The 72,089-nt window shown below is 35.7% G+C and overlaps 4 protein-coding genes across 13 annotated transcripts; 1 reads left to right on the forward strand and 3 right to left on the reverse strand.

The window, feature by feature from the left end:
- Window positions 1–14,221: 14,221 nt before the first annotated feature.
- LOC114282547 (uncharacterized protein At4g18490) lies at window positions 14,222–28,343 on the reverse strand. Of its 9 annotated transcripts, none has more exons than XM_082886590.1 (15): window positions 28,162–28,263; window positions 28,031–28,095; window positions 25,865–25,960; window positions 25,354–25,483; window positions 24,829–25,014; window positions 23,819–24,679; window positions 23,259–23,447; window positions 23,040–23,177; window positions 22,742–22,873; window positions 15,630–15,824; window positions 15,353–15,530; window positions 15,115–15,182; window positions 14,983–15,019; window positions 14,690–14,830; window positions 14,222–14,518 (listed from the first exon to the last, which is right to left on the reverse strand). In XM_082886590.1, exons 3-15 carry the CDS (start codon window positions 25,926–25,928, stop codon window positions 14,351–14,353), a joined length of 2,487 nt encoding a protein of 828 aa, XP_082742716.1. In that variant the 5' UTR covers window positions 25,929–25,960; window positions 28,031–28,095; window positions 28,162–28,263; the 3' UTR covers window positions 14,222–14,350. The 9 variants fall into 9 exon arrangements, with proteins under 9 accessions (XP_082742716.1, XP_082742715.1, XP_082742718.1 ...); XM_082886594.1 differs by having other exon boundaries at window positions 14,223–14,518; window positions 25,354–25,480; window positions 28,162–28,262; XM_082886589.1 differs by lacking the exon at window positions 28,031–28,095 and having other exon boundaries at window positions 28,162–28,342.
- Window positions 20,506–21,597, reverse strand: LOC145798558 (uncharacterized). The gene has a single exon (XM_082886599.1). It carries the CDS (start codon window positions 21,554–21,556, stop codon window positions 20,774–20,776), a length of 783 nt encoding a protein of 260 aa, XP_082742725.1. The 5' UTR covers window positions 21,557–21,597; the 3' UTR covers window positions 20,506–20,773.
- A 3,493-nt stretch (window positions 28,344–31,836) lies between the features above and the next one.
- LOC114282545 (magnesium-chelatase subunit ChlI, chloroplastic) lies at window positions 31,837–34,490 on the forward strand. Its single transcript, XM_028225249.2, has 3 exons — window positions 31,837–32,172; window positions 32,389–32,507; window positions 33,271–34,490. The coding sequence occupies exons 1-3, from the start codon at window positions 32,070–32,072 to the stop codon at window positions 34,321–34,323; spliced, it is 1,275 nt and encodes a 424-aa protein (XP_028081050.1). The 5' UTR covers window positions 31,837–32,069; the 3' UTR covers window positions 34,324–34,490.
- A 1,121-nt stretch (window positions 34,491–35,611) lies between these two features.
- LOC114282546 (nudix hydrolase 15, mitochondrial) lies at window positions 35,612–42,338 on the reverse strand. 2 transcript variants are annotated; one of them, XR_014339568.1, is made up of 5 exons: window positions 41,888–42,333; window positions 39,656–39,798; window positions 37,523–37,642; window positions 36,798–37,432; window positions 35,612–35,668 (listed from the first exon to the last, which is right to left on the reverse strand). XR_014339568.1 is itself a non-coding variant. In XM_028225250.2 (4 exons), the coding sequence occupies exons 1-4, from the start codon at window positions 42,312–42,314 to the stop codon at window positions 37,211–37,213; spliced, it is 912 nt and encodes a 303-aa protein (XP_028081051.2). In that variant the 5' UTR covers window positions 42,315–42,338; the 3' UTR covers window positions 36,658–37,210. The 2 variants fall into 2 exon arrangements, 1 of the variants encoding a protein (XP_028081051.2); XM_028225250.2 differs by lacking the exon at window positions 35,612–35,668 and having other exon boundaries at window positions 36,658–37,432; window positions 41,888–42,338.
- Window positions 42,339–72,089: the final 29,751 nt, after the last annotated feature.

The following is a 72,089-nucleotide window of genomic DNA, read 5'->3' on the forward strand; positions in this document are numbered from 1 at the left end:
TTGTATTGTGGAGATTAGTTTGTGGGGTTGGTGTTCTTCGTCGATTGGGATTTCGACGACGTGGGTCTCTTTGGAATTTGCCATTGATTGGGAAATTCAGATGAGAAAGTGAAGATTGATGCGAATTGTAGGAATAGAAAACAATGTATATATATGGAAAACTAATCTCCATAATATTTTCACAATGAAATGCATACCCACCCAATTTGTTTACCACTGTGTAGCCGAAAAAATGTATTTTGTTCAGAACTGTTTTGTCGAACAATAATGATCCTGTCAGCACTGTATGTCCGAACAAAATTTGTTCTTCACTGTGTAACTTGAATCCATTTCAATTCACAACTTAAAATAACATGAACTAAATCCATTCAAATACATAACTTAAATCCATTTCAATTCATTATTTTTCATTCTAAGTTAGTTTAACAAAAAAAATTACATAACTGACTATCTGCATTAATGTTCGGAACTTATGTATTGAACGAAAGGATTATGTTCAGTACTGTATTACCGAACATAATTCTAACAGTCAGCAAACCAGTACAGAAGAGCTTGAACGAAACAAGAACGATCGAAAACGACCGAGAATGTTAATACAAGACAGATAAACTTATTAATGGAACGCCGGTCTCACTAGAATTGTTATTCTCGTCCTCCATTGCTCTACACAGTGAAATAAGTGATGAAGTATACGCTATACTTGAAGCAAAACTTTCAAGTTCAATAGCGTTGATGATGGTGATGAAGATGACACATTCAGGACTTAAGATGATTATGAAAAATAATAAGTTTAGGGTTTATATTAGTTGGTTATGAAAAGTAATAGGTTTAGGGTTTACAAACATGGAATACGTATAGTTGGAGTTGGAGATGGAGATGGGGGTGGGGGTGGGGGTGGGTGTCCAATATTATAGAGTATTAGTTCTTATTGATAGGTGGGTGTTCTATTTAATAATGTTTTTTAATGTAATTTTACTTTAGAGTATAATTGTAATAAAAAAAATTATAAAATGGGGGGTCCAAAGAATTTTGGCAGGTGCTAATAGCAGCACTCTTTTATTTTTTCTCTCACAAACATCACATTCAACCACAAAAAAAAAAAACCCAACTATCTTCCCAAATATCAAAAAAAAATTATCCAATAATATCCTACAACTAAAAAAACTTACATAAAAATCCACTTTCCAAACTTGTTTTGGAGGATGTTTTCAATTTTCATTTCAGGAAGAGAGGCAGAGATTTATAGGGGTAGAATTTGAGCGAGCTCAACTCGAGCAATCCAAATCCAGTTTGGACAAAATATTTTCAAATTTGGTACGGGTTGGACAAAAATTCAGAAGTCCAAATTAAATTTAGACCGGTTTAGACAAAGACGTCAAACAATTCGAGTAACCCGAAGCCCAAATTATAAATATATATATATATATATATATATATATATTAAATATACATATAAATTATTAACCATTACATGATATTAAAGTAATTTAGATTATTAAATCATATTGAATATATATTATATATGCAAATAACATAAAATCTTTTTTTTTTTTTATATATTTTTACATATAAATTGTAAAGACTACTATAGCGGCACTTCTCTTACATTATATAAATTTTTTATTTTGATAGTATTAATGATTTTTTATAAATAAAAAAAATGTAAATAGAGTCAAATTTTAATAATTTAATAATGTAAAAAAAAAATTGAAATTCATTTATAATTCAGACAATTCAGGCAACTCGAGCAATTCAAATTTAACTCGGGTCGAGCTTGTGTAGGCAACATCGGGTTATAATTCAGGCTTCGACAGACCTAGGCAGGCCTGGAAAAGTCTCAACAAAACTTGAATTGAACTTGAACCTTCCCAACGCGATTGTATCCGCCCAAATTGCATCCTAAAGAATTCCCCTTTTGTTTTTTTGTTTGTGCTTTTGGGTTTTGAATTCTGAAATGTCAGACATAGCTTCGAATAGGGAGCAAGGATCCTCGGCTGCCGTTTTCGGCAGCCGTTTCGGCAGCCCCCCAAAACGACGTCGTTTTGGGGGTGTTTTGATTTTTTTTCTTCTTCCTCGTCGAGCTCGACAAAACCAGAGGGGAGGGGAGGGGAGGGGAGGGGAAGGAGAGAGAGAGGGAGGGGAAGAAGAGCCGCCGGTGGGCCGGACTGGAGGGGGCCATAACCAGTGGGGGAGGAGGAGGAGGAGGAGGAGGAGGAGGCGGAGGCGGAGGAGACGGCGGTGCTGCGGTGCTGCGACGGCCGGGGTGAGGCGACGAGCTATGCTGCGACGGCCGGCGTGAGGCGACGAGCTACGACGGCGACGATCGGACCTCCCCCTCCCTCCTCCCTCTTCTCCCCTCCCCTCCCCTCTAGTTTTCCCCTCTGGTTTTGGATCAAGAACGAAGAAGAAGAAAGAAAAAAAAAAAAAAAAAAAAAAAAAAAAAACCCCAAAACGACGTCGTTTTGGGGGGCTGCCGGGTAGGGCGGCCGATGATCCAAATTCTCGAATAGGAGAAAAAAAAAGAGCGCGCTCTTTTTGGGCAGTGAATTTTGTTAAGGAGGGAGGTTTTAAAATTCTGAGAGTGGGTAATGTTGGGTTTTACTCTCAAGTTTGAACACTTGTGAAGACTGGAAAATTCAACCGGGCTAGGACTGGTGAGCCAGTTTGGATTTTATAATTTGCATTGAAATGATTTTTTGCCATGTACCTTACCCAATTAAGAAATTATATTTATATATAAAATTCATACAAAAAAATTTGACAAGAATGATAACATTACCATTATTGTAAATAAATTCATCTTTAATAATATTTTGTTTTAATATGAAGTCATATCATTATATATAAAAATTATGCATAACTTTTTTATTTATATATCATTACTTAATTTAATGAAATTGCAAACATATATTATTAGATGCACACGATCAAATCATACCCTAAAAATAAATTACACTAAAAAATAACATATACACTATTAGAGCAAGTCTCTTAAAAAAATTTATATTAAAATTTGATGGCTTTTTTTTTTTTTTTTTTTGATGAAATTCCTTCAAATTGTACCTTTTCTTTTTAGGTTGGGCGAGAGCAATATAGTAAATTTGAAAAAATCAATGATCCAACATTAATCATACCATTTTATTTTATCATGTTTGTCTTCAAAAAAATTGACGATAAAAATGATTGTAAAAATAAGTCATTCATTTTCTTTAGACAAACACCATAAAATAAAAATATTACGATTGTTTGATCAACTTAAATTTCTTTTCTATAAATGATATACATGAGGCCCTACAAAATAAACTATTTGGATTGTCGAAACAGAACTAGTGGTGGACCCCACAATCCCCACAAGTTCTCAAGCCCAACTCAAGCGCGCGGTACAATTCAGGCAATTTGAGAGTAAAATTATAATCCAAATAACGGGTTAGCAAATTAGCAGATTGATAAATTACACTTTGGACGGTTTTTGGCAGATTGAAAAATATTCTTACCAATTATCATACATTTGTATAATATATAACACTAATTTGTATAATATTTTTTAGATATATAATACAAAGAAATTTTACATAATATGTTTCATATATATAATCACTAATTTGTAATAAATTTCATATCTTAAATCTATTTCACACTCATTTTTACATTGATATTTCATTGAAAGTTAAAAAATATGTATGTATTAACTATAGCGGAACGGAACAGTTAGATTGGCGGATTTTAAATTTTAAAGTTTAAACCGCGATTAGCGATTAAAACGGTGTGAATTGATGCGAATCAATGCGATTTTAATGAATTGAATGATATTTTACACGGTCCTAGACTTAGCTATGTTTTGCCAGCTAGAAAATCTCAGTCAATGTCATAACAAACTTGAGAGAGATTCGTTCATCAGAGAATATGTAGTCGTTGTTCATGGTCAAGCTTACATGGACTTCATGTATCTCAAACAATTCAAGTTGTTTATTTTGTAAGGCTTATTAAATAGGTTATTCATATATAGAATCAAGTTGATTGAATATCGGGAATCACTTAATTAAATCACATTTGTCTTTATTTTTTAAACAAATGTGATTTAATTAAGTAATTACAGATATCCAATCAATTTAATTTTTTATACAAATGATCTATTTGGAGAGTTCTCTAACATGAATAATTTAAATTATCCATATAAGACCTATAGTGACCCCACAAAGCAAAATGTCCAATCCAACGTGGAAATTTCCATTATTAACATAAGAAAACATGTCACTTGTGATTGCACTTACACCACAACTTTCGTTTGGCTAATTTAGTTAGGCTAAAAAAATACAAAAAACAAAATAGGTTAAATAAGTCAATAAGACAAAATATCGTATCCAAACCAGAATTATTTCACTTTTTCTATCACAAAAGTCAAAAAAGTTTAAAAAACTAAACCAAATGAACTTTTTAGTTCCAAACTAAAAAAATCTCAACTAAAAAAAGCCAACTAAAAAAGCCAATGTCATATCCATCATCAAACATAAAAACCAACAGCAACAGCATTATTAGAATCATTTTAAGATGTAACTTATGCTGAAAATGTTTAACATCTCAAAAAAATTTCACAATTCTACCCACAACGATATGTCAGGATAGGTATTAATTTTTGATTTGTTATATATCTCATCATTCAGGGCCCATTTCCTTACCACATTATTGTGAGCAAATTTATGAGTCAAATGTGTAAATTTCTAACATTACTCTGATTCATACCAATCATAGTTTTAAATATCGAATAATACATGTCAATTTTAATACTGACATTCTACATTATGTTATTAGTTAATATGGGATAATATTAGCACTAATACGTGTCCCAATATCGTTATTTAAAACAGTGATGATACATAAATTGATATAGAATGATCCCTTCTCGGTCTTTTTCAGTGATGCATTGGATCCGGTCCCCCGGGACTAACTCGCTTGGACTCGTACCAGATTTTGCTCAATCCGTCATTTCTCAACCTAAAATGGTACATTTCTTGAGCTTCTTCAAGCACTGCCTGGTACCGTACACTTAGCTCCCTTCTCTTCTTCACTAATGGATTCAGAGTCCGAGCATCAGACCTCGTCACCGAGTACAGGATCAATGCAAAGCACAACCAGAAGTTCCAGTTGGCCATTTTACTCTAAATATGTTATGAGCAATGATGGTTGCATATATATACATACAGCATCTTGGTGTTGAATTTAGGTTATATTATTATTATTATTATTATTATTATTATTATTATTATGGTCAAGTACATAGCTTAATTTAAATGAATTATGAACCACAAGTAAAACACTGTACCTAACAATTAATATTTCATAATGGGGTGTCCAATCCATTGAATCGAAGACCGAAGACCGAAGACCTCATTTTTTTTCTCTTGGTTCTCCAATCCCTTTGTGTATGCCCTTTAGCTAATTCGGCCATATTTGTCATTTTTGTCAAGTCATGAGACTCGTGACTATAAATATAGTGACAATTTTTTTTTTAAAAAAAGTATACAGAATGTACGTTTATCCTAAATAGTACCCACACTCTTAATAGGATTATATTCATTTTTCTATAAAAATAAATATAAAGTAAGTTTTTGTTTGGTAAATATTTTGGGATTAAAAAAGTAAAAAAAGACAAAATAGGCTATATAAGTTAATAAAACAAAATGTCACATCTAAATCATAATCATTATACTTATTCTCTCACCAAAGTCAAAAAAATCCAAAAACAAAAACCAAATAAAACTAAAAAAATCAAGCTAAAAAAATTTCAACACAAAAAATTGACTACCGTAGCCAATGTCAAACGAAACTTAAGTATCATATTATTGAAGTCACAAAGTTGAGGGTAGCCTCGGAACCTAGCTTGCCTCCTAAGCTATATTCCACTTTGCAATGTAGGGTATGAAAGAGTGCGTCTCTTTTGGCTCTTCAGGAAAAGCTTATGATGTAAAACAAGAATAACCATTGTTTAGTTGCTTCATAATATAGCCAATGCAGCTGTGCAACAATAGAATCCATAGCATTATTTCATATACATAATCAAATAGGGTAAGCTCCCATATCTCCTTGAATTAGTAATGAAAATTCACTTCTTTTTTTCTGATATTGATGTAAACAAGAATGTACGCAGTACAGAACAATAAATCAATAAGAGGCAAAAGTGAGAAAAAAAATGTATCATTACTAGATATCAATTCCCAAGTCTGCAAGAATTTATGTACCTCACTAAGAAGTTACAGGTTTAACTCCCCCTCCCACTCTAATGTACTTACAAAAATGAAAATTCACTTAAGAACCTTTATCATGCATTGCCATAGCAATGGTGCAATGCGTTCTACATAAGGCTTATTGATATTTTAATAGTTGTAAATGTGCCACATCAAATGCTATGAAAAAAGTGGAAAGAAAATGTGTGTGCAACATGTTACGAAAGTACATAAAATTATTGGAATTAGGAAAATAGGTGTAACTTTGGGGCACATTAAGGTCACTATCTTTAATTTTTCCAACTCAAAAGACTTTGCTATCGAGCTCAAAGCAATTCATCTTCAGGATACAACAAAGTTATTGCAAAATTGCATGCAACAAATCCAAAGCATCACTTCTACAAAACTGTGGATATGATAGGGAAAAAAAAAAAAATGAGAGAAAAGATAAGAATTTCAATGTGAGAAATATAAATTTAAATTCACTATTTTATCCCTGATTTCTATCTAATTTCTTGACGAATTTATCAATTAAACTAAATTTATATGTTATAAAAAATTAAAAAGTTAAAATGATACAAACTACAAGAACTATACAGGGATCATACGTACAATAACTTAACCAATAAAATAAAATAAAAAAATAAAAACATTATTTATGACAGATAAGGTAGAAATTGTCCTTTGGCCTAACAAGATTCTTTGTAGTGGATCCACAACATTCTACTTGGGATAAAATGTGGCAGTGTGTTAGTTCATCCCAGTAATATAAAAAAGTGCAAAAGGAAAATTTGTCTTTATTAAATTTTGTTTTTCTCGGTTGGCTTCCCCAAAGTAAACGCTTCCAAAACTACCTTAGTTTGTATATAATTGTGCTACATTATTTAGTACAACACAAAGGAAAAATACTTTTTTAATTAACTGAGAGGGATTGAGTGGGACTAGCATGCTTTGCACCTATTTTAAATCTTGAATGGAGTTGTTGTATTTGAATTTTGAATTTTAATAGAGCTTTGTAAAAAAAAAATGTGGAGAGAAAAATCACTTATATGTCATTTACATTTCTCCTTTTTTTTTTTTTTTTTCTTCCACAAGTTTGTACCAAAATCCAATATTCAAACATAGCATGAGGTCTAATCCAGTCTAGGACAAGCAAGGGACTTCATGTAACAAATAATTTTGATTCTTTATATGAGCTTGATTAAAGAGACAACCGAGTTAATTAACACCAAATATTAACTTAGTTCATAGAAAAAAACTAAAGTTTAAGGGAAGGGCAATGTCATCCTTTATAGGATTTGTCAAATTGGACTCAAGGGTTGACCTACCTAGCTAGCCAGTGAGTGCCATGATGAGTGACGCTGCGGCAGGTTGAGATAGAGACATTTTCTTGGTTTACATTGTCCTATTAGCAACACCTTTGCATAACTTTGATCGGTTCGTGATTTGGTTCTTATCTATTGAATAGACTTTAATATTAGAAGAGAGAGAATTATAAATAAATTGTATTTAATCTTTAAACTATTATCATCATTGCCAACACCTTCACAATAGGATAAAATTTAGGAAAATGTATGATGACCACAAATTCTGTGGCTCAAATGACTCGAAATTACCAAAACGACGTCATTTTAAGTGTTTTGAGTCATTTGAGCCATAGAATTTGTGGTCACCTAACATTGCTGTAAAATTTAACTTTAAAACAGTTAAACACATCTCTCAGTCTATCATATTTTATATGTATCTTTTTAACATTTTATGAATCTATGATTTTATTGTTTTCTCCTTTTTGATTTTTGCATTTTTGTTAATTTCTTTGATCCTTTTAGTTTCTACTAATTGTAATTAGTTTAACTTCCTTGACATATGAATTTTAGTGCATACTTCTCATCAAATGTGAAATTTAAATCTAGCTTTGGATTTTCTCTTGATTGATCAAACCATTACAACACAACTTAAAGTTTTCATATCCATAGCAAAAATACTACTTTCTATTAATTATTTAATAATTTTAAAATACTCACCCATAAGCTACTCTATAAGTTTGACTTTTTTTGTTTATTACAAAAAAAAAAAGTACAAAAAAGTAAAAAGATAATATAACTAAAATAAACCAATAACCAGCTTATTTATCTGCTTTCCAAAAAAACCCTTAATACGCTAACATGATTATCTCATATCAATAAACAAGCTTGGCCTAAGGAGGCTCACATAAGCACCCACATTTTGACTAGCTTCAAATTATGTTGGAATCTTGTTGAGATAAATTTGTTTGCTTGATTATATAATAGTCTTTATTTTTGTCGCACATTATCTATGTATCTCTTTGTCTATAAACTTAAATATATAAAAAATTCTCAAATTGGAATTGGGTTTTTTAGTGCTCATATTAGCCCGTCAATCACACCAAGCTCAAGATATATTCTAGCCAACAATGACTATTGTGTAGCTCGTGAAACACATTTTAATAATAAAATTAATAATATCATTAAGTCCACATTAAGCCCCACATCTTCGTATGAAAAAATTATTTCATATCCCATGTGACATTGGCTTGGATTGATTTGTGGCATTACCACATCAATGCCTATGGAGCAATGAATAATTGCTCTTTCATATCACATAAGAGATTCTTTTTTTTTTTTTATGATTAAATATCTGGACCAATTTATTCTTAGAGTGACTCAAACTAAAAATCAACCTATAAAATGATTCGAACTTAAAATTTTAAATCTTATTTTTAAACACTCCCAAACCAATTAAACAAATTTTAGCCATAAATTTTTACCCCAATCCCACTGAACCATAGTTACAAAGAGCCGATAAAAATTACATAACTACCCTCTGAATGGTCTGTGTACATATATATATAGATATTGATTTGAAGGGAAAACACCCAATCAATGTTTACTCAATCAAAAACCCAGAAAGAAATGAAATGAAACGAAGAAAAGGGAAAAAAGGATACAATAAACTTTTGATTTGAATGATAAATGAAAACTAATTTGTGGACTATCTAAAACATTTCCTTAGAGCTGTGCTGTTCTGCATTGAGAAGAAGTCAGGGTCAATCTCAGCTCTCCTCTTCCGGTGCTTCGCATTGGAGACCAAAATGTGGGAAGAAAGAGAAAGAGCAGTGCTGTTTGGAATTGGAACTGAATAAAAGAGGTTGGTGATGTCTTGTAGAGGAATTCTGGTTCTGGTTGTTGCTCTTTTTTTCTTGGTTGGAATTGTGGAAACTGCTCCAATTGTATTGGGTTGCTTCGACATGGTAGGTGGGATGTTCTCTTTGTTGTTTTCACAAACACACAGCATTGCCATTGTTTGTTGAGAGAGAGAGAGAGAGAGAGGTGCAATGGTGGGGGGAAAAGAAGAGGTATTTTGTAGGGTTGTTTTGGAGGGGAGATTTGGGATTTGGGAGAGTTGAATTTGAAGTTGTTTTTGTTTTGTTCGTTTTGGAGGATGTTTTCAATTTTCATTTCCAGGGAGAGAGGCGGAGAATTCCCAATTTGTTTTTTGTTTGTGCTTTTGGGTTTTGAATTCTGAAATGTCAGACACAGCTTCGAATGGAAAAAAAAAAAGAGAGAGCGCGCTCTTTTTGGGCAGTGAATTTTGTTAAGGAGGGAGGTTTTAAAATTTTGAGAGTGGGTAATGTATGGTTTTACTCTCAAGTTTGAACGCTTGTGAAGACTTGAAAACTCAACAAGGCTAGGACTGCTGACCCTGTTTGGATTTTATAATTGGAAAATGATACAGATTTCTAAATTTAGGATTCTAATTTTAACTCTAATAATGTGATAAAGCCCCCAAAAAAAAAAAATTAGCACAAAACATCACCTCACAAGATAGGCCACACCTATTAGAGCTCCTCTAGGCCCCATTTGTTTTCAGAGATAAAATTGAAGGGATTCATAGTGAGAGAATTAAGTAAAATTATATTTGTTTTGATGATAGTTATTAGTGTAGGAATTGTTAAATTATTTTTATATAAACTAATAAAAAAAATAAAAAATTAAACATTAATATTTTTTTAATAAAATCCCAATATATAAAAAATAAAAAAATTTTTAATCCTCTTACTATTTTTTTAATACTATCTCCACCTCCTCCATCTCAATCCTCCTTCCAACCTCCATCTATATCACCTCCTCCATCCTAATCTTCTCCCCAACTTTATAAACAAACACAATACTTTAGGTACCGTTTGGTAACACTTACGATTTTAGTTTTCAGTTTATATTTACAAAAATTTAAAAAACTCAAATAAAAACTTGTTTGGTAAATTTTTTATTTATAAATCAGTGATCTCAGTTTATGAATTTGGCCAAAAAATATAAACTCAAAAAATGTATTTCCGTTTTCAGTTTTCAGTTTTTTTTTTTTTTTTACCACCCAATGCTAGCCACCACCCGCTACCATTTTCTATCACCGTCTTCCGCCACCACCACCCACCCCCTACCACCACCTGCTACCACCACCCACCCCCCACCTGCCACTACCACCCCTCATTCACCACCCATCTGCCACCCACTCGCCACTACCACCCACTCCCCGTCGCCACCACCACCACCACCCACCTACTATCCACCCGCCACTACCCACCACCCGCCACTACCATCCATCCGCCCACCGCCGCCACCACCTGCCACCTACCCGCCACCACCACTCACCAGCCACCTGCCATCCACTCGCCACCACCTACCACCCACCAGCCACCTACCACCCACCCGCCGCCACCCACCACCCACCACCCACCACTACCATCCATCCGCCCACCACTACCCACCTACCACCATCACCCGCCGCCGCCACCACCACCACTACCCACCTTCTACCCGCCCGCCACCACCACCCACCATCTACCACCACCATCACCCACCACCTACCCGCCGCCACCACCACCCACCACCCGCCACCACCACCTACTCGCCACTACCCGCCACTGTCACCGTCACCGCCACCACCACCACCCACTCGCCACCACCCGCCATCCACTACCCACCTGCCACCACCATCCACTCACCCGTCACCGCTTTCCACCACCGTCTTCCGCCGCCACCACCCGCCACTTGCCACCACTTTCCACCACCGTCTTCCGTCAGCACCACCCACTCACCCACCTGCCACTTACCACCACTTTCCACCACCGTCTTATGCCACCATCACCCACCACCTGCCACCATTTTCCACCACCGTCTTCCGCCATCACCACCCGCCATCATTTTCCACCACCGTTAGGGATGGCAATTTGAAATAGACCCGATGGGGATCCCCGACCCCGACCCTGATTTTAGAAGTTTTTTCCCGAAAAATACCCCCGACGGGGAGAAAACGGTATTTGAAAATCAATCCCCGATCTGTTCGGGGGCCGGGGACGATGATCAGTGTTCAAGCCCCGGCCCAGCCCCAGTCCCATCCCCGAATTTTCCGAAAATAAAATTACTTTTATACCTCTTATATATATATATATATATATAATAACCCGTGCACTGTAATTTTATACCCCTTATATATATATATATAACCCGTACACTGTCTCTCACTCTCTCACTATCACTCTCTCGTTCGTTCGACTCCCACTCTTTCAACTCTTGTTCTTCTCTCTCTCTCAACGAACGAGAGAGAAGACATCGCCTCTCATTCTTCTCTCTCTCTCACAGCCACCGTTGATCTCGCCACAGACACCGTCGATCTCACTCTCACTCTCACAGTCGCCTCTCGTTCTTCTCGTTCTTCTCTCTCTCTCGATCTCGCCACAGCCACCGTCGGCATCGATCAGATCTGTTAGATCTGTACTCAGATCTGTTTGTTATCTCTCTCTCTCTCTCTCTCTCTCTCTCTCTGTGTGTGATCTGATCTTGTTGGTGATGATGAAAACATTTTTTTTTTCAGATTATTTTTTTTTTAATTTAAATTTGTTGTTGATGATGAAAACATATACTGATTGTTGGTACTCAAATTATTATTTTTAAATAATCTGATTGATGAAAACATATACTGATTTTTTTTAAAAATTTTCAGATTATTTTTTTTTAATTTAAATCTGTTGATGATGATTGTTGGTACTCAGATCTGGTCTGTTGTATTGATTTGCTGTTCTTGAACAAAATTTTAAAAAAAAAAAAACTCAGGGATTTTTCGAAGTTGGGGAAACCCGATCCCCGTTAAGGGACGGTGACGGGAGGTGATAAGTTCCCCCGCCAAAGATCAGGGACGAGGACGGGGATTTTTTAACCTTCGGGAATAGGGGACAGGGAGGGTGGTCCCCGGCCCCGCCCCGGCCCGGCCCGTTGCCATTCCTAACCACTGTCCGTCACCACCACTTATCACCACCCACCACCCGCCACCGTTTGCCATTTCTCACTCTTTTTTATATTTTTAAAATTTTTTAAACATTTTATCTAAACCAAACGCATTTGTAGTTTATGTTTTTCTAAAAATAAACAAAATATAAACAAAAATCAGTTTATAAAATTTTTGTAAATATAAGCTGAAAACGTAAACATTACCAAACAGGCCCTAAATAACCTCACCTCCATCCTAATCCCCTCCCATCTATTTAAACCCAAAACAAATGAAGTCCTGGAGCTCACCTATTGGAGCTCTCAATTTTTTTTTCCTTTATAATTGGGTAAATTACAAACACACCTACTGAGATTTACTTAAATTACAAATTACTCTTGTAGTTTTGAAAATTATATTATGCCCTTACAATTTCTAATTTCATAACAAATAAGTCATTTTATTAATAAATCATTAAGTTAATTAATAATTTTTAATAATGTCAAAATTTTATTTCACTTAATAATTCAAATAATTTTATTATTATATAGGTGAACAGTTAGAAATTTTATTTTTTCAATTAATTCTGTTAAATAAAAAATTCTGATAGGGAGATATTTGTAAATTTTCAAATCACAGGAAATAATTCGTATTTTAAGCAAACTTCAAAGGTTTATTTGTAATTTATCCTTTATAATTTGCATTGAAATGATTTTTTGCCATTGAGTACCAATGTACCCTACCCAATTAAAAAATTGTATTCATATAAAAAATTTATACAAAAAAAATTGACAAGAATGATATAATATTACCATTATTGTAAATAAATTCATTTTTAATAATATTTTGTTTTGATATGAAATCATATTATGTATAAAAATTATGTATAAATTTTTTATTTATATAACATTACTTAATTTAATGAAAATTGCAAATATATATTATTAGACTCACGATCAAATCATAACCTAAAAATAAATTACACTAAAAAATAATATATATACACTATTAGAGCGAGTCTCTTAAAAAAATTATATTAAAATTTGATGGGTTTTTTTTTCCTGATGAAATTCCTTCAAATTGTATTTTGAATTTGACCTGACTTTTTTTTTAGGTTGGGGGAGAGCAATATAGTAAATTTGAAAAAATCAATGATCAAACATTAATCATAACATATTTATTTTATCATGCTTGTCTTCAAAAAATTGATGACATATTTTTCTAAAAATAGATCATTCATTTTCTTTAGACAAACATCATAAAATGAAAATATTACGATTATTTGATCGACTTAAATTTCTTTTCCATAAATGATAATACACAAAAGGCCTTACAAAATAAATGATTTGGATCATCGAAACTGAACTTGTGGTGGGCCCCACAATCCCCACAAGTTCTCAAGGCCAACCCCGGAAGGAACAGTACTGGCTGGGCTATGTCTTGCCAGCTAGAAAATCCCATCCAAGTTTAAGTTGTCATAACAAACTTGAGAGATTCATTCATCAGAGAATATGTAGTTAGTTGTTCATGGTCAAGCTTACATGGACTTCATGTATCTCAAACACAATAACAGAACATACAAAAATCAGCAGTAGTTTTGAGCATTAAAGAGTACCCGATGCATGAGATACCACATTACAAATAGTTGTCTCTGGAACCAATGTAGCATGGCAATAACCAAATGGATATAGTGAAATACAAAATCAGGCATTCGAAAGAGAACTTACCTTGGAGAATTGCAAAATGATCCTCATGTCTGTGTGGACATTAGCCGAGCAGCAAATTTCTGAACTTTGTGGATGTTTTCAGTGGTAAAGGAGCAAACAGCTATAGTTTTATGTCACAAATTATGCCCCCCAAAGAAAAGAAGAAAAACGTAATAGCGAAAACAGTTGGAAGGATATTTTCTCTTCATAAATCGGATGGTTGAGCATCAGCAGATTATTGTTGTTCACAAGACCTCGAACTAATATTTCCTTTGCCTCCTCGTGTTTCTTTCTCAGCATGTTGCAAATCTGCAGAAACAACAGATCATCTCCATAATGACAAGTGTTTTTAATTTTTCAACCCCACATCTGGGGATCAAGTATGTAGATTTTGGTAATTTTCTCTACAAACAAACAAGTCCTAGTCCATAAGTTTTATGATTGTTCACAATTTCAAGTCATTTGAAAGTTCATGCTTACATCTTCAAGCTCCTTTGTATATGCTTCGGCCTTTTCAACATTGACATCATCTTCCATTACAAAAGGGATTTCTAGTTCTGTCATGTTCACCTCCTGAGGAACATCCGGAGTAGAGGTTTTGCGATTCTCATGGCTGCAAACCTAGTCATTTATAAATAAATAAAAAAATCATTGGACATCAGTTAAAATTCCCTGATTATCAGACTTCAGTTGTTTCAATGTTTCAACAAATCCTTATTTAACCCTCTTACATTAACATGCCCAAAAAATTAAAATAAAAGGATGAAATCTACCTCTTTGACAACTTTTTCTGAACTTCCTCCAACACTTCTAAATTCCAGAGAAAAACATGTGTAAGTACAGGAAACAACCTAGAAATTTTAAATTCGACCAGATAAATAGACAATAATATGATAGGATAGGACCTGCTTTCGGTAGGTGATGGTGAAAGACGTTTTGATGGATTTAAGGTCAGCATATCTGCATTTAATCCCTGCATTACATAATGTTATAACATTGGTAAAGTATCAATATAATTCTGACATAATATCATGTGTTATACTGACTCAAATTCTCATTAATGCTCAAATTTCTCTTCATTTTGGAAAGAACCCAAAAAATTTTAAATTAAAAATAAAATAAAATAGAAAGAGAAAGAATAACCTCAAACATTTTCCGCTTCAGACATGGGGTGGATGGGGTTTGCTTCTCTGTGCAAACAGAATGGGCCATCTTGGATGCTGTGCTTCCTTGTAGTTCCATGCTTTGCTCTGGGTTTCTTAAGGATTTAACTTCTTTCTGATTCGAAGATTGTGATGGATATTTGTTTGCTCCTATGGTCCTTTGATAGGAGAAGTGATTTTCAAAAAATCAGTAACAATATTACCATTTTACCACAGATAAAGAGGCAACAAAACAAAACGCAAAATTAACATATTACCTAGAAATCCTCACGCTAGAGAGATCAACTATACTTCTACCAGCTTTAGGAGGAGAAACTTTATTCGCTTCACCACAAACATCATTTGACTTCTTAACGGATACCATGCTTAAAGCCGGAAGACTAGGATTTGTGCAGTTCCGTGTGGTAGATTTAATTGTATGCTCAGATGAAGATGAAGGGTTGAAACAAGAGCTGCAGAAAAATAGGCTTTCTTGAGTTTACTTTTACCAGAGAACAATTGTTTACTTTTACTAGAGAACAATCGCGACAACAGCTCATTTCTCAAAGTAGAAGTAAATAATTATTTCTTAGCTGATTATATAACCAAAAGCACCAAAAAATGCTGCATTCATAAAATATAATATTCAACCCAAAAGATGAACATCCAGCATGAATATCAACAAGAACATCCAAAATAAATCGACCAAAAAAATCAATGCCTAGAGTCATAAATTGTTAGAATTGATGTATTATTGATTGATGTAATGTTATTACAATTACAAGGATTCCTATTATATAGGAGTGTGTTTGGGAGTAGGTGGAGAGTAGGTGAAGTGTGGTAGGTGGTAGTGGTAGGTGGAGAGTAGGTGAAGTGTGGTAGGTGATAGTGGGTGAATTTTAACAGCCCCCCACAAACTCAAGGGGGATAGGAACTAACCAACTTGAGTTTGGAGAGAGTTACAAAACAAGAAAATGCATAAAAAAAATAAAAAAGGATAAGAGACACTGTATGGTCGTGTCAGACCATTGGTGAAGACACTGGATGGTGGTGTCAGACCGTTGTAGAGGACACTGTATGGGGGTGTCATAACGTTGTAGAGGACACTGTATGGTGGTGTCATAACGGTGTAGAGGACACTGGATGGCGGTGTCAGACCGATGTAGAAGACAGTTTATGGGGTCATGTCGGACCGTTGTAGAAGACAGTTTATGGAGTCTTGCTGGACCCTTGTAGAAACTAACCGGAATCAATGTCGGGACAGTTTACAGAGTCTTGTCGGACCCATAAAGGAGCTAACCGGAATCAATGTCGGGACAGTTTACAGAGTCTTGTCGGACCCTTGTAGAAACTAACCGGAATCTATGTCGGAACAGTTTACAGAGTCTTGTCGGACCCATAAAGGAGCTAACCGGAATCAATGTCGGGACAGTTTACAGAGTCTTGTCGAACCCTTGTAGAAACTAACCGGAATCTATGTCGGGACAGTTTACAGAGTCTTGTCGGACCCCTAAAAAGTCGCACCCTCAAAAGGTGTGCCCAATCTGTCAAAAAAGACGTGCCATCAAAAGGCGTACCCAATCCATCAAAAGGCGTGCCATCAAAAGACGGGCCATCAAAAGGCGCGCCCATGTTGTCGGCGAGCGCCGAGAGGCGCATGATGCGCGTGTCTGCCTCGGCTATTTAACCAAGGTTGAGGCGGAGGCTGTGCAAACCAGTCTGAAACCGCCGAAAATCCTTTGAAAAAACTCTTCCGTTTCTGAGAAAGAGATTCTGGAACACTCTGTTGCCATTCTGTAACCAACCCTTCTCTGAAACACTCAGCAACCCATAACATGGCCTCGTCTTCCCGTTCAGCTACCCAGAATATGGCCTCTTCGTCCCGTGGTCTGCTCACTCTCTTTCCCGACCTCAACGAGTCAACAAGAGAGATAACTGGTGCGGTGGCCAGTGAACCTCAACCAAGCGCCTCTGGTTTTGCTCCGTTGAACTTTCCGATGCGGTCGGTGGAGCAAAAAATGGCGGTGCAAACTGATATTGAGGCCAATCAGTATACTTTGAAGTCATGTGTGGAAACCATGACGGCGGTCACAAACTTGTCGCACCGGCTGCAGAGTAGGACAAATGAGGTGCAACAGTTAAACGCCCAACTGGCTCTGCTCCAACGCATGTATAAGGATGCGCGAGCAGAGATAAGTGTGCTAAAGGCGGAAAACAAGGAGCTGAAGCGGAAGGCCACCGTGATGTTCCGATTTGGAGGTCCGCCATACACTGCAGTGGAGGAGTATGGGGGAGTGAACATGCTCGGTGGAGTGGGAAACACGGAGGCAACACCGTCAAGGGCCGCCCAGGACGGAGGCAAGAAGAAGAGACCGGCGGCAGAGTAGAGAAGAAAATCCCCGCCTGTGAATGTGGTTGTTTTGTGTGTTTTTTTTTTTTTTTTTTTTTTTTTTTTGGTGTAAAATGTTGATCGGGGTTGATCCCCGGCATGAAGAAATGACAAGTTTGTAAAATATTTTTTTTTTTTTTTTTTGATCTTAAAAGGGGGAACAACATGATAAGGGTGTATTTTAAAATGATAAATAAAAGAAAGTTGAAGACAACATGATACCGGTATGTATGGATGTGATAATGAGAGTGAAACAAACTTGGTGAGTGTGATTAAATAAATAAAAGAAGAATGGGTGTGCTTTGTTGTATTGGAATATTTTTCTTTATCAATCTTCCCGCTATGCAAGACAAGTTGATTGAAAGTGGTGGGAAGAAAAAGTGAAAAGAAATGATGGGTGATAAAATAAAATATAAAATCAGTGGGTTGGTGGGTTGGTGGAAGAAAAGTTTAAAATAAATGGGTGGAAATATTAAAATAAAGGTGGGTGTTTGGTGTTTGGAGCTTTAACAGCCTGTGGAGCATGGTTTAGAGAAGAGAAACCCACCCAACTTCTCTCTCTCGGGTTGGTTCTCCACACACAACACACAGCAGTTCATGCACACATTCACACAGAGCCACAACACATACACAGCAGTTCATTTTCAGTCAAGTCGCTTGTGATCATCTTTAAATGCAAGAGATATTGCAGCAGAGGGCTTAGGTTTGTTGCCAGATTTTGATGTGCAACAACAGCAGCTCCTAAATGAATTATCCCGTCTCTCTCAGCCGGGCTTAGAATGCAAGAGATATTGCAGCAGAGGGCTTAGATTTGTTGGTCTCGTGTAGCTATGACAACACCATCAAGGATTGAGCAGAAGAGTTCTCCGGTGACTGAGCGAGAGCAGCATGGCGAGTTCTCCGGCGAGCTCGGTGGCGGCAGAAACAAAGGGGCAGGAACAAAATTGGACTGTCTGATCATGAATCAACGCAGATCGTCAAGTGAGTATGTGTAGAAAACTCCAGCGGGCAGCGAAGGCAAGATTGCCGGCCGACTGCCCGCCGGCGAGAAAGAAATATAGGCCTAAATCTTATAGCTCTGATACCATGTTAGAATTGATGTATTGTAGAAATTTAATGTATAAAGAGAAATAGAGAATTGTATTATTGATTGATATAATGTTGATATTCTGTATATTACAAATGGTTCCTTATATAGATGTAGGTGTAGTGGATGGTGGTAGTGGTGTAGTGGGTTAGGTTTAGTGGAGTAGGTGAGGTGGTAGTGGTGTAGTGGGTTAGGTTTAGTGGAGTAGGTGAGGTGGTAGTGGTGGTAGGTGATGGTAAATTCTAACAGCCCCCCGCAAACTCAAGGAGGATAGAAACTAGCCAACTTGAGTTTGAAGAGAGGAACAAAATAATAAAATACATAAAAATAAAAGAGGATAGGAGACACTGTATGGTCGTGTCAGACCGATGGTGAAGACACTGTATGGTGGTGTCATAACGTTGTAGAGGACACTGGATGGTGGTGTCATAACGTTGTAGAGGACACTGTATGGGGGTGTCATAACGGTGTAGAAGACAGTTTATGGGGTCATGTCGGACCGTTGTAGAAGACAGTTTATGGGGTCATGTCGGACCGTTGTAGCAGACAATGTTGTGACAGTTGTTGTGACAGTTTACGGAGTCTTGCTGGACCCTTGTAGAAACTAACCGGAATCAATGTCGGGACAGTTTACAGAATCGTGTCGGACCCATAAAGGAACTAACCGAAATTAATGTCGGGACAGTTTACAGAGTCTTGTCGGACCCTTGAAAAAGTTGCACCCTCAAAAGGTGTGCCCATTTTTGTTAAAAGGCGTGCCATCAAAAGGCGTGCCCAATGCATCAAAAGACGAGCCATCAAAAGGCGCGCCAGACACGCGGCGATGCACGTGATCCACAGTGCGCGTGTCGGCCGCTTCGTCAGTGTCGATATAAACCAATGCGGAGGCTGTGGAAACCAGTCTGAAACTCTCTGAACATTGTCATTCTGAAACACTCGGTAAAGACTTTGTATCCAACCCTTCTCTGAAACATCTGAACAATGGCCTCTTCTTCCCGTTCAGCTACCCAGAATACGGCATCTTCATCCCGTGGTCTACTCACTCTCTTTCCCGACCTCAATGAGTCAACAAGAGAGATAACTGGTGCGGTGGCACTGGAACCTCAACCAAGCGCCCCGGAGTTTGCTCCGTTGAACTTTCCGATGCGGTCTGTGGAGCAAAGAATGGCAGTACAGTCGGATGTGGAGGCCAATCAGTATACTTTGAAGTCATGTGTAGAAACCATGACGGCGGTCACAAACTTGTCGAACCGGCTGCAGAGCAGGACAAATGAGGTGCAACAGTTAAACTCCCAGCTGGCTCTGCTCCAACGCATGTATAAGGATGCGCGAGCAGAGATAAGTGTGCTAAAGACAGAAAACAAGGAGCTGAAGCGGAAGGCCACCGTGATGTTCCGATTCGGAGGTCCGCCCTATGCTGCAGTGGAGGAGCAGGGAATAGTGATCGTGCCCAGTGGAGTGGGAAACACGGAGGCCACACCGTCAAGGGCAGCCCAGGACGGAGGCAAGAAGAAAAGACAGGCGGCAGAGTAGAGAAGAAAAATCCCGCCTGTGTATGTGGTTGTTTGGGTTTTGTTTGTTTGGTTTTTTTTTTTTTTTTTTTTTTTTATGTAAAATGGTGATCGGGGTGAGGCCCGACATGAATAAAATAAGGGAAGGTTTGGTGTGCAATTCTGCCTTTGTTTTTTTTTTTTTGGTTGAAATAATAAGAATAATAATAATATATAAAATAAAGTGTTGTGCCACGTCTTGGGCAGATCAAATACTTTGGAAAAAAAGTTGAAAGAAAAGTTGAAAAGATGAGAGGAGAATGGGACAAGCCCATGTGAGTGTGAGTGAAAGTGGGGTTTAAAGAAAGTGAGGTAGTGGGTTGATTAAAAAAAAAAAAGGATTGTGGGTTTGAAAGTGGAAAGATGAGAGAGAGAGAGAGAGTGAATTTGTTTGCTTTAACAAGATGACAAACTTGGGCACAAGTCTTCCACTATGAGAATAAACCCATAAGTTCTCTTAAACATCTCCCGAAGACCACCATATTGTTTAACAGAAATGCCACATAGAACTAACACGTAGAATGCCCACATGGATGCCCACAAGAAGAAACACACAACTGGTTTCCAAGAGAAACAAATTAGTTGCACTGGTTGATTTTTCAGTTCCTTCTGTTGACCTGTCAGTTCACAGGAATTCCTTTGCAGTAACAATTTCCTTGGGGGAGCATCTGGACCATAACCTAATAAAAGAATCACCAGTACAATCAGAATAGCAGGATAAAGGGACAAATGTGTTGCTATGACCCATCCAAAAGCTGCCAATGGAATTTGTCGTGTACAAGCTCCATAAAGTGACAGTATGATGACCAAATTTTCAATTGGAGAAGTAGACAAACCCACACAACTGACTATGGTAAAAGGATTCCATAAGTACACCAGAGCAGCCATATCCCCAGATGAAAGAATCTCTGAATTTTCCAACAGTCCAACAAGGCCTAGTGATTTCAATCTTTGAGAATATGCTTTTTGAAGATTCAGGCCAGTTGAACGAATAAGCATTGCAGTGACAAAATCTGCATAGGGAGACATCGAGGACTGTTTCAACCAGTAACCTTCAGCCAGGCGGCGGAGGGAGGTGAGAGGAGTGGAGACTTTGGGACGAGAGGACATGTCTTGTGTTCTTACATCTGAACACATACACGGCACCGAGACAGTTAGAACAGGTCGGCGGCAGCACATGTAGCTCGCATGAGCAGTGAATGAGAAGAATGATGGACGGACCAACGACGTATTGGGTAGGCGTCGTGGTTAGCAGTTAGACGCAGCAATATTGCAGGTGCTGGACACGAAGCATGCAAACCATGCGAGTTGGGATGGTCGGCGACGGTGCCCGGAGTTGCAGCAAGGCAATCTGTATCTGCAGTAGGCCGAAATGAAACACTGGTTGCGAGAAGAGTTGGCGTCAATTCGAGCTAGCAGTGGTTTGAGTTGCTGCAGTGGTTGGAGGTTTTGGTAGGTTTTAATTGGTTGAGGTCTGGCGGGCGGTTAAGGCAAAGTTGCCGCCCGCCAGAAGGCGAAGAGCACCAAGAGCTTAACCTTGCTCTGATACCATGTAGAAATTTAATGTATAAAGAGAAATAGAGAATTGTATTATTGATTGATATAATGTTGATATTCTGTATATTACAAATGGTTCCTTATATAGATGTAGGTGTAGTGGATGGTGGTAGTGGTGTAGTGGGTTAGGTTTAGTGGAGTAGGTGAGGTGGTAGTGGTGTAGTGGGTTAGGTTTAGTGGAGTAGATGAGGTGGTAGTGGTGGTAGGTGATGGTAAATTCTAACATGTATTATTGATTGATGTAATGTTATTACAATTACAAGGATTCCTATTATATAGGAGTGTGTTTGGGAGTAGGTGGAGAGTAGGTGAAGTGTGGTAGGTGATAGTGGGTGAATTTTAACATAAATATATATATATATATATATATATAATGTAAGCTGAGAACCTGAATCCAATCTAACTCAAGTTACTTGACAAATACGACACTAATCATGTTTTGAATCTAATCCCATTCCAAACTGGAGAATTATAGCGCAGTCAGGATTATAAAAAAAGGGAGTTGATTGAGACCCCCACTCTTCCCCCACCACCCCCACACACACGCGGGGGTTGGTGATTTGATAAAATAAAAAAAAAAAACAACGCCCAATAAGTACACATTAATGTGTGTTTGGGAGGGGAAAGATTCAGTACATACCTAACCTTTAGCATAAAGCGTAAAGTGGTGGTGATTTGATAAGAAAAAAAAAAAATTTGGCCAATCAGCACCCACTGGGGGTGCTGGGAGTCTCCCCCAGTGGGGGTCGCTATCTTTTTCCATAAAAAAATTGGCATAGAATGTGAACCAATATAAAGATGCCTCACCTAATAGTAAGATTTTTTATGTTCTTTCCACTTCCCTGAACCGATTCACCTTTAATTACTTCTCGCTCATGTAGCCTTGAAGAACCAAACAATTTGCTCCCATTTAGTGCACCATTAGCATTGAAACGCTCCCTGTCATATATTATCATATATTATATAAGACACCATTAGCCTTGAAGAACTGAACAATTCACTTGTATTGGTCCAATCCAATTTTGGAGCACCAGAAGTTCAACACAATTAAAGTGAAAATCCTTGGGTATTATAGAATGAAAATTCCAGATACAAAAAGCCTCACCCAACACCCTTGAGAGCTTTTACACTGCTCATGCTTCCTGGCTGAATAGGTTTGCCTTTGTTTAGTTCTCCAGAATGTGAGGTTGAAATTCCTACCAGTTTGTTCCCACTTTGTGCATCTTTAGCATCAACACACTCCCTGTTGAAAATTGTACAGAACACTGTGTCATGAATGATGTAATAGTTTAGTTGAGTTAATTCCCATGAAAAGCCTGCTGACCTTCCTTCCTCTGCAGCACAATTTTGCCCATGGCTAGTACTTCTGCCACCAAACATGGCAAGTTTTTTCTGAGTTGATGCTGCCTGTTGTGATTGAGATTTAGTTTCATCTGATCTCTTGAAAAACTTTGACTGTGTAACACCAGTTTCTTTTTCCTTCATTTGAATCAATTTACCAACTGTGGTTCCACTGCATGAATTCGACAAATTCTCATGTCACGGCCTTCATCAAAACTTCCACTAGAGTTTACAAACATGTTCATTGAATACAAAATATCATTTGCTCATCAAGTTCTATCTAAAATTAATCAGAACAAAATATCCTTTCAACTTTCAAATATTCCTTATGGTTCTGCAGTGACAGTTAGGAAAGTAACTTTGCAACTGTATACATATAAATATATTTAAATTTCAGCTAATCCATAAAATTGTAATCCAGCTTAATGGGAAAAAAACTAAAGAAAAAAACCAACATGATTCATTCCCCGTCACCATATTTCCTTCTAAATAATACCCATTAACAAAATTTGACCAATACAACACAGTAGAAGATTATCTGACCTGCTCAATGAGGCCAAATGGAGCTTTCCATTTGCATTTCGATTATCTGTGTTGGCCTTTGTGCCATGCATTGCTTCCATTGAGACACTTATGGTTGAAGAATCTCCAGAATCTGAATCACCTTGAGCTGGTTCAGTGCCATCTACATAGCCTACTGGAACATTATTATCATTCTCGAACTTGTTCATTTCACCATTGTTGCTCAATGAACTTGTTATATGTTGTGCAGGATATATAGCAGGTGAATTATCCAACAGTTGATTCTCACAATGAAACCCAGGATTAGCTATTGACTTGCAAATGACATTTTCTTCTCCACCTGTATTGCTACTCACTTTTGTTGCCAGAGAACAAACTTCAACATGTAGTTCTGAAGCATTATGTTCAGTTGACTCATTTTCGGATACAGACTGGACAGAAAGATCCTGCATGGTTTCCTCAGCACATGGCTCTGGAAAAGTTGTCTTCTCTTGTTGGTAACATTCTTGGCTCTTCTCTTGCACAGTGGTGGTAGGTGTCTTCACTGGCAAAGTTCTCATTTCCTCTGATGCAACTTTATTTTGAAGGGTTGCAGATTTTGAAGGGCCATTGTCATTTCTTAAAGAATTTGAGGTGCAATTCTTTTTTCTGGAATCAACAAGTCCAAGACCATCAACTGGAATATCAATCTTTGAAGTGATCGCACCAACTGATGCTGGAAGCTTCGGGGTTACGCCATCTTCTGATGCACCAATAGCATCTGTCAGGTCAGTTTCAGAACCTTGACACTCGATTCTATTTGACATGTCTTCGCATTTTTGGTTCTTGTTGGATTTTTTTCCTTCTTTCGTTAAGCTTGACTCAAAACTGAAACTATCCAACCTAACTCCAAGGAAAAAACTGTGTCAGATAAGCAATGATAAAATGTAGATTGCAAGGCTGTCAACACATAGTCAGGTATAAAGCTTCACAATTTAAAATTATGCAATGAAAAACACCAAATAACCCATGAAAGATCTTTATACACTTACTCGTTAAAATCAAATGGGAAGGAAAAGCCGTTTTGTTTCTGTTGATGACTCCCACCAGCAGGTTCTTTAGATCTTTCCTTGGATTTTCCAGCTATTTTGGTTGGAGAAGAGATGTCAAGATCAGATATGTCTACTTTGAATGATGATATCTTGTCCAAATCACCATCAAAATTGAAATCCACATCCCTACAGAAAATATTGCGCCATAAGTGCTATTGGCCAGGACAAAGTAATGCATAAATAAATATATTTGCTGAAGAAAAAAATTAGTTATGTCTCGAAGCGTAAACAATTTTGCTTAAGGCATCACACTTGTTGATCACCATGGATGGTATATGCTGATTAAGAACATAGATAATAGTTTATGACATATTGCACAAGTCATGCTCTCTGTCTCTCTCTCTCCCTTTTTGTCTGTATCCAGCATTCATTCTTCTGGTGAAGTTAACAAGGTTTTACGGATGACAAATCACCTTGCCTTCCATCATAATTAAAAGCACTAATTCCAGGTTTTGTAGTTCTTACAGATTGTTAAAGTTGAATGCCTTTTTCTTGCCTTTAGCAGTGGTTCCAAAGTCAAAATCCATAGCGTCATCTTCTGCCATAGGCATTGACTTCCAGGAGCTAAGGAAGTCCTTCCCAAAGTCCATGTCTGCTACAAGTAAAATGATGAAACTCATCATATAGTATATTCCACTTGAAAACGAACAGACATAAAAATTTCAGTCCAATACTTCGCAGCATCTAAAGGCATTAAGCAACAGAGAGGGTTTTCTATAAAGATACTCAAAAATCAACTTTACAGTATGTATCGTAGTTGTGGTTCAGTAATTTATTTTTTCTCTTCTTTTTTCATGCATATTCTCCTTGTCAGTGTCCTCTTAGGACTCTTATCTGTGCCATGGTTCCATAATATTGACAACTACCTTGACGTTTGACAATGCCACAGTGAGACAGATTATCCTGACCCCAACAATTTCATTTTCCTAGAATTTCTAGTTCAACGCCAAGGAACATAAGGCTTTGGCAAGCATACCTAGTAGTGAAGTTTTCTCTTTTGAATTGACAGGTGAAGAAGCTCTCTTCTGAGATTCTGCCATCAGAGCATATAGATTGATCTTATGCTTGAGTCCTGCAAACATCAAAAAGGCAGTTGGATATAGGTCTGGGCCGTCTTGCTTGTAATGCAAAAGTCTATAGACCTATGGTACATTCAAAATGTGTATGTAATCATGCAGACAGTGACAAAAGTAAATGACAAGAACAGCCTTGCAGTTTCTGGTAACTGCAGGAAAATTGTATTATGTTTTGCTAAGAGACCTATAAATAAAATGACTAAACTGACCTCTTTACATTCAAATTAGTAATTGAATCATCCTAACAGAGCTACATATTATGTACATGTTATCCACAGGATCACTTAATAGCTATCTAATTATGAGAACATTGTCACCATAGATAAATGAAAAACCCTGAGATTCCTTGTTTCTTTATTCACAAAAGATGACCTCCTTCCAAATTTATGTGCATGCTGATATAAGAACCTACTATACAAATGCATAATTTCAACATTTTGAAAAAACTTGCAAGAGGAAATAGAAGACGATTCCAGGTGGTCTTAATATAACAGCAAGGAATGATTGAAGATGGCAAAGCGACAGGGCTCTCTCAAATTCTAGCAGGTGATAAATTGGCTGTCATAATAAAAGATAACTCAAAATGTCATACAAATGCTGAATGCATACTTTTCAATGAGCTTTGTGAAACAAATGATGCAAGGAATTGGCTAAATCAGTCATAATTCCTAAAGGTAAAGGTTGCACAAGTAAACAAGAAGCAGCCACAAGCTATTGTTAAAGAATTCATACTTTGTTATTTACTACTGCAGAAGAACTACCTGCCAGACCAATTTACCACTGCAAAATCCTTGCCATTTTACAGTATCTGAAAGGTTGGATCTTACGATTACTTTATTATGTTCCTCATTCAATTATTGTCTTCCCCAAGTTATGACAGTCTATTTATTCTATCCATTTTTGTTTCCTTAGCTGCTCTGACGGAAGGTGGAAAAACAACAGAACTCCAACTTAAGCCTGACTGAACTACTTTGCTTGTTTGAACAGATTTTTCCATGTCAAGGAACAAAAGGCAATTCTCTGTCTTAAATTCTGGACATCAAATATGACTACTGGCTTGGTTGAAACTTGAAGCTGAGTTTTTATGATTAAGTAACAAAAACAAGTTTCTTTATAACTATAGCAAGCAAAACAATAATTGCTGATACTGCTCAATATGTTCATATCTATCTCAACCAATGACTGAAACTTCAAAACAGGTGATTAAATTAAAGGGGAATTGAAAGGATAAGTTAAGTAATGCCTGAAATCAAATTCATAACCAAAATCAAACTAAAGTATATTCTATTCATCTACTGGATCCAATCAAAATTAAGACAGTGCGTGCTCGCTATTTTCCAAGCCTATCAACTGAAAACCTTAAGTCTTAGTGCTTAAAGGGGGAAAATAATAATTAAATTATACTAGCAAATCGAAATTGCCTTAACCACTGAAATTACAATTTACTGGTGGAATCAACACAAGAATAAAATGATAGTTAACACAGACTTCTAGTGGAAACAATTCACTCAAATGATCAAAATTAAGCCAAAATGAAAGAGTAAAATTTTACTTCAAAATATAACTGAAATATACAAATCCACAAAACAAAGAGATCAAATTCAACAATATGACCAAAATTATGGCCATTCAACACAACAAATTCATGAACTGCTCTACAAAACTAACAAGATGCTAAACTATTAAACACATCAAAATGAAATTAAAAATCAAATTGAAAATCACCTGACTTGCAAATTTCGCAGTGATTGCTGACCAAACTAAAGCTAATTTAATGACTAAAACTAGATCGTGAACAATTACTCGAAATATTTACTGAAGATGACAAATCCCTGACCTACAGTGTATGAGATCAAGTAGATATTGAACTATTAGAAAATCAACTCAAAATCACTTGCTCTGCAAACGTTACAATGATTTTGATGGAATCAAAGCTCATTGAATAACTAAAACCGGATCAAATTAGAAAGTTGAAATAGAAATCACTTACAAATCCATAAGGTAAAAAATAGAAACGTGTATGAGAAAAATTACAATCAATTTCTACATCAAAAGAAATCCATAACCTTAGGTTTCAGAGGAACATTTGTTGAATATTGGAATTTCGATCAATGAGAAGATTCGCAGGGATCTGATGATAATGATGTTGTATTATATACACACATACAGAGAGAGAGAGAGAGAGAGAGAGGTGTACCTGGTTGTGATGTTGCGAGGTGAGAGAAACGTTGCCTATTGTTTTGAAGAAGATGTGGAGACCAAATCTGTTGAGTCGAGCGAAGAAATGGAGTTTTTTTTTTTTTTTTTTTTTGAAGATGCGTTTGAATGAACGCGTTATTTATAGTGTTGAAAGGTGAAGGGGCGGGGAATGGGAATTCTATTCGACCAAGGATCCTCTAGAGTGAAATTTCTCTAAAGTTTCTTAGAGTATTACATTGTGTGGTTGAGATTTACTGGTAAGTCACATCAGAAAAATTGATGTGACTTGATGTGACTTGCCAGTAAATCTCAACCACACAATGTAGCACTCTAGGAAACTTTAGAAAAAAATCACTCTAGAGGATCCTTGCTCATTCTATTCGCACCCAGGTGAAATCGTGGTGCCTATTATTTGTGTTATTATAAGGGGTTGTTTCAGATGTTCTAAATAGATGTATTTTTAATTTTTTATAAAAAGGTGGGTAGAAAAGTAGAGAGGAAATATTGATTGATGTAACTTAAAAAAGATAAAAAAATAAAAAAGAGGGGACTTATTTAGTCTTCCCAAACTTAGCCTAAATTTATGAGTAAAAATTAAATATTTGAATATTAATTTATGAATAAAAATTAATAATTCAGATATATATATATATATTATTTAATTATTTATGTTCGAATAACTTTTTTTTTTTTGATTCATATGTTCATGTGAATCATATCTAAATATTTGACTTTTGTTTAAAAATTTATATCTAAATTATATAAATATTATAATTGAGATTTTATGTAGAGTGAAAATAGAATTACTCATTAATTAATTGTAAATATTCTTTAACATCTCATATAATACTAAAATTATCATCTATCTTTTCAAAACTTAACCATTATGTCCACTTCATCTATTTCCGTTAGCCCTGGCCACCCTCTCGCCCCTTCCTAGTTCTACCTACCAACTCCATCCCTACATATCCTCTAAATCCATGCCTTAACCCCTCTTCAACTTTGACGCAAACCCTCAAATTCCTTACCCAACTTTGTAGAACTTTCCAAACCTTTTTACATTCGACGCAACTCCTTATCCCCATCTCTATCCTCTCAAATCTCTTTCCTCCTCATCCTCTAACAACCTATGGTATCCTCTCTTTATTATTCTTTTTTCATATGCAATGCAATTTCTTTCTTTCTTTCTTCTCTCTCTCTCTCTCTCTCTCTCTCTCTCTCTCTCGTGTGTGCACGCGTGCATGTGCGTACTTCATCAAGGGGTTGAAGGCATGAGAGTAAGTAAGAAATGATCATAAAGGATTTAGGAGTTTTGAGAAATATTAAGGGCTTGTTTGAAATGAATTATATAAGTACACTTTTTGACTTTATGATTAAAAAAGTAGAAGGAAAAAATATGTATGTTTGGGATAATTTTTTGACTTTTTATGAAAAAAATGTATAAAAAATATTATATCAACTAGCAAAATTACCGAATTGCCCCTATTGACACATGAAGCAAGCTGTCCGTGTATTTCAATTTATGTTTTCTATGGGAATGTGTAGCTTACATTGAGCCACGTATTGCATGTGGAGGAATTGTATTGCAGCATTGAGCTGCACTATTTTTTTTTTTTTTTGTTGAACCCACAGACTTCCCGCCAAACAGTGTAAACTTCTTTACTTTTTTAATGACTTTTTAACTTTTGTAAGTGATGCAAACCAGCATTAAATTGGAGGTGATTAGGCGATAGCAAAAAGGAAATGTGGAAGGGTGGTCTGTGACACTAGACTTAGGGTTGGTAACAATTAGAGTTGGGAAGAGTGGCCGAAGCTGTTAATGATAGGTGAGAGGGATTAGGTTTAAGGTCAGGAAGTTTAATAATGGAGGTACAAGAGGTGTTTAATAATAAGATAAAATTGCAATAATTTTTTATAAAAATGTTCGAAGAAATGAAGAAATGTCTCATAATAACTTTGGAGGCTCCCCTAATCTAACTTGACAATGAATGTTATGCCCTAAAAATAAAGGAAAAGCTATGATAGCATAAAGCAAAAAAATTTTTTAAACCCTCGCACCATAAATTTAAATGGAGATTTTCAAGGAAAAAAAAAATTATAAATTTAAATAAGAATTTAAGAAAAAATATATAATAGGGGCACTTACCAATAAATCCATTACACAAAGTTCAAAACCCATCTAGTTACAAAAGAAAACATTTACACCAATTAGTCCTACATATTTTTAATTGTTACTAAAAAAATCTTCTTTTTTTTTTATAACTTTAAAAACGCTATTATATCCCACCACCGCCGGACTTCCTTCAAACGGTCACCGAAGACTCACCGAAATATTCAATATCATCGGGAAGTCGCCGGAGTCTTGCTGGAGTGTTCTGAACGTCACTGGAAGTCGCCGGAATGTCCATAATGTTCGTTGAACGTCAAGAATATCATCAGAGATTCATCAGAATGTCTAGAAGATTGTAAAAAATAAATAAATAAATGGAGAAATTATAATGAAAAAAATAGCAAAAAGTGTTAAATATTGATAAACTGAAAAGGGAAAAAAAATAAAATAAAATAGCAACAACAAATGACAATGCGAAAAAGTATATATTATTTTTTAATTTTTGTAGGGTTTAAACAAATAATCTCTAATATTAACCAAGCTGAAAAGTAAGTTTGAAACTGTAAAATATTATAGTTTCAAAGTATAATTCTATTAAGTATTTATCCTTATTAATCAAACTGAAAAACATGTGATGAAACTACAAAATTTTATAATTCTAAAGAATGTTATGAAACTGTAAAATTTTACAGTTTTAAAGTATGATTCATTTCAGCACACAAAAAAAAACTGAAAACTGTAAAATTTTACAATTTTTACCACCTGTAACTAAAACTTAAAAATAACTTGTTCAGAACTTGAAAATTTTTTCCATTAAAACAAGAAAATAGAGCTGTATAATAAAGAAAATGTAGAAAAATTGAGAAATCAAATGAAAGAAACAGATATAGAGAGAATATTGTACTACGACAATTATTTTTTGTTCAGATCTAGTCGGATCTCATGTAAATTTACTCAAATCTGATGTAGATTCAAGTAGATCTACTCATCTCCTTCGCCGGAAACTTGTCTCTTTCGCCGTCGGTGAAGGTAAAATAAAGAGTCGATGGTCGGTGGTTATCGGTGAACCCCAAGCAATGATGGTCATCGGTCATCGGTCATCGGTAACTATATATTAGAAAGAGAAAAGAAAATGAGTAAGACATGGTCGTCGGTCACCCATAATTATGAAGAGAAAAAAATACAAAAAAATAAATATACAACGAAAAATGAAGAAAAAAAAAAGTAATAAATTTTTAAAAATATTCAAAAGATTATAAGACTAAATAAACTTATATCCTTTTAAATAGGGCTTTCAAATAACTTCTCCAAATAAAAATTCATAATCTAAACTCAACACCAAAAATAAATAAAAAAATCATGGTCAGTGGAGCCATAAAATTTTGGGAAAATGCATGAGACCCCAGTGGGGTACTGGGGGTCTCTCCTGATTGGTCCAAAATAATTTTTTTTTTTTTTTTTTTTTTTTTTTTGATTTTCCTTCCATTGCCAGCCCCCCACGTGGAGGTGGGGGGGTGCTGGGGGTCCTTCCCTGCTGGGGGTCTCCAGCAGGGCTCAAAATTTGGTTGGGGCTGATGTGATCCTGTGGTCTTAAGGGATGTTGGACCTACGTGATATTAGCATAGACCAAAAAATAAAAAAAAAAAAAAAATAGAGCAAAATTGAGATTGGAAATCTACCGTCTTATCCTCACGCCAAACAAACCCAGTACTAGACACCAATGCCATGTCAAGTTCTGAACTCCAGCAAATACACACTCTGTAACTCAACTCTCTCTGCAAACACAGACTTGGACAATGGCCAGTGTTCTCGGAACTTCTTCTGCAGCACTCTTCGCCTCTCGTCCTTCTTCTTCTCGCTCCTCCAAGTGCCCCATTCATTCTCTCTCTCCAACCCCAGGTATATCTATATGTATATCTGTATTGATATGTAGAGCAACATTTCATTTCTTTACATTCTTGGATTTGGGTAAAGATTATATGACAGAGACCCAGTTCATTTTTAGCTTAATTTCATGGTTGCTTTATCTTTTTTAGGTTAGTCATGAAGATAAGATGTGGGGTTTTTTTTTTTTAATCAGAATTTGGAATTTCTAAAGAAAATTTGTGATTTTAGGGCAGAGTTATGGGAGGAAATTCTATGGAGGGATTGCAATTCCAGTGAAGAAGGAGAGGTCTCAGTTCCGTGTTTCTATTACTAATGTTGCCACTGAAATCAGTCCTGCCCAAGAACAGGTATGGAAGTTTCTGTATGTCTGGGTTGTCTTCAGATACAGATTACAGTGTTTAATTTCTATCTGGTGCTATTATTTTAGGTGGAAGCATAAAAATTGTTATTAAATTGGCTTGTTGAAATATTACATGTAAAGAATTTGTGCTTTGTTGGGTGGGACTTAAGAGAGTTGAAATTGCAGTTTAAATGTTTGTTGAAAGGTTTGTGTGGTTGCTTGTTTCTGGTATTTCCTCTTTAAACGATGTATTTTGGAGAAAAGAGTGTTAGCAAAGGGGTTTTAAGCATTGTTGTCTAACTCACGAATCGGATGGTGAATTGTTTTTGCTAAAATAGTGAACTGAATCATATCGAATTGTGACATGTAAGATTCACTTTATTTAGCATAATTTATAATTTTATATATAACATAGTGTTTAAAATAAGATAAGTGTCGACATAACTAAATTGTATATATATACATATAAAACTAGTATGTATATCAATATAATTAATTAATCTCTTTTTTATTTTGCAAAAACAACCATGCTTCATGCATTATACAAACAAAACTGAATCACAGTGAATCACAATTGAATCGTAAGATTCACTCAATTTAAGATTCAACAACAATTGAATCATTTTGGTTTAAACTCGTATAAAATTTTATGGGTCGAATAGTGAATTGTAAGATTCTAACAAGATAGATTGTGAGCTGTGTCATCGAAGAACTGTAGTTACAGTTTGAGTTTATTGTGTGATAAAGATTGTGAACTCTGTCGATTTCAGGCCCGGAAGCTTGCCTCTAAGGAAAATCAGAGGCCAGTGTATCCATTCTCTGCTATAGTAGGACAAGATGAGATGAAACTATGCCTTCTGCTAAATGTGATTGATCCCAAGATTGGGGGTGTCATGATTATGGGTGACCGAGGAACTGGAAAATCTACGGCTGTTAGGTCTTTAGTCGATTTACTTCCTGAAATCAAGGTAGTTGCTGGTGATCCTTTTAACTCTGATCCAGAAGATCCGGAATCTATGGGCATGGAAGTCCAAGAAAGAGTTGTGAGAGGCGAAGAAGTTCCTGTCGTGAATACCAAAATCAACATGGTTGATTTGCCATTGGGTGCCACGGAAGATAGAGTTTGTGGAACAATTGACATAGAAAAGGCCCTTACGGAGGGTGTCAAGGCATTTGAGCCCGGCCTTCTTGCTAAAGCTAATAGAGGAATTCTATATGTTGATGAAGTCAATCTTTTAGATGATCATCTAGTGGATGTTCTTTTGGATTCAGCTGCCTCAGGATGGAATACAGTTGAAAGAGAGGGAATTTCAATTTCACATCCCGCTAGGTTTATACTAATAGGCTCGGGAAATCCTGAAGAAGGAGAGCTAAGGCCACAGTTGCTTGATCGGTTTGGAATGCATGCACAAGTAGGGACCGTGAGGGATGCTGAGTTAAGAGTAAAGATTGTGGAGGAGAGAGCTCGGTTTGATCAAAACCCTAAGGAATTCAGAGATTCTTACAAGGAGGAACAAGAGAAACTCCAACATCAAATTGCTTCAGCTAGAAACTCTCTTTCATCAGTTCAAATTGATCGTGAACTCCGTGTGAAAATCTCTAGCGTTTGTGCGGAGCTGAATGTTGATGGATTGAGAGGCGATATAGTGACAAATAGGGCAGCGAAAGCTTTGGCTGCCCTTAAAGGAAGAGATACAGTAACAACAGAGGATATTGCAACCGTCATTCCCAACTGCTTAAGACACCGTCTTCGGAAGGATCCCCTGGAATCCATTGATTCTGGTTTGCTTGTCATTGAGAAATTTTACGAGGTATTTACCTGAAGCGGCTAAATATATGGGTTTCTCTGTAATTTTTTTTAACAACTGCTTTTTGTTAATTTTTTTTGTTGTCATAATTAAGTTTGTTGGAATTTCTACTTTCCTTTGTCATCTGAAACTATTCCTGATATGAAATAGATACTGAGTTGCAATGTTTATCATTTATTAAATAGAGCTCCGATACTGATGATATTTGGGAAGGATGAAATTCAGTTTAAGGGACTGCACAAGCGTATTTTTGTACTTGAACACCATAATGCTATTGTTAATTTTACTTTTTTTCTCACAAGGAATACATAATTTTGGGTGTGATGTTTCTTTTATTGTCAAGTATGTGATTTGAATACATTTACATTCTACCCGTGTGATTGTGTACTCTTGATCTTTTGGCCCTTCCGGAAGGGAAGGCATTGAGAATTTGATCGAATTATGTTTTTTAGTACAATGTATACTAATAAATGGCCAAAAAGTATATATATTGCTTGTAAGTTGGGTACAGTTCTAACCATGTATGTTGTCATTAAGAGGTTTCTGTGTGCTACCTTAGTTAAACCATTATTAGTATTAGTTTCAATGTTGCATCCCACAAATGTTGACTTAAAACATTTACAATTGAGCAAAATGGTTATAACACAATATCTTAATGACTATCTACGCGGCCTGCATAGAGTTGTACCTGAGTTTTTCCCATGCCTTTGAACGTAGTAACTGTCGATTTATAAACTTATTTATAAAGCAAGAGATGCACCACATTGGCCATTGGTCCAAACTGATCCAAACCGGACCCATGGGATAGCTCAACTGGACATCCATCGGACTCTCCTTAACCACTAAAGAGGCAGATGACTAATGTTTCATGTGTGTGTGCAATCAATAGTCGAATATATGCTATGATGTGTATTCGACCTTACATATGTTTTGCGGTTGCTATGGTCAACTGATATCAGAGTGATCAACACATAAGATATTTTGATATTTACGCCGATCTTGTAAGAGGATGTTGCCTATTGTGATACTGTAACCTTTTATTACTTCCAGGTTTAGAACCAGTGCCCTTGGCAGCATTCTTTTTAGCATTAACTTGGGCACTTGGGTAAGGTAAAGTTAACGGTACAACATATACAGGTTGGGTCTAAATTGCTTTGATGAAGCTAGAAGTTGCTAGGATTTCTCTGAAGTAGTTTAATCAGCTGTGAGTTGGATAGTAAGGGCTATTCTCACCTAAGGCTGGTGAGTTTTGGTAAAGTCTGCAATATAAAACAACATAAAATATGCATATGGAATCGAATATTCAAGCAAATTTCAGCTTCATTTTGAAATATTACAGAATATTTCTGACAATAAAATACTAAGACTCTGTTTGGTAAGCCTTTCAAAATGTAATTCTACTCATTAATTTGAGTGTGTTATTTGTTTGGAGTTTTCAAATCATAATTCTACACTCATTTTTCAAAACTCAATTTAAAACATAATCATTATTTTTCAAAACTCATAACCAAACACATAATTCAAAACTTTTTTCAAAACTCAATTCAAATCAATATTTTAATTTTTTAAATATTTAAATATTTTATAAATATTTTAATTTTGTTAAGATTTTAGATATTTTAATATTTAAATATGTTACGATTTTTTTAATTTTTTGAATATTTTTAAATATTTTAATTTCAAAATATTATGATTTTAATTTTTAAAATTTTAAAATATTTTATAAAAATAAATTCAAACTCTATTTTATAAAAATATTTTTAAATATTTTAATTTTTTTGTTATGTATTTGGTTACGATTTGAGTGTAGAGTTGTGAGAGTAGTATGGAGTTTCGAGTTATGTGTTTGGTTATGAGTTTTAAAAATAATTTCTTAATTGAGTTTTGTTTTATGTGTTTGGTTACAATTTGAGTGTAGAATTGTTTTTAAATTTAACATATTAACATTTTAAATTATTTAAAATTTTTGAATATTTAAATTATTTAAATTTTTACGATTTAAATTTTTTGAATATTTATTTTAATTTTTTACTTATTAATTTTTTTAGATTATTTAAATTATTTAAATATTAATGATTTAAATTTTTTGAATATTTTTTTTGAAAAAAAATTATTTCCTTTGTAGTATTTTCAATTAAAAAATTGATTAATGTTATTTTCTGTTAATAATGATTTTTTTAATTGAATTTTAAAAAAAGTTTGGTTATGAATGTTAATCAGAATTGTAAAAATAGTGTGTTTTGTTATGAGTTTTAATAATTTGAATTAAGTTTTGAAAATTCTTTTTCAAAACTCATAACCAAACAAATTTTCTTACTTCACATGTCAAATCAAACTTTCAAAACTCAATTCCACACTCAATTCAAAACTCTATTAAAAAACCATAACCAAATAAATTTTGTACACTCAAATCATAATTCCATAACTCACAAATTCAAAATATAACTCATACTCTCAAATCATATTTACAAAACTCAACCAAACGCAACCTAACATTCTCATGCTGTTAACATGTAAAGATCTCTTGATGCATGAGTTTAAAACTGAATTAAAGGTTCTTCAACCGAACAAGGTTCCTGAACTTGGAACGAACCTTGCACGAACAACCAACCAATCAAGATCTGTACATGGACAACATTTTCACACTCCTTACGCCAACTCACCTGAAGGAAGATCCGCCAATAACAACGCACCCCACAATTCACTCTACGCTAATGTTTCCTTTCAATGTTAGATATCAGTTGCCTCGTCGCTTCTCAAATTTCTTTGCAGCACTTTCTTGACTTCGTGGTCGAATGGTTTACACAAGGTAAGAAATGCCTTTTCATCTTGGTCTCTACCAGTCCCCTTTATGCACAAATGTTCATCTAACTAGAACAATATTGCTAGTAGTTCTAAGGCATTACAGTATATCTTTGTCGAGAACTTTAGAAACCTTGAATTTGGGGTTCTGCTCAATAAAAGCTGGTGGCCTTTGGTACACAACCGATGCTGCCCTAATCAAAATCCCGGCCGTTAAACCCCATATCACATACTTCTTCTTACTATCTGTTTCATAGTCGAAGTAATGAATCAGATACTTGTCCCCCATCCACTCTCTCTCCTCTGCTCTCCGATTTTCATCCTGAATCAAAACGTTGGAAATGAGTCTGTATAAACAATTGAATTCAAATTGGCAATTAGAGGCGAAAAAAGGAACAGGATTAAAAAGAACCTTTATAAACATTTCCAGGGGAGCATCAAATACTGCTTCCACTTCGGCAGCATTTGGAGTAGGGTTGAATGCTTTTTTGTTGGAAAGTATGCCAATAACAGGAATTACTCTGAGGAGATGCTGCATAGAAAATGAAGATGTTATTGAAAACGCAAAAGTAGAGTTAAATTAACTTATGATCAAACTCAAGTGACCGTATAATTATATTCAAAGATGGGTCCTATTCAGCAGGCAAAGAGAATATAAAAATGTTATGTTATCTGTTCACTGGTTTGGGTTCATGTGGTTGTAGTCCAGATTAAATTGGTGGTTGGACCAGTTTCTAGTTGGTTTAGTTATGGTTTAGAGATTTATTTGATTAGGCTCAAAGACAGTCCCAAATCGCAAATTTAGACTAGTTTTAATGTGTTCCTACAACATCAAGTCGCACCAATCACAACTCAGCCAAAGAAGTTTGGAGCACAATATTTTAAAGATCCTAGCCATGCTTTTCATTTTCATTCAAGAAAGTTTACCTATCTAAACATCCTCAATTCTTGTTGATAACCCAACCCCTAAGTGTTCTGTATACCAAAATAATAATCATGACTTCCAACAAAGAGGTATTAAAATCATGGTCCATGTATGAAACTTGGGTGGCTAGTGCATACATAGAACTTAATAAGAGTGAAGATCTCATGGATGTTGATATCTTTAGGATGTTCAGACAAAGGGTCCACAAATCTCTTATCTATTAAGAAAAGGTAGCAACGAAGTTCTCTAGGCGTTTCACCAGAGTTCACTGCATTCTATTCCTTTTTCAGATTGAGTTGATAGGGGCATTTGGCTAATAAAGATTCAATATCCGTTTCTAAGGGTCCAATGTCATTGAGCTCTTATAGTGAGTTCAAATATTCTGGTCCAAACTTCCTGCCACTAAAGTTCAATTCTTTGTCATTAACATCTAACAACCATTTTCCCCGCCTTCATTCTCTTCTCTTATTTGTCCTTTTTCTGGGGAGGGAGGAAGATGCAAGGTAGACAGTTAAGCACATGTAGAATAACAATGTAAAGGAGGGTCAGCAAAGAAGTTCTATCATCAAAGAGCTTTTGTGATTTTTACGTCCAAGTTGAATTCTGTAAACTAATCAGTAATGTGATTAGTCAACTAATAACTGAATGCAAGGAAGCCAAACAATCAATTGATAACAATCAGCAGCTTTATTATCTTGGTAGAGAAATTGCAAAGTAGAATCAGTAATATTTACGAACTCTAACACCTCATTTCATAAACATGTGCTTTGAATTGTTGAATTTTCAGTCTGAATATAAATTCAAGGTCAATTAATGTTCAAGAAGATGTTTAAGAGAAATAAAATGCACAAATTACAGTAATGATGCCACAGGTTCATGAGCATGAAGCACTTTATAAAGTCAATATTTGAGGAATTCAGGGTCGGCCGACAACATAATGGTGATATGAGCATTTGAAAGGGAAGGTGGGATGTGCTTGCCAATTCTAGTACAGAAACATATTGTTTATGTGGAAGCCAGAAAAATATTTTGCTATATGGGTAAAATATCCTGAACAAATATCATCTATCCCCTATAAAAGGAGGAGACCCCATACACAAAAGGGAGGTCATCTCTCTCTACACTACACCCACAACACTCTTTACTATCTATACTCTTCATTCATGGATTCTAACTTTATTATCGGAGTATCTCCGGCCGGCAACCCCAGTTGGGTGGCGCCCACTACATTTATCCTTGCAGATTACAACAGCCAAGCTCATCTCTTCGTTGGAGCTCATCAACATCCATGTGAGAGGATTTTCTGGGTCTCACAGTTTATTTCCAAAAATCCTTTTGATTTAGCATCAAATATTTCATACACTCATCTCTTCCATTTCCTTCTAATCAATGTTAACTTCAGCAACACTCCACTATCAGAATTTCAAGTGGCAATATACCACAAGGACTATCACGAGTTCATAGATTAGTTTACGCAAAATCTTTTACTTTGCGGAAGAAAAACACAAAAGCTCATTTGCCTACAAAAGACAAACTGAAACTTCCATGACACAAAGATGCAAATACAGATCATAAAGATGCAAATATACAGAAAACAACTAAACTAATGTCATCAGGTACCTTAGACAAGAATGGTTCGAGGACAGTCACAACATTCACAAGAGAAGGGTCCAACCCTATCTCCTCATTTGCTTCCCTAGTTGCTGTTTCCGCATCATCTGCATCTTCCTCCTCTGCTTTCCCACCTGGCAATGAAACTTCACCTGCAACCAAAGAATACCCAACAGCTGAAATCAACAAACTGAATACATTTTAACCAATTATAAGCAGCAAGAGACACCACTTACTGAAATGAACAAAACCCCACCCAATACACAACAATCAGGAATTTGGTCCAAAATAATTGTTTTTAAGAAAGAATCCTAAATTAGTGTTGACCACAAACTATTTCCCAATCTAGGATCGGTTTTGCCACATCATGTGCCATGCAGGAAGAGAGTAGGTGAGTAAAAGAATTCTCTCAGAGCTAAACCCTCCACTTCACTTCAATTAGATCTCTGAAAGCCTCAACCTAAAGTAGAAGCTTTTAAAAGCCTCCCTTTGAGTGGAGGCTTTGTACCATCATGCAAACACACAAAATAAAAATAAATATCCATTTTGATTGGAGGTTTTAAAGCCTCTACCACAAATGGCAGCCTTCGAAAAAACTATGACCATTATTGAATATAGAGCTTTGTATATTATAGTATTGGACAAACTCTCCTTTTATAAGACTACGTAGATCTTGCTGCCATACCCCATTTTAGCCGGAGACCCACCCCGAGTGACCTTTAACTCCAATAATTGCTATCACCAGCAAAAAGAAAGTCCCCAAATGAGAAAAAATATCTTTATTATCAGTTTTTGAATAACATCTTGTGTGACATAGTTTTAAGTGGATAAAATTGAATAAACCTCGTTTGGGAACGGTTTATTTTAGTAATTTTTTGACTTTTTATGAAAATATGTGCAGAAAAATGGAAAATTCTATTTCCACACCTTCAATACTCTTAGTATACACTATTACTCTCTGTTTTTATATTACACAATTTGTCCCACGGTAAAATTACCTTTTTGGACAAATTTCTAAACCCTAATCTCTCAACACATACCACCATCATCATCACCAGCCTCCGCCACCTTCTGCTGCCGTCCTCAACCACCACCACTACGACTCACTTTTCCCACTACCATCGTAGCCCAATCTCCACCGCCAGCCATCACCATTGCCAACAATCCCCACGGCCATAACCAATTAAGAGATCTGGAAAACACAGATCTAAGGTTTGAAGAAGAAGAAAAGGATAAGAGAGAAGGCTAGCTATGGCAGATGCGATGGTTGATGCAACCGACTTTTGACCTCCATCTGTTGTACCTGAGCAACCACAATGATGACTTCCCTCTCTGGCCACCATCGCAGCCTCTATCGCAACCCTCCAATTCTGTTGCCCTACCACCAATCGCCTTTGCAACCACCGCTATGCAACCCACACAGTTATGACCCACCACCGTGCAACAAGAGAGAGAGAGAGAGAGAGATCTAATGTTAGGCTGTGAGAGGTGAAATGGGGCTGATGGTAGAGATGGGAAAGCGGGCGGCGACGAGAGAGTGGGAGAATGAAGACTGGTGGAGGGACGACAGCCGAAGGCGAGAAGTTGTGACTACCGGTTGCCGGTGGTGCTAGTGATTAGGGTTATGGTTAGGGTTTGGGAGGGTAGTTTGGTATTATTTAAAAAATAAGAGTGTGTAGTGAGATAAAATCAAACTTTTCAATTTAGGTGTGGTGTGAATTGAGTAAATAGGAGAATATAGTGTGAACTGAGAGGTTTAGTGGTGTGTAAATAGAATTACTCCGGAAAAATAGAGATAGCGATATGACAATTTATAGTGACTTTTTGACTTTTTAGTTAAAATGTATAGTTGACAAAGGAGATAGTGTTATTCCCTGAATAATTGAATAGTATAGTGCTTTTAGGCACGGGGAATTTCGCTAGTATTTATACAAATCAGCATCTAAATAATCATTATCACCAAAACAAACCCTAAACTAAACAAACCAACAGATTCAAATCCTAATAATCCTTAGATAAACAACCAACAGATTCAAATCCTAAAAACCCTTAAGCAAATAAACAATGTGGTAAATTGAACCAAAACATACCCATTTGCTAAAATGAACAAAACCCACTTGGTTATTTGCCCCAAATACAAACGCAATAATCATCATCAACCAAAGACATCCACTAGATTATACATAAATGTATGTATATACATAAATTCAGAAACATATATATATATATATATATAGTAACCTGAGTGAGAAGAGAGCTTGGAAGCGCGCTTAGTGAGAATGACACGAAGATCATCATCATCCCCTTCAAAGAGACAGATCAGAACAGAGGCTCTCTTGGGTCTGAATCTTTCGGGTTTTCCGGCAATTGGGGTTGCAGATTCGACAAAACCCACCTGAGAAACCACCTTCCCTGCACTCTCTTCGATTCTCTGCTCTTCGACATCGGTTGTTTCATCGATCGTCGGAGGAGGGGGTTTGTAAAGTCGGAGCTGTCGAACTAAGGTTGTGAGCTTTATCGATCCCCCGAAACAATTGTTTGAATTCATGATGAGTTTGGAGAGAGAATTTGGAGAAGATGGTCTCGTCGTCGATGCCATTGATAGTGATACCCTTCTTGCTATGGAGAGCATTGAGTCTTTGCATAGCAAATGTGCAGTGGCAACCATAATTGTGATAATAATTAAATGCCCCCCCCCCCCCCCAATTGATAATTGATAATAATTCAATGATATAAGCAATAATTCAATGATATAAGCTAATGCCCATACGTGACCGGTGCGATATATGAGAATTTATTTTTAAAATAAAAATATAATTTTGAATCTAAATATTTTATGTGTAGAAAATTTTTGAAAAGTTTTAACCAAAACCACTTAAGTCCAACATGTTAATATGGGGTACTTTGGGAAGACGCTAAAAAAAGGAAACTTTTTAACTTTTTTAAATAAAGTTTGGCATGATTGAAAAAAAGTCAAAAAGTCACTATCCTATTTAAGTCACATCATCTTATTTAAGTCACATCACATCTCTAACACATCACTTCAAACCCAACTCATATTTCATAAAAAGTCAAAAAATGCACTTATTTAGTCTTCCCAAACTAGGCCTAGTAAAAAAAGTCAGCTTTTTTATTCGAAAGAACCTAGCTTTTTGTCAAAAAAGTCAAAAAGTCAATTTTTTACCAACTTCCCAAAGCACTATTATGTAGAGGACAACTCAAAATGTTTTACTTCCTAAACTCCTTTAGCAAAAATTGTGTTTTTTATGAAGGACAGGCAAATATATTTCTATATTTCTTTGGACAATTTTTCCCTATTATATATATATATATATATATATTTTTTTTTTTTGAGAAATGGAAACTTCTTCATCAATCTCTATCTCTCTCTAAAGAATGCATAGTAGATTAACGAAGAGAGAGAAGAAGAAAAAGAAGATAACGATTGATGAGCGAAAGAAGAACATAGGAAAAGTTATTACGAAAGACCCATGATCGGAGCCATTCACGGTCCATTATTCGTGGCGGCGCGATTAGTCGGAGACCTCAATAAGATCCGTCATTGCTCTGAATTTATTATCATTTCTGGATTTCTCATAGACATTAACAGTGGTTGGAGAGAAAAAAATATGCAAACTTTATTGTATTAATTGACTATGTAAATTGATATTCTACGATGTGCTACTAATGTGCCATTTTCGATTAGCACAAAGAGGGTTTTTGAAGCTATTATTGAGTATTCTACGAGTATGTATGGGTTTTAATTTCTAGCAATAGTGTGAGTTCATATACAGGAAAGGCCGTACTCTATTTTTGTTGTTGATGTTCTGTTCAGAACAGACAGTAAAATATTACTGTCAATGAGAGTAACATGTTATTGTCAAACAGAATACCATGTTACCGTTTACGTCAATTTCGACAGTATTATTTATTTTATTTTATTTGTAACGAATTTCATAGTCAACCTCGATCTTGTTTGATAGATCTTAATGAGAGAATTCTAAAAATATAAATTTTATTAAAAATCGACTTTTAAATCAAAAGTTATAGCATTTTAAAATTTAAAATATGGCGAATTACACTAAGAGTTTCTATAGTTTGGGGCTCATGTTACTTTGGTTCTTGACTTTTCAATTGTGACACATTTAAGGACAATTGAAGATACCATTGCTCAATTTCAAGGGCAAAGTTGTTAATTTGATAAAATATAAAATAATTTGACAAAAATAAATGTCAAAAAAAATATTTTTGAATTTTTAAAAATAATTTTTACCCACCAAAGATAAAATTATGTAAAATTGAAAAATCTTTTAGACATTTATTTATTTATTTTACCAAATTAATTTTTATTATGTATTTAGATGATGTAATGGGTGGTTATTAGGCTTTTAATGTGTAATTTATATATTTAATATATGAAATATTTTCAGTTTTAGATTTTTTGATTTAATGGATTAGTTTAATAGTGAAATCAAAGTTGTCAACATATTTGACTTTTCAAAAAATAGAAACTAATTTTATGAAAATAAAAATAACCACCTATTGCATGATAATAATTCAAACACATAATAAAAATTAATTTGGTAAAAATAAATAAATGCTAAAAAATTTCTCAATTTTAAATAATTTTATCTTTAGTGGGTAGAAATAATTTTTAAAAATTCAAAAATATTTTTTTGACATTTATTTTTGTCAAACTAGTTTATATTTTGAGTGTTGTTATTAGCACCCCATAAATTATTTTGGACCCCTCAATTTTTAGCCTTTTTTTTTATTCAGTAATAACTTCAAATAAAATTACTATAAAAGACATTATTAATTCTGGGACACCGTATCTCATAATTAAACCTACACACTCACTACATCATAAATTAGGGTTTATGAGAACACATACCTCCATCACCGTCGATCCAGCACCTTCAAAACCTACCCACCCTCAAAACCTTAAAAACCATTTGGCAGCAATATTCCAACGGTAACAGTGGCAATTATTTGATTACCTACACTTCTCCGGCAATGACAATGAGTGGAAGTTTTTCTGGCAACCACAACTCCATAAGACAAGAGGAGTACAACAATAAAAGCTTAGAGGAGGTTCATAGTTTTGATGTTGTTCTTAGCTCAGAGGAGATTAGCCTTATAAGGGTAAATTTCTTGAAAAAAATGACAAAAATAATAAAATATATTCGTCATTTTTTTGGGACTGAATTCCCGAACATATGACCAAAATTCGGGAACACAGACCCGAACACTGTTTATTTGTTCGAGAACTAGTAACCAAACATTTATTGTTTGTTCAGAAACAGGTAACGACATTATTCATAGGTTCAGACCTGTTTTACTGAGAAAACTAAACCAATTATTATAATTTTTTTGCAAGAGAAGAAATTATTATGAGAAACTAATAAAATTATGTGTATATATAGAGGTAGAGAGCATTCCAACTATGACAATGGTGGATGAGGCAGCAGAGATAGTAATCATATTGCATCTTCTTCTTCTTCTTCGTGGGCTTTGTTAGGGTTTTTTTAGAAGTAAGGTTTTTTTGAGGTGTGAGAGTGTGGGGGGTGTGCATTCAATAGGTGGAATGTTTTCACAAGGATAATTTTGAAATTATTTGAAGGGAGAAAGGAAATTTTAAGGGTTTTAAAATTTATAAGTGGGGGTCTAAAGAAATAAAGGGTTTAAAATAATTCATGGGGTGCTAATAGCACCACTATTATATTTTATCAAATTGACAATTTTGCCATTGAAATTGAGTAACGGTATCTTCAATTGTCCTTATTTGGAACAAAATTCAAAATTCATGGTCAAATGTGTCACAATTGAAAAGTCAAGAACCAAAGTGACACAATGCTCAAACTATAGGGACCGTTAGTGTAATTCGCCCTTTAAAATATTAAATTAGTTACGAAGGATATTTTGGTAATAGTAGTGTACGTTGTACTTTTCAGGAAAAAAATTTATGTTATCTTTAAGAGTATCTTCAATGGCAAATGCTATTATAGCATAGCAAATTGTCAAATTATAGCAATACTGCTCCAATAGTACAAAGTCATTTTGGCAAATCCCAACCAAAGCTGAGGCTGGACAACCACCTTGGCCGATTGACCAGTGGACGAAATTTTGCCGAGTTTTGCAGAAATAGAGGGCTTGTCGACTGTGGTTGGTTTGATAGGAAAGACAAGAAAGAAAGAGAGGAAGAGAGAAAAGGAAGGAAACAGTTGGCATTGGGTGAATTGGCACATTTGGCATTTGCCAAATTTAGCAGCTCCAATGGCAAACTATTAGAGATGCTATAATGTATTAAAGTTTTATTATGAGGAGATTTTGACCAAATCCTAAAAAATTTTAACAATTGAAAGTCAAATACAAACAAATTTGCTAATGGGTGGTGAATTTTTTTGTCACTGTGTGATTTTATGTAAAAAGCTCATAAAAATGATTTCTTTCAAAATCATAAAAAAATTATATTATTAACTTGAAATAAAATCCTCATTTGTGTTAATTAAATATACCAAAAATCATAAATTTCATTTGTATTAAAATATTTTTTCTGAAAAAAAAAAATAAAAACATAGAAAAATTCTATAATATATAAATTATGACTTAATTATAACTCATGGTGTATTATTGTGGTTATTAATCGAAAAAGTCTTTGTTAATTTCTTATATTTTTTGTTATGAGTAATGATTCATCCCCCCTTTTCCCTCCACCCCTTTGACCCCCTCTCTCTCTCATTGGTTATCTTTTCTTTTTCTTTTTCTTTTTTTTCCTGCTCCACCAATCACCCCCTGCCACGTGGCAAAGGGGGGTGAGGGGGTGACCCCCAAAAGGGGGTCCCAAGCATTATTCTTTTGTTATATCTAAAGCGCATGTTGTTGTTTTTTAATATAAATGTTTTTCATATTCCGAAAAAAAAAGAAAAAAAAAAAAAGCAGTGAATCGGGTCTTTACTTATACTTCAAGTGGGGTTTGATTATGATCTATTATACTCCCTCTGTCCCAAAATAATGGTCTCTTTTGGGAAATCAATTTTTTTTTTTTTGTAGTACAATTATTATACTTTAAACAAAAAGTTGATTTTTCAAAATTACCCTTTGATAGTACATTTTTTAGAGAATATCAATGTCATAATTGTACTTTTTATATTGTTTATAAATTTAAAAGAAGGGAAAAATAAGAAATTTATATTATTTTTGTACTTGATTTTTGAAGAGGAACTAATATTTTGAGATAATGAAAAATGGAATAAGAGACTAATATTTTGGGACGGAGGGAGTAATATTTTTATGTAACAATATTTAAGTATTTTATTACACTCAAAGGTAGGATTTATGCTTATATAAGTAATATCATAAGAGTTATTCACATTGAAACATAAAAAATTACAAATTCAAATCATAAATAGTGTTCTCAAAGGGAATCAGGCACAAAATCTCTATATCTTCATGATTTCAATTAAGGGGTTCTAATTAATTATGTGACACATCATAATAATCGCAAATTTTTTATTCCAACCAAATTATTCTTGTATATCTTTTTTGGCAGAATTCATAAAAATGCATTATCAGTAATACTATAAATTCAAAATTTTTATTTAAAAATTATTCAAAAACATTAATAGATCCCTTAAATATACACAATCATTTTCGATAAATCATTATTCTTTAAAATAATACTTCACATTATTTATCATTTGACATTTGTCAATTTATTTTCTAAAAACTTAATAAAAAAAAGTATTGAATTCTATTATTTTAATCAATCAATATCAAATGGAAAATGCTATACACCCTAAATGAATTATCAAATATTCTACCAAACCTCTTACATGGGTGTGAGACCCATACACATGTGATTTGTGTGTGTCTCACACCCATGTGAGAGATTTGATAGAATATTTGGTAATTCATTTAGAATTCCTAGCATAACTCATATCAAATTGGATGCTACGAGTGCATATAAATCACTTCTAGAAATATAATATCTGATATAAAATCACAATGAAATTAACTTTAATTAATGTAAGGACATTTTATATTATGATATGTGTTACAAAAGAATAATATAAATTTTAATTTAAAATAAAATTTTAATAATTTTAGCCTTACTGTCCTATAAAAGTGTTACTTTAATACTTAAATTATTTGTTTATTTTGATAATTTTAGATCTACGTAGAATTATCATATGATAATTCTATATGATATATATTAAATTATAATATATTAAAATAAATACTAATTTTGATATTAAAAATAATATAAATTAGAAAGAGAAATGTAAAACTAAAAATGATTCTAATTATTTAACTTTATTTTTATTTTTATATTTATATTTATTTGAAAAATAAAAATATGTAAAAATAGAACTATACAAAATTTATTTAAAAGATTAAAAATATGTTCTGATTGGGTTAAGAAAAAAGTATGTAAATTAATTATATAAAGTATTGATATATATATATATATATATTGAATTATGCATACAAATTGTATATAGGTATATAAAATTTAAATTAAATATAAATGTTTTATAATAAATAATTTCATGTTAAATAAAAAATTAAATATAGATTAATATTAAGAGATCAATAAGATGGACAAAAAATATAAAATATAAAATAATGCCTAATTAGTACACATTAATGTGTGTTTGGGAGGAAAAAGATTGAGTACACACCAACCTTTGAAATAATGCACAAAGTAGTGGCCCTAAAACTTGAATCCATAACCTCAAGATTATTTGGCCAACTCTTAATCATTGAACCAATGGCCACCCCTTAAAAAATTAAGAGTAAATTACAAATACACCCCATGAGGTTTGCTTAAAATACAGATTGTTTCTGTGATTTGAAAAATTACAAATACCCCCTCATTAGAATTTTTTATTTAACTGAATTAACTAAAAAAATAAAATTCATAATTGCTTTCCTATACAATAATAAAATTACCTAAATTATTAATTAAAACATATTTTTAACATCATTAAAAACTGTTAATTGACTTGATTTTTTAATTTAACTGAATTAACTAAAAAAATAAAATTCATAATTGTTTTCCTATACAATAATAAAATTGCCTAAATTATTAATTAAAACATATTTTTAACATCATTGAAAACTATTAATTGACTTGATGATATATTAATAAAATGAGCGGTTTGTTATAAAATTAGAAATATCAGGAGTGGAATGTAATTTTCAAAACTACAGGGGGCGATTTGTATTTTAATCAAACCTGAGGGGGTGTATTTGTAATTTATCCAAAAATTAATTTAAATCGTATGATAAATATAATTAAGCATATTCAGTCTTTATTTATTTATTTGTATATCAAGATAATTTTTATCAAATATCATAATAATTAAATTAAAATACCAACTATATAAAAAAAAATCTGATATCTACAAAACTAATTGCACAATGAAAAATATATGAAAAATAAGTATTTTTTAAATAGAGTTCATATAAATTTAGTTATTATAATTGAAATTGGGTTTGTGTGGAATTTTAAATGTAAATAGCCATGTTGATGTGATTTTTTTTAGAAGAGAATAAGTCATTAAAATGTGACACATAAAAAAAGAAAAAAATACTGCTTATATATAGGGAATTTTTTTTTTAAAGTCCTTGGTATTAAGATTTTATAGTATAAAGGACATTCAATATTTTTATAATGTCTAAGGTCCTTCACACATCGATCCAGAGAAATTTCAATCCAAAGAATTTGGGGGTACTTACGTTTATGTCCTAATAAATAGACTTATTGTCTAATAGGTTCTATGGAAAAATTTTGTCATAAAAAAGGGTCACTATTGTAAGTTTTAGCGACAATTTATAAAAATCATGACAAAAAAAGTCATTAATTGTCAATTTTTAGCGACGCATATAAAAAATTGCAACAAAAAAATTATTTTTAGCGACAATTTTACCAAGATTCATTTTCAATAGGACTTAATGGGAATTAAGTCCAACTATTAGGACCTATTAGTAGTTTACCCAAGAATTTATTTGGTCTTTCCAAAAAAATTATGTCGAGAGAAATTCTCTCCAAATTTCTTTGGACTTCTCACTCTCCAGAGAAATTCTCTCTAAATTTCTCTGGACTTCCCACTGTCCAGAGAAATTCTCTCCAAATGTCTCTAGATTTCTCAATCTGCAGAGAAATTCTCTCCAAATTCCTCTGATTTACACAAATTTAACCAAATCAAATCCAATTCCAATCTCAATCCCAAACTTTAAGGACATTCGGTTTGAAGTTGGGATTGAGATTGGAGTTGGAGAGAGAAGAGAACTCACTATGGATACATGGAAAAATGCCAAATAGCAACTTCAAACTAATGTTCTTAAAGTCACATCGTTGATCAAATTTGGAAAAATGATTACATTAAAGGTTATGAGTTGAATCGTTGGGTCAATTAAAATTGAATTGTAATGTTATAATTACTTAATAAATATTTTTAAAATATATAATATATTCTCATAAAAATTAGAAATTATGATACATTCATTTAAACAATTTTTATATTGATATTATTTATAACAATATTAATTATATTAGTTTTTGAGAGAAAATACATTGATAAATAAATAATATATTTCTACTATACATTAATAAGAAACCATGTTCGTCTAGTGAAATGGAGTTGCCTCGAGGTGATGTCCAGTCGATTTTCTTCAATCATAGGTGTGGCTGAATAATCAGAAGAAGCTGTTCAATAATGTATTCGGACCAGAATTTGAACCGGTTAACATTTTAGTACATCACGTGAGAAGTAATGGTTAGGAGAATTTATTTATTTTTTAGTTGTACCATTTTTGGGAGGTTAAGAACCAAAGTATAAAAAAAAATTATAATTTAGGGAGTAGAAATATAGTTTATTTTATTTATGCCACAAAAATATAAGGGGTTTTTTTTTTAAGGTCCCTGGTATTATGATTTTACAGCATAAAGGACACTCAATATTTTCATAATGTCTAAGGTCCCTCAAGTTAATCCAGAGAAAATTGATCCAGAGAAAATTGGTCCAGAGAAATTTCTCTGCAGAGAAATTCTGGAAATTTTTCTCCAGAGAAATTTTGAATTTCTCTGACTTCGGAATTTCTATGAGTTCAGAATATGTTTTAACCAAATTTCTCTGACTTCAGAATGTGTTTTAACCAAATTTCTCTGACTTCGGAATTTATCAAATGTGTTTTCATAATGTGTTTTAATCTGGAGCTTCGTCTTCACCTTCTGCCATGATCAACACTTCTTGCTCAAGCTTTCTTCTTCTTTAGTTTGTTTCTCTGTAAACTATCAGTTTGATGCTTTTGCTTGTTCTTGTACTCTGCCCAAAATAAAATGTAAAGTTGTGGTTAACAACCAAGTTGACTTGTTAATTATTTTGTGCCTGAGTTGGGAGTGTACATTGAATTTGCATTTAGTTTCTTTGAATTTGCATTTAGTTTCTTTGAATATTTGACCTAAAATTCAGTTCAAATGAAAAAAAATAATCGAAATAGACGTTTTGTGAGCTAAATTACCAGAGAAATTCTCAATCCAGAGAAAATTCTCAACCCAGAGAAAATTCAGTTCCATTGCCAAATACTCTTGGAAGCTTGAACCCAGAGAAATTTGAATTTTCTCTGGGTTGAATCCAGAGAAAATTCTCAACCCAGAGAAAATTCAGTTCCATTGCCAAAAACTCTTGGAAGCTTGAATCCAGAGAAAATTCAAATTTCTCTGGGTTGAATCCAGAGAAATTTGAGAAATTCTACTACTAAGAAGGTGGAGAATTTTTAAAAACAGAAAAAGAAAAAAAACCTATTTTAACCTCCTTCACTTGTGTATGTGTTTGGTCTCCGACTTCAGAATTTATCAACCATGAACCATTGCCTCTACTCTCACTCTCATTCACTGACATACCCACTAAATTGATTATGACAATACCAGAACAAATTCCATAAAAACAAGCACACAAGTGTGTTTATAAAATTAGAGAGAGGGAGAGAGAACAGAGTAGTAGAGAAATCCAGAGAAGTTCTGAATTTATCTCCAAAGAAATTTTGAATTTCTCTGGAACTGATATTGATGTTTTATGGCAGGATGGGAAAATACAAAGGCTCAAGGCTTGTATGATGAAGCTGAATTTTCTCTGCGTTGAACCCAGAGAAATTTGAATTTTCTCTAGGTTGGATGTATATATAAGAATCAGTTTGTGTGCACACTTTTAAAAAAATCAAAATAGAAAGCACACCGGGATTGAAAAACCTGAAAACACACTCAGATTTCTTCTTCCCACAGTAACGAGCAGCCATTGGATTAAACTAACCAAACTCTTTTTCTCTCTCTCTCTGAAACAGTGATAATAACTGATTCTTGGTTGCTCCAATGAGTTGATGATTGAGTACTAAAACAGAAATTCAATGTAACAACAACACCACCAGTGTCCAATATCAACGCCTCTGGATCGCCGCTCCTCAGACGGCTCGGCGACGCCATTGAAGGTCGGATCCGGTGAAGGTGGAGTTCAATCGGTTGGAGAATGAAGTCAGAGCTGAGGACACAAGAGTTGATCTGGACAGGTATGAGAATGGAGAAGTTTAGAGAGAGAAAGTGAGAGATGAGTTTTGATTTGGTAAGGTCAAATTTCTCTGTGATATGTTTAGGGACCTTAGACATCAAAAAATAATTTTGTGGATCTCTCCCATTATGAAAAGTGGGAGAGGGACCCTAGACCAATTTTCCCAAAATATAATAGTCAATAGATTTTGAACTAAAATTGAAAGGAAAAAATTATAATTTAGAGAATAAAGTGAAAGAATCTTTTATTTGGAGGCCCAACTAAGGAAAGGATTATACTTTGAAAATATAATATATCCAAATTTTTATGCCGAATATATATTTATATCTATGGACTTATTGTTGGAATTTATGGTTTTATAGGTTTATTTTTTTGTCAACTTTGAGCTCAAATTTGAGTAGGGCTTACACGTCTTTTGGGGTGAGTCTAAAGAGGTGACGTGTTTCTTACCGCATGGCAAGTTACACGGTGCAAATGATTCGTCAAAATCATTTATAAGTGAATGAGAAATTGACGTCGTTTTCGAGTTCGTGAAATAGACAATTAAAGAATAAAATCTGAGTTTCTTTGTAAGGTTTGTTCTACATTGAAACTTTAAGAGAGTTTGTGTATGTATATAAGCTCTAGGTGGCAACAATTGAATTGGGTCCCAAGAGGCATCCCAAGTTTGTATAAGGGAGGAGTTATAAACAAAGTGAACCTTGGCCCAAACCACCACATGCGCGCATGTCGCCGCCATTGTCCGGCCAAGCGGGTGTAGGTTGTGGGTCGGTTCTAATATTAATTTTTTGAACAAAATTTATTTGATTTTTTTCAAAAATTCTTGCGGAAAATTATTTAAATTTCTGAACAAAATTAATTTAATTTTTTCTGTCCAAAACTGTGCCTCTTCTTATCCAATTTCCAATAGTTTAAACTGCTCTACACTGCCCAGCAATTTCGGACAAAGTCATTTCTTCCAGACAGGTTTGAAACTGACCAGACAGTTATCTGTTCAAATAGATTTAAAACTGCCCAATCAGTTATCTGTCCAAAACTATTTGCACCTGTTGAATTCAAAAACTTACCTGTTCGATTTGAATCTCAAACCTGTTCAGGCCTATAAATACCTGGACCATTCCAGCAGATTTTCAGATTTGAAATTCACTTGTTTCCTTCCAGTTTTTGCTCTTTTGCATCAACTTATTCTTCATATTATTTTAGGAAAAATTTGGAGAGGATAGAACACAGGTTTTTGTTCGCCGTACAAATTGTTTGGAGTGCTACTACAATTTGTGTAAATTATTGTATCCTGGGAGATAGATGCTATTTATCTATAAGCACCGAAGCGGGGCGAATCTGTCTTAAGGACAGAGTGTCACACACTCGACTTGGTCTATTTTTCTACTTATTCATTTTGGTAAAATAGATTTTGTAAGTAATTTATTTTTGTTTGTTTGATTTGTTTCAAGTTTTTTATTTTTACACAAAAGATTGTTCCAACAATCTTAAGACAGAATCGAATTATTCTGTTTAAACAGAATTTTTCGTTTGTTTCTTTTCTTCTTTTCTTCTTCTTACAGAAATTATTTTCTGTGGCTTTACAAAATAATATTCTGGTTGGAAAAACAAATAGTAGTAATATACTGTTTGAAAAATAGTAATAATATATTATTTATTTTCTTTGAGAACTAATAGTAATATACTGGTAGTCATTGACAATTCAAAATATTTATTTGTGAAGTTGTTCAGAAATTAATTTTGATTTTCAGAAATAATTTCTAAGTTTTCATTAATTAAAATTATGTTGTCAATATTTTAATTTTTGAAGTGTTACAGAAATATTTTTCTATGAAATTAATTTGTTTAAACAAAATTTTATTTTATTTTCAAATTAGTTGGAAATAAAAGTCACAATTATTGTTTCTTTTATTTTTACAGAATTTAATTATTTGATTTTGGTTTAAATTTTCTATATAGTTTAAAATTATAATTATAATTTTATTTTATAATTTAGAATTTATGGCTACTGAAACTAATGCTCAAACTAGTACTGGTATGGTGGCTGCAATTGCTCTAACCCCCTCTCCTGTTGTGACTGTACTAGTCATTCACGGTGAAAAGCCAGATAAGTTCTTAGGAACTGATTTTAAAAGATGGCAGTAGAAAATGCTATTCTATCTTACTACTCTCAACCAGGCACGTTTTCTCTGTGAGGATGCTCCTATTCTGAAAGAGGATAAAGCCTACTGGCAAGTGTTTGCTGTGGTCGATGCCTAGAAATATGCTGATTTCCTTTATCAGAACTACATATTGAACGGACTTGACAACACATTATTCAATGTCTACAGTCCAATCGAGACAGCAAAAAAACTTTGGAAGTCTTTGGAGAAAAAATACAAGACAGAAAATGTTGGTTCGAAGAAATTTATAGTGGGCAAATTTCTGGACTTTGTGATGGTTGATTCTAAGACTAGCCAAGTTCAAGATCTCCAACTTATTCTGCATGACATTCATGCAAAAGGCATGTCTCCTAGTAAATCCTTCTAAGTTGCTGCCTTAATTGAAAAATTACCATAAGGCTGGAAGGAATTCAAGAACTACCTCAAACACAAGTGCAAAGAAATGACTTTGGAAAAATTGATTGTGTATTTGAGGATTGAGAAGACAACCGCAATTCTAAAAAACACGATGGTAAGCATCCAATGGAGTCTAAGGCAAATGTGGTGGAACATGCTCCAAAAGCAAATAAACGAATGCTTTTTGGAGAAAGCTCCGAACAAGGTTCTAAAGGAGGGGAAACTAAAAAGTAAAAGTTCAATAGCGAATGTTACATCTGTGACAAAATAGGACATCGTGCCAAAGATTGCCGTAGCAAGCGCAAAGGCAAAGAAAGATCAAGCAAGATGCCTGCTCAGGCCAATATGACCGAAGTGGAAAAAATTTCTAATGGTGTAGATGACATAAATCTTTCTATAGTTGTTTCTGAGGCAAACCTTGTCAGAAATTCTAAAGAATGGTGGGTGGACACTAGTGCTACTCACCACATCTGTGCTGACAAAAAGATGTTCACATCTTATTCTGTAGTAGACAACGGTGAACAACTTTTTATGGACAACTTCTCGACTTCTAAAGTTGAAGGACAATGAAAGATTATTCTGAAGATGACATATAGAAAAGAACTCACTCTCAACAATGTATGCATGTACCGAACATTCGCAAGAATCTAGTCTCCGGATCTCTGTTCAATAAAAATGGGTTTAGGCTAGTGTTTGAGAGTGATAAATTTGTACTTACTAAGAATGGGATGTATGTAGAAAAAGGTTACATGTCTGATGGCATTTTCAAACTAAATGTAATGACTGTTGTCCCCTCTGTTGTTAATAACAATATATCTTCTTCTTACTTGCTTGAGTCTTCAATTTATGGCATGGTAGACTAGGACATGTTAATTATGGATCTTTGCGTAGATTAATTAATATGAAATGTTTACCTAAATTTGACATTGATTTAAATCATAAATGTAAAATTTGCGTTAAGGCAAAATTAACTACAACTCATGTTCTTTCAATTGAACGAAGTACGGAGCCACTTGAATTAATTCATAGTGATATTTGTGATTTTAAATCAATTCAAACTAGAGATGGAAAAAAATATTTTATCACTTTCATAGATGATTATACTAGATATAGTTATGTTTATTTAATTCGAACCAAGGATGAAACTTTGGAAACTTTCATTCAATATAAGAATGAAGTTGAAAATCAACTTGGTAAGAAAATTAAAAAACTTAGAAATGATAGAGGTGGTGAATATGAATCACCTTTTAGTGAGTTTTGTAAAGAATATGGAATAATTCATCAAACCACTGCTCCTTACTAACCTTAGCAAAATGAAATTGTTGAAAAGAAAAATAAGACTTTAAAAGAAATGATGAATGCCATGTTAATAAGTTCTAAATTACCTCAGAACTTGTGGGGGGAAGCAATACTGTTTGCTAATTGTATTCTAAATAAAGTATCCCGAAAGAAAGTGAATCAAACACCTTATGAATTGTGGCATGGGAAACTACCATCCTACAAATACTTAAAAGTGTGTGGGTGTTTGGCTAAAGTGGCTATTCCAAATCCTAAAAAGACTAAAATAGGTCCTAAAACAGTTGACTGTATATTCATTGGTTATGCCAAGGATAGTAGTGCATATCGGTTTTTGATTCATAAATCAGAACATTCCGAAATGCATGTAAGTACTGTTATTGAATCTCGGAATGCATCATTCTTTGAAAATGTATTTCCAAACAAGACTGAACAAGAGACTAGTACTAATAAAAGCTTTTGTGATGCTATTACTAGCCATGATCAAGAACAAGAGCAAGAGATAGATTAAAATGAGGAAGAGGAACCTAGGCGTAGTAAAAGTGTTAGAACCTCAAAATCTTTTGGTCCAGATTTTCTAACATTTTTGTTAGCAAAATGAGCCTTTAACTTTTAAAGAAGCCATGTCTAGTCCTGAAACTCCTTTATGGAAAGAAGCTGTAAACAGTGAAATTAAATCCATCCTGCAAAATCACACTTGGTAATTTTGGATTTGCCACCAGGTTGTAAACCTCTTATGTATAAGTGGATTTTCAAAAGAAAAATGAAAGCGATCATTTGACAAATACAAGACAAGACTTGTGGTCAAAGGATATAGACAAAAAGAAGGTCTTGATTACTTTGAGACATACTCACCAGTTACCAGAATAACATCCATTAGAATGTTAATTCCCATTGCATCTTTATATAATCTAGAAATTCATCAAATGGATGTGAAAACTGCTTTCTTAAATAGTGAGTTAGATGAAGAAATTTATATGAAACAACCAGAAGGATTTTCTGTTCCAGGAAAAGAAAAGAAAAGAAAATGTGTAAATTAGTTAAATCATTATATGGTTTAAAACAAACACCAAAGCAATGGCATGAGAAATTTGACAAAGCAATGATGTCAAATAGATTCAACATTAATGAATATGACAAACATGTTTATATTAAAAACACAAACAACAGTTATGTTATAAAATGTCTTTATGTGGATGATATGCTCATCATAGATAGTAATAATAATATAATTAAAACTACTAAGAAAATGTTGAATAAATATTTTGACATGAAAGACATGGGGATAGTTGATGTAATACTTGGTATGAAAATTACCAAAACATCAGAAGGTTGTGCTTTGTCACAATCACATTACATTAAGAAAATACTTGACAAATTTAGCAAAGATGATGATCATCTTGCTAGAACACCTGTGGATGTTAATTTGTTTCTTTCTAAGAATGTACAGAAAAGTATTTCTCAATTAGAGTATGCCCAAATTATTGGAAGCTGAATGTATTTAATGAACTACACTCGTCCATATATAGCTTATGCAGTAAGTAAATTAAGTAGATATACGAGTAATCCAAGAGTAGAACACTGGAAAGCAATTATAAGGGTTCTAAAATATCTCCGATTTACTCGTAACATTGGGCTTAATTATACTAGATATCCAACAGTATTTGAAGGATACTGTAATGCAAATTGGATATCGGATACTAAAGACTCAAAATCCACTAGTGGGTATGTCTTAACTCTTGGTGGAACGGCTGTATCTTGGAAATCTTCCAAACAGACTTGCATTGCTAGGTCTACTATGGAATCAGAATTCGTAGCTTTAGATAAAGCTGGGGAAGAGGCAAAACGGCTTCGCCACTTTCTTAAAGACATTTCAATGTGGCCAAAATCAGTGCCTGTTATTTGCATACATTGTGATAGTCAATCAGCAATAGGTAGAGCACAGAGTCATTTGTATAATGGTAAGTCGCAACACATTCGTCGTCGACAAAACACCGTGAGACAACTACTCTCTAATGGAATTATTTTTATTGAATATGTGAAATCTAAAGACAACATAGCGGATCCACTAACTAAAAGGTTAGCAAGAGAGTTAGTTGAGAATTCATCGAGGGGAATGGCACTTAAGCCTATTAAATAAAAGTTACCACAACGGAAACCCAACCCAGTTGACTGGAGATCCCAAGATCTAGGTTCAAAGGGACAACCGAGTTGTGTATGACTCATAAGGATCACTGGGGAGTCAAACTCCTACCCATTTCTATGATGAAATAGTGATGTCTGCAGCGTTTTAGGTTAAGTAATACTTTTAATGATTCTTACATCTAGGAATACCTAGTGGAGTATGACAGGATACTCTTTATAAGAATCACCTATATGAATGTGAACTGGGTCGGTTCTATGAGATTTGTGAAGGGCTACAATTCTCTAAAGCACTCATGAAAGACCAGATTGTTCAAGGCCAAAATGAACACAATAGTAAAAACTAAAATGTGTCTGGTAATATACTGTCTGAGTTTTATTGTCTTGGTTTACACAAACGGCTAAATAATTCAAGACATTATGTTCACTGGTTAGCTAGTAAATCCGATAGTGTCTCACAAGGGAAGGTTCATCTAGCGATCCCGGTTTCTGAGCCGACCTTTATGGTGTATGGGACTCAGGTCATGTGGTTTCATGATGTTGTTGTTGTTGTTGTTGTTGTTGTTGTCATTCCCTTCTCTTACTCTTTGAATTTGAGTTTTGAATGTCTTGGACGTGTTTAGAAAAGGTTGGTAGTGAGTGGGTGCAAGTGGTTGTTGCCCAGAATTTTGGTCTTCCGCTCGAGCGGGGTTTGCAATCACTCAGTATTTTGTGCGTCTACAAAAAAATATATATATATTGCAGAAGTGTTTTTCACGCTTGAGCGGAGTTTATTATGCTCGAACGGGTCTGAGCTCGAGCAACTGTCTGAAGTCTGTAAAATACTAGAAGTGTGTATTCTACGCTCGAGTGGGTCTCTTTGCGCTCGAGCGGGTATTGCTTTGCTATTGTGTCTTGGCGCTCGAGCGGCCTTTATTACGCTCGAGCAGGTAGAATTTTTGTGTCTGACGCTCGAGCGTCGAATTATCCGCTCGAGCGGACTGTACGTATATCAGATCCCGTAAGTGACATTTTAAATTACTTTTTCTGTCATTTCTCTCTCTCCAACTTTTCAAAACCCTAAATTGAGAGTTTCTCTCTTTAAAATACTCTCTTTCTCTACATTTTGGCCTAGATCAAGTGATCTCCTCACCCTCTTTCCTTCATTAAAAAGTTTGGACTCTTCAAGATCTCCATTTTCATCCGAGTGGAAGTTGATTTCGGCATCTTTGGGGTTCATCTCTTGCTTGGCTCATCTATTTTTCTTGAGATAGGGATATTCTACTCTTCTTTATGGGTTTTAACATAAATATTGGTCATTTGTATGAATGGTGGGATTTGGGGATTTTGGGTGAAGTTGAGGTTTGAGATTGAAATGGTAAAATAAGGGTTTTCCAGTTTTGGGTTTCCATGTGTATGTATAGTCTCAAAAATGAAGTTATTGTGTATAATGGGCGAGATTTGGCCTTGGGTACAATATTTGAAAAAAAAAGGTAGAATGCCCTAATTTGCTTTATGAAAACTATTTGTGTAATTGATGAAATCAATGTAGAAATATGAAATTGGTTTGGAAATTATAAAATTGGGGAGGATTGTGGTTAAATAGTGTAGTTGGATTGATAAATCACTTACCTATGGAAAAGTTGATAATTTATATGTTTGATAAATTTATTTATCTATTTAGAGATAACTGTTTTGGGGCTATCGGTGGAGAATAGTCTTGATTGTTGTAGACACTGCATAATGATTAGGTAAATTGAAACCGATCAATTGAATTGTGTCATTGAATATGACAATTGGATGAAAACGTTGAATATGTGAATTTGTTGGGTCATTGTATATACCAATGTGTTTAATACATTGCATATGTATCTTTGTGTGGGAAGAGATAAAGGATGTACTCCATTGTGTGGGAGGAGATAGGAGATGGACTCCATTGATAACTAAGTTGGCCGGAGTGTCCTAGGTGTAAGTCCCGAAACCTTATTTATTTATGGTTGTCGATTCCCTCGGACGTAGTTTCGTAAAATGGCAAGTTTTGGAAGTGATGAATGATGTTTGCTATTGAAGTATTGATATATGAGTTATAATCTTATTATAAACAGTTTTGATAATATTGAACTATGTCAATGAATTAATTTGGATAAATAATGGGAAGTGGATGAATATGATGTAAATGCGAGTGGTTATGGAAATGGTATAAGTTGGTTTACAAGTGTTAAACATTCATCGAATGCTAATGCTTTAGTTAATTCTTATATGTTGTTTAGTATATCTTTACTGGACATTGGCTCACCCTACTTGGGACACCATTTTCAGGTACAGGATACATGTCGCCTCCAAGGTCATAGTTTGGATGGTTTAGGGGCTGAAGGCTTCTTTTGTTATTATATCTTTTGTGTTAAATATAAATTCAAGTCGAGGGCTTTGTATGTAAAGAGTTGGGACTCTACTTTTGTTGTAACCAAGTGATAACTTAGAAAGCTGTAAGCCCGTAGGGCATCCATTTTGTTGCTAACATGTAATATTTTTGTAAAGTGGACTCTGATGAATGAATATGTATTATTTCTCCTATGTCTATGGATTGTATAAATGGTTGATTTATGTAATATTTTGAGGGCGTTACAACTTGGTATCAGAGCGTACCGGGTTTGAATACTTTGGATACGTGGGAAGTGGTTAGTACCTAAGTGTAATGTTATGTGCTTACGTGATAGCATGCTTATGTAACTATATGGGTATGAAATTTAGTTTCCAAGATGTTGATCGGGTCTATAGGTTTCTAGGAGTCTTATTAGAAAGGCACTTGATCACTGCCGTTTCTAATTGGAACTCTAGTAACGCCGCGAGACGGTCATTATCCGGATATGAAATTTGTAAGTGTTTATGTGATTATGTGCTTACGTTGAGTAAATTATTGTTGTCCATTGTATTAGGATGCGAGTGAAATAGTTTCGGCACATTTGTGAATCTACTAATATCTTTGTTACCTTTATTAGGATGTCAGGACGAGGACGTGGTGGTAGGCGTGGTAGGCCTAGGAGGCAGGAGGTGCCTATACCGGATGAAATTCTGGCGCACGAAGAAGGGATTGGTCAGGCCAATGTGGCTGAGCCAATAAGACCGCAAGCCATGGGCGCCTTAGCCCGCGAAATGGCAGGAGCATTGAGGGAATCTGTGGACATTCTCAGGGTTGAGAATCAAGTCCAGGCCCATGTAGCTGAGGCAAGGTCGTCCTTTCTGAAGAGGGAGTTTTTCCGGTCGAATCCGGATGAGTTTTTGTGGGATCCTAAAAAGCCACTGAAGGCTGATGAGTGGCTAGAGTAGATGATGAAGACGTTTGAGATGCTTGGCATCGAAGACGGAGGTTTACGAGTGACCTTGGCGTCCTTCCAGTTGAAGGGAGACGCGGGTCAGTGGTGGAAGTATATGCGAGGGCGCATAGGAGGGACTTGGGAAGCCTTTGTTGAAGCTTTCCCGGACAAGTATTTGCTGGCTACAGTAAGGGAAAAGTTGAAAGATCAGTTTTCTCAGCTTAAACAGTTGAGTACACCAGTGACGGAGTTTGAGGCCACCTTTACTAGCCTATCTAGGTTTGCAACGGAGTTGGTGACAACCGATGAGCGTAGATGTTTGGAGTTTGAGAATAAATTGAGGACCAGACTCATGTTCAAAGTTGCCGGGTCCATGATTAGAGATTATGGGCGCCTTGTGGAGGCTGTTGCCCATCTTGAGACCATTATGCATGCAGAGGAGGAGAGGATGAGGGGCTCTAGGAGGAGTCAGGATGGCCAGGGGGACGGTAAGAGGCAGAGGGGTTCTAACCCTCAGCAGTCCCAAGGAGCACATCCTAGATCTACTATTCTAGTACCAAGTTCAGGTTATGGGAGAGGCGGTCAGGGAGACGTTACTTGCTTCAAATGTGGTCAGATGGGCCCCAAGTCTCCAGCTTGCCCACAGAGGGGAGGAGGGCAGTGAGCAGCCTTATCTTCGGCTTGTTCTCAGGGCCAAAGTCAGGGCAGAGGCTAGCCGCTCACTTGTTATCAGTGTGGGTAGACGGGGCACCTGAAGAGGTTTTGCTTGCAGTTGGGTAGCACACCTGGTGCGTCTGGTTCGAGACAGACACAGAGTTATCAGCCAGCTCAATCAGTTCAGGCCTCAAGGGCCAATCAGGGAGCCTCTTCGGCTCAGTCTGTGCAGCAGCTAGAGCTGCAAACGAACCGAACCGAGCTGAGCTAAGCTTTGTTGAGCTCGAGCTCGGCTTGTTTACTTATCGAGCTCGTTTATTGAGCTCGAGCTCGGCTCGATAAGAAACTAGGCTCGAGCTCAGCTCGTTAATTTTAATGAAACTCGAGCTCGGCTCGATAATTTTTTTTAATAATAATATAAATAATATTTTTTATTTAAATAATATAAATAATATTAAAAAAAAATTATCGAGCCGAGCTCGAGTTTCATTAAAATTAACGAGCTGAGCTGAGCTTTTAAATAAAGATAAACGAGCCGAGCACATGCGAGCTCGAGCTCGGCTCGTTTACTAAACGAGCCAAATATTCGAGCTTGAGCTTGGCTCGTTTACTAAACGAGTCGAGCCAAGCCGGGCCCTTAACAAGCCGAGCCGAGCTTATTCATGAACAAATCGGTTCATTTGCAGCCCTAGCAGCAGTCTTATGCTCCAAGAGGAGAGCAGGTAGATCAGAGACCTTCAGGACGCATGTATGCTGTTGCAGTGCCGGATCTTGTACTTGCTCCATCAATAGTGAGAGGTACCTTTTTGTTTTGTAACTCGGTTGCTAATGTGTTAATTGATACGGGTACATCCCACTCTTTTATATCTTCTGCATTTGTATCTGTTTTAGGATTAGAGTTAGCGCAGTTAGCATCTCCTATTTGTGTTGTATCACCTATTGGGGGCGAGATGGTTTTGAAACAGGGATGTCGGGGCTGTGATATAGAGGCCGCCGATCGTCGGCTTCCATTTTCTTTTGTGTTGATAGATATGTCAGGGTTTGATGTGATTTTGGGTATGGATTGGTTATCGTCATACCAGGCTGTTATAGATTGCTACCGTCAGAGGGTTACTGTATGTACCTTAAGCAGGGATTGTTTTTATTTCTTAGGAGATCGGGTTGGTAGGGTTTTACCACCGGTGTATGATCCGCGAGGGCAATGTGAGCTTAGTTGTCTTCTCGCTAGCTGTATGAGTAGTGAGTGTGATAAGACCCGGACTGAGTTGCCCAGAGTGGTTTGTGAGTAGTCGGACGTTTTTCCCGAGGATCTTGGTAGTTTACCACCCCATCGAGAGATCGAGTTCTCTATTGACTTAGTGCCTGGCACGACACCAATTTCCATGGCACCGTATCGTTTTGCCCCAGCTGAGTTGAGTGAGTTGAAGATTCAACTCTAAGAGTTGCTAGATAAGGGTTTTATTCACCCTAGTACTTCACTTTGGAGAGCACCGACCCTCTTTGTTGAAAGAAAGATGGGGCTTTGAGACTTTGTATTGATTATCGAAAACTGAACTGGGCTACGGTTAAGAACAAATACCCTATGCCTCGTATAGATGATTTGTTTGACTAGTTGAAAGGATTCCGTTGTTTCTCTAAGATAGACTTGAGATCGGGTTATCATCAGTTGAGAGTCAAGGAGGAGGATATCCCGAAGACGACATTCCGTACGTGGTATGGCCATTATGAGTTTCTGGTGATGCCTTTTGGGCTCACTAATGCACCGACTGTGTTTATGAACTTGATGAACCGAATCTTCCGGGAGTTCTTAGATCGTTTTGTGGTCGTCTTTGTTGATGACATTATGATTTATTCACCTTCTGAGGAGGAGCACGAGGAACATTTGCGAGTGGTGCTTGAGTTGCTTAGAGCCCATAAGTTGTATGCTAAGTTTGGGAAGTGTGAGTTCTGGCTAAGAGATGTTAAGTTCTTAGGCCATATGGTATCCGGGGAAAGGGTGACCGTAGATTCATCCAAGATAGAAGCAGTGCAAGATTGGGCACACCCTAAGAGTGTCTTTGAGATCCATAGTTGTCTGGGATTGGCCGAGTATTACCGTCGGTTTGTGAAGGATTTCTCCAGTCTGGCTTTGCCTTTGACTAGATTGATGCGGAAAGGGGTCAAATTTGTATGGAGTGAGACTTGTGAAAGGTCGTTCCAAGAGCTTAAGGTCAAACTTACCACCGCTCTAATATTGATTATTCCGGAGAGGGGTTTGGGTTATGCAGTGTATTGTGATGCCTCACGAGAGGGTTTGGGTTGTGTATTGATGCAAAAGGGGAAAGCAGTAGCCTATGGCTCGCGGCAGTTGAAAACACACGAGAGGAACTACCCTACTCATGACCTAGAGTTAGCAGCTATGATATTTGCCTTGAAGATTTAGAGGCACTATCTGTATGGTGAGAGATTCGAGGTGTTCTCGGATCATAAGAGTCTGAAGTACCTGTTTACACAGAAAGACTTGAATTTGAGGCAGAGAAGGTGGATGGAGTTCATAGAAGATTATGACTTCGAGTTGCATTATCATCCGGGAAAGGCCAATGTTGTGGCCGATGCCCTAAGTAGGAAGTCCATTAGTGATGTAGCTTGTATTGCCATCCGGGAATGGGAGATGTTGGATGTACTCGGGAGTTTGCCTTGCTTTGTTTTCCGTAGTTGCACAACTTACACTTATGAACTGAGTGTTAGAGGCGCAGAAGGGCGACTTTGAGGTAGAATCCCTCCGGGAGAAGATCTCCAGTGGAAAGGTAGAGAGGGGTTTGACCATGTATCCCGACTTGAGTGTGAGATACCGAGACCGCTTGTTTGTGCCGGAGTCTTGCCGAGAGGAAGTACTCCAAGAGTTTTACCATTCACGTCTTGCGGTGCATCCGGGAGGCACGAAGATGTATCAGGATCTGAGTTGCCAGTTTTGGTAGAGAGGTATGAAGAAAGATGTGGCAGTGTTTGTGTCAAAGTGCCTTACTTGTCAACAAGTGAAGGCTGAGCATCAAAGGCCAGCGGGTTTGTTGCAACCCTTGCCTATAGCCGAGTGGAAATGGGAGCACGTCATGATGGATTTTGTTGTGAGTCTTCCGAGGACTCAACGGGGTAGTGATGCCATTTGGGTGGTAGTTGACCGGTTGACGAAGTCGACACACTTTATTCCTATGCATGTGAGGGATTCAGTAAATCACCTTGCTGACTTGTATATTCGGGACATATTGAGGTTGCACGGAGTCCCAGTGTCGATCGTCTCAGATAGAGATCTGCGTTTTATTGCTAGGTTGTGGCAGAGTTTGCAGAGTGCCTTGCGCACTAGATTGACTTTTAACACGACTTATCATCCTCAGACTGACGGGCAGTTCGAGCATACCATTCAGATTCTTAAGAATATGCTTCGAGGCTGTGTTCTTGACTTTAAGGGGTCATGGGAGAGACACCTACCCTTAGTGGAGTTTGCCTACAACAATAGTTTCCAATCGAGTATTGGTATGGCACCATTTGAGGCCTTGTATGGCAGACCGTGTAGATCTCCAGTGTGTTGGGCTGAGGTGGGTGATGCACCTTTGTTGGGCCCAGAGTTGGTTCAAGAGACGACTGAGAAAGTGGCACTTATCCGTAAGAGGTTGGTTACATCCCAGAGTCGCCCAAAAGAGTTATGCCGACTGTCGGAGGAGGCCTTTGGCATTTGAGGTGAGTGATCACGTCTTTTTGAAAGTATCACCTAGGTGGGGTTTGATGAGGTTTGGGAAGAGTGGGAAGTTGTCCTCTCAGTTTATTGGCCCTTTCGAGATCCTTGAGAGGATTGGTGAGGTTGCCTATCATTTACCATTACCGCCGCAATTGTCTGGAGCGCATGACGTGTTTCATGTTAGTATGCTTCGGAAGTATGAGCCGGATCCATCATATGTATTAGATTGGACCGACTTAGAAGTAGACAAGTATGTTTCGTATGAGGAGAGACCGATGACAGTCTTGGATAGGCAGGATCAAGTCTTGCGAGGCAAGACGATTCCCTTGGTCAAAGTTTTATGGAAACATCACGGAGTCGAGGAAGCGACTTGGGAACGTGAAGTGGAAGTCCAAGAAAAATATCCGGACTTGTTTGTTGATGTATAACTTGCTGTTGAAATTGTAATTGTTGTTAAAGAAACGTATGAACATTGTAAATGTTTAAATTATGAGAACATTTTATATGTTATGGACATCTTGGAAACATGCGTTTATTGTAAACATTACACATGTTTGGAAATATGGAATATCACATGTATTGTGTTACCTTGGGAGTATTGCATATGCCATGTACATTTCTTGAAAATATGAATTTTGATTAAACATTGTTAATGTTTTGGAAATTGTAAATTTCGTTTCAAATTGGGGCTCGTGTATCGAGTCGGTGAAAATGAATGACCGGAGGATGGGTCATGGTATTGGATTTGAAAGAATAACATGGGTGGGAATGACCAAACGTTAAATTTGAGCTTAATTTGTAATTTCGGAGACGAAATTCTTTAAGAGAGGGAGATTATAGCGATCCCGGTTTCTAACCTGACCTGTATGGTGTATGGGACTCAGGTTATGTGGTTTCATGTTGTTGTTGTTGTTGTCATTCCCTCCTCTTACTCTTTGAATTTGAGTTTTGAATGTCTTGGACGTGTTTAGAACAGGTTGGTAGTAAGGGGTGCAAGTGGTTGTTGTCCAGAATTTTGGTCTTCCGCTCGAGCGGGTCTTCTTGCGCTTGAGCGGGGTTTGCAATCACTCAGTATTTTGTGCGTCTGCAAAAAAAAAATATGTATACTACAGAAGTGTTTTTCATGCTCGAGCGGAGTTTATTACGCTCGAGCGAGTTTGAGCTCGAGCGACCCTTCAAGCGCTCGAGCGGCTGTCTGAAGTCTGTAAAATACTGGAAGTGTGTATTCTACGCTCGAGCGGGTCTCTTTGCGCTCGAGTGGTATTGCTTTGCTATTGTGTCTTGGCGCTCGAGCGGCCTTTATTGCCCTCGAGTGGATAGAATTTTTGTGTTTGACGCTCGAGCGTCGAACTATCCGCTTGAGCGGACTGTACGTATATCAGATCCCGTAAGTGACATTTTAAATCACTTTTTTTGTCATTTCTCTCTCTCCAACTTTCTAAAACCCTAAATTGAGAGCTTCTCTCTCTAAAGCACTCTCTTTCTCTACATTTTGGCCTAGATCAAGTGATCTTCTCACCCTTTTTCCTTCATTAAAAAGCTTAGACTCTTCAAGTTCTCCATTTTCATCCGAGTGGAAGTTGATTTCGGCATCTTTAGGGTTCATCTCTTCCTTGACTCATCTCTTTTTCTTGAGATAGGGATATTCTACTCTTCTTTATGGGTTTTAACATAAATATTGGTCATTTGTATGAATGGTGGGATTTGGGGATTTTGGGTGAAGTTGAGGTTTGGGATTGAAATGGTAAAATAGGGGTTTTCCATTTTTGGGTTTCCATGTGTATGTATGGTCTCAAAAATGAAGTTAGTGTATAATGGGCGAGATTTGGCCTTGGGTACAATATTTGAAAAAAATGGTAGAATGCCCTAATTTGCTTTATGAAAACTATTTGTGTAATTGATGAAATCAATGTAGAAATATAAAATTGGTTTGGAAATTATGAAATTGGGGAGGATTGTGGTTAAATGGTGTAGTTGGATTGATAAATCACTCACCTATGGAAAAATTGATAATTTATCTGTTTGATAAATTTATTTATCTGTTTAAAGATAACTGTTTTGGGTCTATCGGTGGAGGATAGTCTTGATTGTTGTAGACACTGCATGACGATCAGGTAAATTGAAACTGATCAATTGAATTGTGTCATTGAATATGACAGTTGGATTAAAACGTTGAATATGTGAATTTGTTGGGTCATTGTATATGCCAACATGTTTAATACATTGCATATGTATCTTTATATGGGAGGAGATAGAGGATGTACTCTATTGTGTGGGTGGAGATAGGGGATGGACTCCGTTGATAACTAAGTTAGCCGGAGTGTCTTGGGTGCAAGTCCCAAAACATTATTTATTCATTGGTGCTGGTTTCCTCGGACGTAGTTCTGTAAAATGGCAAATTTTGGAAGTGATGAATGATGTTTGCTATTGAAGTGTTGATATATGAGTTGTAATCTCATTATAAACAGTTTGGATAATATTGAACTATGTCAATGAATTAATTTGGATAAATAATGGGAAGTGGATGATGTGGGAGCCAGAAAAAAAAATATATCAACTTATTGTGGTTAAGCCAAACAAGGCCTACAATGGGTCCAACCCAAACTAATATCACACCCCCCATCTATATAAAGGGGGGGCATCCCAGAAGAGGAGGTATGTTATCTCTTTCTATACCACACACCAAACACTCTACACTTTCTAGACTTTCGTTTTGTTTATTAAGTGATTGACTTCACCATCAGAGTGCCTCCGGTCGGCAACCCCGGTTGGGATGGCGCCGATCATGCTCATCTTTGCAGGCCTACCAGAATAAAGTACATCTCTTCGTTGGATCTCTATAATCCATGTGAGAGGATATTTCATGGTCTCACAATTTGCGTCGTCTATGGGAAACGTCTGAAAGAATTCAACGAAGAAGATAACAAATACCACACTCAAGATGCTCAGATCATTGTTACACGTTACTAGAAACAAGACCCACGATTGATCCTGTCCTTTTACTCTTTGTTTAAATTGATCTTCGAAATTCAATCTTACTATCTATATGCATATACATATATATATATAGACATATATGTGTATATATTTATGCTCATAGATTTGTTCCAAACATTTATACAATATAGTCGGCACATACTAAACCCATTTAAATGCCTTTACTTCTGTTTACTTTTGCATTTTTATTTTCTCTCTAAAACTCGGTTTCACACTTTTATTTTTGAGAAGCTTCCTTTCGGCATTATATAATGGATTTTACACTTTATTCTTTTATATGATGGATTTCTTTTTGTGGTAGTCGGCTAATCATGAAGTTGTTCGGCTACAACGGATGCATGAAACTTGGTGGGTGAGTTTGAAGTTGCCAAATATTTGGATGCATGCAACTTCTTGTGGGCAACAGTTATTCGGCAACCGAGGATGCATACAAAAAGTTATGGTCTTGAAAATTTGAAAAAAAAAAAAGTTGTCATAGCTTCACTACCTACATCATGTATTTTTTCGGCAACCGTATTTGGCAACATCACTTCCTCAGCCACATTACTCTGCAACATTACTATTGGCCTGTCAACAGTCTGTGGAAGCCTATCCATTACGTCACTCGGCAACTTCTTACAGTAGCTACCAACATGCTGAATTCCTACACATTAGCTCGGATACGGCGTTACAATTTCGTCTGACGTATAATCAGGTCGCCTACAATGCTGAGAACCAAGTTCTTATCATGTCGGCCATCCTAGTTTCACCTTACATTGCCAACTTGCCGACCAAGTTTTTAGGCCAGCAAAAGCTTGGCACCAAGGTTAATCTCTCTCTCTCAAAAAAAAAAAAAAAAAAAAAAAGTAAACCCACAATTGGGTTATTTTTTATTATATTTATTGCTAAAGTTCAAATATATATATATATACACGTCCGTCTATGTATGTACATATTTATGCTCACAATTTGATCAAATCCTGAATATCAATGTTGCTTAGAACGGTTGTCAAAAGTTTATTCGGCACCATATACACATCAAAAGTTTATTTGGCACCACATTCCACTTGGCACCGAGCTCCACATCCCAATCAATAGTCGACCGGTATTCAGCTAGCATTGCGTACTCGGCAATCCTATTCAGCCACACATACGTCCACTCCACAACATTGGACATTCTCGGAACAACTATAATTATTAATTTATCTACCTCCAGCAAAAAACTCATGATTCACTTCTCGGAAGTACAACAATATTGCTCAGCACTACTATTCAGCAACATTGCTTATCGAACTCCGCAAATTCGGCATATCATTCGGCATCTTATCAAACTATTAATTCTCTGCATATTATCTCGACTTTGGGAACATTATTCGGCTTCGGCAACTTACTCGGCAACGTATTTGGCAACACTTCTTGAAAGTACTATCACATACAAATCATTCGGCTGCCACCTGAATTCGCATAATTTGCTTTCCAAAATCTCGGCACCACTATCTCAACATGAAACAAGCATCTCGGCTTGCCGAAATCCACATCTGAACCTACCACAAGATTCACATCGGCTCCAAGAGTCTAAACCCACCAACCCGAGGAACCAAAAGTAACCAAAGTTTGCCGAAAGTTGTGAAATGGCTCACATGTGCCAAAAAACGAAATCCACGAAGCTGTCAAAATCAAATTTTGGCTATACCAGCATAAAGTACTCATTGAGATGAGTCCAACACAACAAACCGCATCGCAATCGAAGCTAAAACAAAGCCGTACGAGCTGGTAGAAGTTTGCCCAGAAAATCACCTATCGTTGCTGGAGAAGACTACCAGGAGTTGGCAAACATAAAAAATTATTCAGTGGATTGCGGCTAAGTTACATCTCGTAATAGCCAAACAATTAAGTTTAAATATATAATGTGCAAAATACAAGCACAAGTCTTTGTCTTGGTGCAGTGGTTCAGTTTTCTTTTTTTCCTTACAAAAACAAGGGTTCAAGTCTTCTTGACCCCATTTATCTTTATGTTTTATTTTTTGCCAAGCCATGAGGGAAATTATCTAGTGATTCGCAGAGCAAAAGTCTCAATCGATCTGAGCCGTTAGATCCATTTTGGCTACAACTACGCCATCAAGAGTCTGATCACAGTGATCCAATAGTCCTTTCCAGCTATTTGACGCATTTCGGGTCCATTCGTACGGTTAGAATTTGCAAATTCAGCTCAAAAAAAGAAAAAGAAAATTTACAGATTTTATTCAAAAATTGAGCGCACTAGCTCACTTTGCATATCACCAAGCACCCTACTTTGCCTCGGCTTCATTCCGATTTCACCACGGCACCGAACAGGGGCACGAAATCCGTTTCAAATTGTTATCAGCCTACTCGACAATTTTGGCCCAAGTCATTTTATTCCTTCCGAATAATCATTCTTATTCAAAAGTAATGGGGCAAATATACGTTGGACAAAAAACTCAACTTCAATAAATTGGCAACCATTGCCAACCAAGTTCTTAGCAAATCCAAATCCGAAGGGATGCTGACACACCGCAAAACTAAGAAAAATCGCCGACCAAAAGATCAGCACAATCACTGACCCAAGCGTAGCTGACCAAATTTTCGGTAAAATAACATTATATATGAAACGGACACCGATGTTTTGACACTAGTTACTCGGCAGTGCATCAAATTTACTCGACAAGATTATTCGGCACCATTATTAATTCAACATTATGCATGATCATTATTCGGCCATGCATCAACTTTTTTCGGCTAAACAACATTATTTTTCAACTTTATGCAGCAACATTGGCCATAGTATTCGACAACTTTATTCGCCTAACAACATTATTGGGCAAAACAATTGCCCATTGGGACATCTTAGTCAAATTTCCGCTTTCCAATTGGGGCACATCAGCTGATCATCATCTCGGCACCTTTGATATGCATGCATACTCGGCCAACTTGGTACAAACATTACAACGACATTTACTTAAGTTACACACTCCCGCTCCTTTTCACACCGCTCCAAGCAAGCGCCAATTTTGGGACAATACATTACACACTTGGCAGTCGGCCGTTAGCACTTGGCAGTCGGCAATTCGTACATTGTTGTGCGCCGTCATTTTACCAAAGCCGAATCTTCCCTGCAACATAGGGAAATAGGAATCTGCATCCCTTCCGACTAGGGATGGCAATTTAAACCCGGCCCGACGGGGACCCGATCCCCCGTCCCGAATTATAATGGTTTTTTCCCGA

The sequence above is a fragment of the Camellia sinensis genome, chromosome 9 (genome assembly GCF_055761805.1).
Source record: "Camellia sinensis isolate YWXY chromosome 9, ASM5576180v1, whole genome shotgun sequence".
Taxonomy (NCBI): domain Eukaryota; kingdom Viridiplantae; phylum Streptophyta; class Magnoliopsida; order Ericales; family Theaceae; genus Camellia; species Camellia sinensis.

Excerpts from the sequence above, each read along its gene's own strand:
- LOC145798558 (XM_082886599.1), bottom strand. The coding sequence starts at position 21,556 with ATGTGCTGCCGCCGACCTGTTCTAACTGTCTCGGTGCCGTGTATGTGT.
- LOC114282547 (XM_082886589.1), bottom strand. The coding sequence starts at position 25,928 with ATGGCAGAATCTCAGAAGAGAGCTTCTTCACCTGTCAATTCAAAAGAG. Across the intron at positions 25,484-25,864 it reads AGAGAAAACTTCACTACTAG|CAGACATGGACTTTGGGAAG; the intron begins GTATGCTTGCCA and ends TTTTACTTGTAG. Across the intron at positions 23,178-23,258 it reads TGTGCTGCAGAGGAAGGAAG|GGAGTGTGTTGATGCTAAAG; the intron begins GTCAGCAGGCTT and ends AATTTTCAACAG.
- LOC114282545 (XM_028225249.2), top strand. The coding sequence starts at position 32,070 with ATGGCCAGTGTTCTCGGAACTTCTTCTGCAGCACTCTTCGCCTCTCGT. Across the intron at positions 32,173-32,388 it reads TTCTCTCTCTCCAACCCCAG|GGCAGAGTTATGGGAGGAAA; the intron begins GTATATCTATAT and ends TTGTGATTTTAG. Across the intron at positions 32,508-33,270 it reads TCAGTCCTGCCCAAGAACAG|GCCCGGAAGCTTGCCTCTAA; the intron begins GTATGGAAGTTT and ends TGTCGATTTCAG.
- LOC114282546 (XM_028225250.2), bottom strand. The coding sequence starts at position 42,314 with ATGGTTGCCACTGCACATTTGCTATGCAAAGACTCAATGCTCTCCATA. Across the intron at positions 39,799-41,887 it reads CAAGCTCTCTTCTCACTCAG|GTGAAGTTTCATTGCCAGGT; the intron begins GTTACTATATAT and ends CTTTGGTTGCAG. Across the intron at positions 37,643-39,655 it reads TCGAACCATTCTTGTCTAAG|CATCTCCTCAGAGTAATTCC; the intron begins GTACCTGATGAC and ends TTTTCTATGCAG.